This window comes from Oncorhynchus masou, unplaced genomic scaffold (assembly GCF_036934945.1).
Source record: "Oncorhynchus masou masou isolate Uvic2021 unplaced genomic scaffold, UVic_Omas_1.1 unplaced_scaffold_2761, whole genome shotgun sequence".
NCBI classification, from domain to species: domain Eukaryota; kingdom Metazoa; phylum Chordata; class Actinopteri; order Salmoniformes; family Salmonidae; genus Oncorhynchus; species Oncorhynchus masou.
Window position 1 is genome coordinate 1 of NW_027009192.1, and position 51,813 is coordinate 51,813.

Sequence of the window (51,813 nt, forward strand, 5' to 3'; positions counted from 1 at the left end):
GGTGAGTGACATGCTTAAAGATCTCCTCCAGTGTTTTTGTTTTTTACTTTTCCTGTGGAAGACGATATCCCAAGTATAAATACAGTAAAGTACACACACTAAAGGGTAAAAATATATGTCTTGAAGAAAATAGTTTTTTTTTTATACAACTGCAAACTTCAAGGAGTGGCATTCCCGGTATTCCTTAACTGGAAAAGTACAAAATAAAATCACTGGAAGACGTCTTTAAAGCTACATTCTGCGATTCGAAGAATAACAAAACGGGGACCCCAACACTTTTTGCGTACAGCTGAGGAATGAGGCTAGGGAAATGAAATCCCTCTTAAATTTATATTTATTATGCATTACATACAGGAGGCTGACAGAATTGTTTGCCAAGATGTCTACTCTTCCTCACCTCCTCTCCATCATCTTGGTGAACTCTCTCCTCATGAGGAATCCACGGCTGAGAGCCTGGACCATGCCGACCAGAGAGGCCAGCTTCTCATCTCTCATCTCCTCCAGGACACCCAGCAGACCGGCTTTGAAGAACACCTGACACAGGTTGACATGGTCAATTATGGACCCACAGTCAGGTGGTAACAGATAGAAAGGTTGAATCCAAAGAGAGGAACAAAACCACTAGATTGATTTGAACAACATAAACGCTTAAAATCCCCATAAACAAACCATGAGATAGGTTCGTTATGAGTTGTAAGTTATTGTATAGTTGTAGATGAATAATGTACACTGATATAGATAACTGCAGACATACTTCATTCTTGACATAATGCAATAAGATAATGAATTGACTACAATGTTTCTTCACATTTTTAAGAAATAATTACAAGATGGATAGATCAACTGGAGACATTTAATGGTTAGAGTTTAAATTATCATTGAAGTTGTGTTTAGTTGGCATCTTTTAGTTGTGGGTTTTTTGACTGGACTTTGGTGTGTCCAAACTTGTAGTCCTCGTGATTCACATCACTGACCCACAGCTTCTCAGAAGCCTTCTTGTTGTCCATGAACTAGCCCTCGGGATGACGCTGGCATTCAGTACTTTGTACCTGAATCAGGAGAAATGTTAAACATGAGTCAAGTTGTAATGGGTTGGTTAAGCCTATTCTGATGCTGGGAAAACCCTTGGAGAAGATATTTCTGTGTGTGTGTGTGTGTGTGTGTGTGTGTGTGTGTGTGTGTGTGTGTGCGCGTGTGTGTGTGCGTGTGTGTGTGTGTGTGTGTGTGTGTGTGTGTGTGTGTGTGTGTGTGTGTGTGTGTGTGTGTGTGCGTGTGTCTGCGTTGAAGTCAGCATAGATGATTGTGCTGTGTGTGTTTACCTCAGATCCTGATCCCCATAGATGATTCTACTGGATAACCAGGAAGTTCTCCATCAGACCTGGAAACACAAACCAAATCCTCTTTAAATACTCATAAACAGGTTAAAGACTGGTTTGTTAGTGTTACTGATACTGTACTGACAAGATGTCATATTTAACTCAACATCTATTTGTACCTGGAGTCTTTGACTCGTTGGGGATCAGGCAGCGTACAAAGTGAGGATGAGTGCTCCTCAAGTTGGTCATCAGCTTATGTAAGTTCTCCTGTAGGAGGGTTACAAACCATGTTCTCAGAAATCATTTCTGATAGTCACTACAGCTGAATATCCACATTTTAAAAGCTCACCCTGAACTGGGAGGACACAGTCTGCATGGAACCACCCTTCTTCTTGCCTCCTTTCTTGGTTGTATCTGTTATAATGGAGAAAAGTTCAATATAATTATAAATGAGAGGGATCTCAGGTTATCTTCACACGTATCTTAATGCAAATGCTGCCAATGAGATTGTGTAAAATAACACCTATTGTATGAGTAAATTAACCTAGTAAATCACCCTGACAAATTGTGATACATTTAAAGCAGCAATCAGCAGTTGAAACAATAACAAAATATCCTCCCTGCCCCTGTTTTGATAAAAAAAACAGAGATGGTCTGGAGAAATGTAACCACTCAAATTTATAAACAGATCTATGTATTCAAGGACTGACCATTCATGATATCAAAATGATAGTTTTAATAATGTTTTGAGGCTGTGAAGTGCATGTTTCCCTTTACTTTGCTTACAAGCATACGAGTAAAAGCTTATATTTCGGCTTCTGATGGGGTACAACGGCTGAACTAAGCTGATGTTCTTCAAGAAAGTTCAAGAAAGTTATGTTCTTCAAGAACGAATGGGTACATGTCTTCAGTCCACAAATGGATGTAGCAACTGCAGACTGACCCTTTAAAGAGAATAGGACTGATTTGTAACTAGTTCTCCATGAAATATTTTGATGTTCTGCTCGTCTTACCCTCAGGTGGGGCAGCGACATACAGGGTTGCCATCAGTTTGACTGAGGACTTCCCGTACAGCTGAAGAACTGAGTCGTTCAGGGGGTCCTTGTTCTTCTCCAGCCAGCCAGTGATGTTGTAGTCCACAGTCCCGGCGTAGTGAACCAGGGAGAAGTGGGCCTCTGCCTTGCCTTTGGCCGGCTTGGGCTTCTCAAACGCTTTGGTTTTGCCAAGATGCTGGGAGTACAGCTTGTCCTTGAAGGTAGTGTCTGAAGACTTGGGGAACATGCACTCCTCTTCAAGGATGGAGAAGATGCCCAATGGCTTTACGAAAAGAGATGTACATCAAATTAGTGATGTTTACAGTTAGGTTCACATGTATTCCTTTAGCAAATACGCTATTATCAGAGTATCTTCATTTAGTGGCACAATAGGAAACATATTGAGTTCTCAACAGTCGTACCATCTGATATCTCACATCACTCCATTTGAACTTTGCTGTTGAGGTCCATTATAATCCTGATAGACAGCTTACCTTCTCAATAAGCTCAATGCAGGCAGCCAAGTCCATGCCGAAGTCAATGAAGGCCCAGACGATTCCCTCCTTCTTGTACTCCTCTTGTTCCAGGACGAACATGGTGTGGTTGAAAAACTGTTGCAGTTTCTCATTGGTGAAGTTGATGCACAGCTGCTCCATGCTGTTGTACTGTTGATGGAATTTCAGAAGGGATCATTTTATCATCATACAAGGCTGTAATCCCTCTCAATCACAACTAATTGTCTTGTTCTGGTCTCAGACTCACATCAAAGATCTCAAACCCGGCAATGTCGAGCACACCGATGTAGAACTGCCTTGGATTCTTGGTGTCCAACATCTCGTTGATACGGATGACCATCCACAAGAACATCCTCTCATAGATGGACTTGGCCAGAGCCGAGACTGAGTTATTAACCTGCAATGATAATACCTCAAATGAATACATGAGATATTGACCATGTCAAGGGACAAGGTGAAAAGAGCTTGGGGAAAACATCATCACTATTCAAAACAAGCAATATACTCATCACCAAAAGATGTATGGTGCTCAGAAAATGGTAGAAGCTGTGTTTGGTCACCTTACCTGAGGCACAGTCTGTCCCTTGGTCACATACTCGTTGCCGACCTTCACTCTGGGGTAGCACAGAGCCTTCAGCATCTCAGCTGAGTTCAGGCCCAGCAGGTAGCCGATTTTATCAGCCACTGGAGAGAGAAAACCAAGATTACAACAACAGACTCAGAAACACAAGATCACTTGATTCTGATGTCACACCAACAAAAGGGTTAGGTTTCTTCCCGTTTTGGCCTGATTTGGACACCCGCATTGCTTGCTGTCAGCCACAGCACTTTGAATTTTGTACGAATATATAAATAAATTTGATTTGATTTGGACCCACAACCATTGATAGTTGGAATTTGGTCTCTATAAATGATCTCCTGCCAGACTTTGATGAGGCCTGTCTGTCTTACACGTCTATGAGTGGGACTGGGACGTTGTATATCTATGAGTGGGAATGGGACTAATGTTTACATATTGTATATCTAAGGAGGGACTGGGACTGGGACTAACGTTTATATTTTGTATATCTATGAGTGGGACTGGGACTAATTAATGTTTATATATTGTATATCTATGGAGTGGGACTGGGACTAATGTTTACATATTGTATATCTATGAGTGGGACTGGGACTAATGTTTACATATTGTATATCTATGAGTGGGACTGGGACTAATGGGACTAATTGTATATCATGAGTTGGGACTATATCTATGAGTGGGACTGGGACTAATGTTTACATATTGTATATCTATGAGTGGGACTGGGATCACGTTTAAGGGACTACTATGTTTACATATTGTATATCTATGAGTGGGACTGGGACTAATGTTTACATATTGTATATCTAAGGAGGGACTGGGACTAATGTTTATATATTGTATATCTATGAGTGGGACTGGGACTAATGTTTACATATTGTATATCTATGAGTGGGACTGGGACTAATGTTTACATATTGTATATCTATGAGTGGGACTGGGACTAATGTTTACATATTGTATATCTATGAGTGGACTGGGACTAATGTTTACATATTGTATATCTATGAGTGGGACTGGGACTAATGTTTACATATTGTATATTGTATATCTACATATTGTATATCTATGAGTGGGACTGGGACTAATGTTTACATATTGTATATTCATGAGTGGGACTGGGACTAATGTTTACATATTGTATATCTATGAGTGGGACTCACCCTCTGTGCCGTCTGGCTCGGCCTGCTCCTCACGCTGCTTCTGCTTGAATTTCAAGTTGCCATGGTGCAGTACAGCTCCTGTCAGCTTGTAGATGCTATTTTTCTCATCATTGCTGAAGCCCAGGATTGTAATGGCATCCTGGCATTAGACAGGAAGTACAACAGTGATGAACTGAACGGTAGTTTTCTCACATACAGAACACTATGGGTATGTGTGTATGGCAGTCGAACACTAACAGTTTCTTCCCGTAGCCACCCATATGTAAAAGTAGGCTCAGCAGAAGTCAAATGAGATGGATACATTTGACTGGGTTCTCAGATCCACGTGATTACACTTGACCAACACTGGTAGATGACAGCACAAAAGGAATTTTTAGACTAGAGATTGACACGGGAACATGAATCCCGCGGGTTTTTGCGGGTCCTCCGGGATTCTGGCAGGAATGGGAGTGAAGTTCTAGAATCAAGTTCGGACGGGATCAACAGTCCACAGGAGCTGGCAGTACATGTATAGTTATAAATATCGTTTTGGGGTGGAAATATATAATGTGTAGAGTATTTCATTACAATTTATTTTTATTTTTACGAAATACATTGTAATTTCCCCCTCCCCATCTGTCGGCTCACCCTCCCGGTTCACTCCAGTTGTAGCGGGTCACAACGCTACCTCAGATACCAACCGACGTTTGTAGACTAAATGACAAAGCCTTCAGTAGAGGAATTGCAACATCTTGTTGCAGCGAAGGACACTTCACTAACAATATTAACATTAGAGCCAAGGGAAATGGCGATGTTTTAGTTCAATTTGATGTGCTTGTCTCTGACAATGATGGTACCTAGAACAAGTCTTGTAAAAGAAATGCTGCGGTGTAACGTAATCAAATACGCAACAACAAGAGAGCGGGACAAGCGGCCTGATGCCGCATAGCTGCTCTCCTCCCCAACAACTTTATCGTCAAGCCTGATTGTTCGTGTATTTAACTAAACCCGTAACGTATGAGGTGAAGAGTGAAATAAAAATCTATTGACTTATGCAGTAATGCCCGCTCAGGTTTATTTTTTATGTTCATGTTGAAAATGTTATTGTGTTGTAAATGTTCATATGCGGCAGTGCTCAGCTGTAGGTTACTGTGGTCTGTCCTCATCCTCCAGTTTCAATCCATCTACATTTAGGTCGTTTAGAATATGTTCTTATCCAGGGCGATTTAGGCCTACAAGTTAGTGCATTTAACTAAGATAGGTAAAACAACCACATATCACAGTCGCGTATAGCATTGCTGAAATCATTTAGCATACTTCCTAAACAAACACAATAGCCTACATACTGTATTTCTGTGCGCAAAAATGAGCACTGGACGGGACAAGAGTGATTTTTTTTTTATCCGGAAGGGACAGGAAAGTTCAAGGGTTGAAGAACTGTTGCTGGATCAGGACAGTACAGAAAAACATTGACAGGACAAGATGGGAAAGGAATGAATTTTCACTCCCTTGTCAACCTCTATTTGACACAGTTCCACAGGGACTTAGTGGAACTCTCTTGTGGATGTCTTACATGTACAGTATGGGCCTCAAGGTGAAGTGTGAAGGCATGAAGAGTTCCTTGAGGCACACGCCTAACTAACAATAAGGCAGAATAAAACAAAATCCATGAAAATTCCCAGCTGCCACCAAGTTGGAATTGCACAGTGCATTCAGTGTGTATGGTGGTCCTACCCATTCCATATATAGAACATGATGAACCCTTTGTTTGACTCACGTCTGTGGCATCCAGCTCTTCCTTGTCGTTGATGCTGGCCACAGTGATCTGTCCCTGACTGCACATGGGGAAGTCGTAGGGGTTGGTGGTGATGAGTGACATTTCTATGGACAACAGAGGATGTCTTGTCAGTTAAATCTCTTAGAATTCTACTGTCCTACCTTTACAGTATGTCTCCTTTACTCAGTAGATGGACTCAAGGATGTAGTATAAAATAAATAGCATCAACTGAGACTCGTGGACTAGTGCACCACAGTCCATTACCTGATAGATATTTCCAAAGACCTGACCCATAAATAGATGCCTTGTTACCATGGATGTACTCATTGTAATAGTATTTATAATGGAGGTAGGAAACATTCCCCCTGAACCTCTACTTTGCCTCACCAATAATGTCAGGTTTGTGATTGGTCATCATCTGGAAGAAGATGTGGTAACCTCTCTCATCGGGAAGCTGGAAGGACACTCTGGACTTCTCTAGCAGGTCTGAGAGAGAGAGACAGAGAGAGAGAGAGAGAATATGAGATAAAATGATATCATGATATGCTCTCCGAATAAGAATATGTGTGAATTTAGGAAATCATTGAGAAACAATGAAAATCAACTCACAGGTCTCAATGTCAGCTTTAGCCAGTTTGCTACCTTGGAAGTGAATCCTGATGAATTTACCCTAAAGTCGAGCCATGGGGGTTAGAAAGAGGTTAACTAAATACATCTAACATTTTACTTTGATAGACTCCTTTAAATGTTACAGTTTGTTGGACATCTATTGATACAACAGAAGGGAAATACTGAAATACATTTGTCCAATATTAGATAACTTTCCCAGTGTGCCCTTCATACTTACGAAGCGAGACGAGTTGTCGTTCCTCACTGTCTTGGCATTACCGTAAGCCTCCAGCAGAGGGTTAGCAGCAATGATCTGATCCTCAAGAGACCCCTGATTGAGACAAACACAAGTTGATCAGAAACTGGTAAAGTGGTAAAGTTAGTTATTCTCGATTGCTTGAAAACATCCCACCAAACTGACATGTGTTAAAATGGCACTTAGAAGCTGAACATACCTGCATTTTGCTGGGGTCTACTTCCTTCTTGACACCAGACACTGCAATGGTGGCAAAGTACTGGATGACACGCTTGGTGTTGACAGTCTTTCCAGCACCGGATTCTCCGCTGGTTAACATGACAGAGAAACAGGGGTTTTAGTCACATGTTCGAATGTCAGATTGGCTTTCACTAAGAAATAACATTGAAAAATACACTGTGTTCCTACGTAAATTAACAAATATCCCCACTCATCAACTCATTTCTATGCAATGCCTAATCCATTCATAATGTCATGTGTTTTCATCACACCCAAGTGTCCCAAAATATTGCAGTAGAAACATTTTCTCAAGTGAGATTTTAGTAAACAACTTACGTAATCAGGACGGACTGGTTCTCCTGGTCTGTAACAAAACAACATATTGATTATCATATTCAAGCAACATTATGGGGACATTATTGAATTCATAGCATCATCATGGATTTCATTTTGAACATTTTCCATTCAAGGCCAGTGAAATCAGATATTACCAGCAAACTGTTCTAATGTAGAATAGAAAACAGTAGATACATCTCTAAAACATATTTTAACTTCCTTCCATCCATCCATCCATCCATCCATCCATTAGAGCTCATACCAATCTGCATGAACTGGAAGGCGTTGTCAGAGACAGAGAAGATATGGGGTGGAGCCTCCATCCTCTTCTTCCCTCTGTAGGCGTTAACAACCTCCATGTCGTACACAGGGAGCCACTTGTAGGGGTTCACCGTGGCACAGAACAGCCCAGAGTAGGTCTGGATGAACGAGAATAAATGAAATTAGGGGATGAGAACAATCAGATTGACGTTTGCCTGGATTGATGTGAGGATGTGGGTGTACTATGGTATAGTAATGTAGGTCTACTGTATTGGTCTGTTTTGGTTTCTACCATGACTTTATGTGTAGTACTGTATGTGTGTGTATGTTTATACAGGTTTCTTACATAGATCATCCATGCTGCATAACGCTCTTTGAGGTTATACAACACAGAGGCTTCATTCAGGTAGGTCATCATGGCCATGTCCTCAATCTTGTCGTACTTAGGGGGGTTCATCTCATAGACATCTGCATCTTTGAACACTTTTCCTTCCTGAAACAGTCAGAAATCTAGATTATACACAGATCAAACTGGACAGGACTGAATGCTTTTAAAAACAAATATATATATAAAAAAAACTGCATACCCATTTTAATCCGACTACTTTGTTATCAACCACTGACACATACAAGGTGATACTTAACTAGTCAATATAGAAAATTCAATGCCAATTTTAATTAGCAGCGATAAACAGGATGTGCTTGAAGGTTATATTCTGCTTACAAAAAAAACTAAGAAATGCTTATTAATCAATATTTGTTTACTTATTTAATTTGTACAATTGGCATGATACAAATGAAAAAAGTGTCTGCACAATCTTCAATTCTTTTCAAATCAGGCTTACCTCCTTAGTGCCGTTAGGATTCGTGACTGTCACAGTACACTTTCCTTCAGCCCTGGCAGTGACCAAACCCTTAAGGTAAAGCTCCTTGGTGTCTGCGACATAGCAGGCGTTCTTGAATCAAAGGGTGCGGTTTGTGCCTCCATCCTCTCCTTCTCAGGCTTACGGAGGTATATGGCAGCCTTGCCGTAGATTTGCATCTCCGTCCGTACTCATGGTGACGGATCACTGGGAAAGAGGCGAAACAAGAAACATGATTGACTCTGTGGTGCTTCCTCCACAGTCAACAGAGTTGTGAGTGGTTTCTCTCACAGAACATTTGTCACTTTTCTTGTGAAGACTCAAACTATGTCTCACCTTCTTTTTCCCTTCTACAGATGAATTTGTACTTCTTGGAGAACCCTGGGAAACATTAGGGTGGTGTGAATAAGTCTAAAGCCTCTATCATTTAGCCCCGGAGGGCCAGAAAACATCATTCAACTCAATCATGACAACCTTGTCCAATTAAACTACAGGTGACACTAGTGACTTTCATTGTCCTGGTGACAACTCCCTTAACTACACATTCTGACAAGAATTCCAATAAAATACCCCCCGAAAACCCAGTTACATTATAAACCAACCCTCCATTTATAAACAGCAGGAGCACCACTTTTGACCGTAAATGAAATTTACAGATTTGAATAGAAAACACACATTTAAAGTTAAGCACAATAAATAAATAAAACATTTTAAATCAATGTCACCTGATTGCATTTTAAATATCTAACAAGACACATGTAAGATTCTAAGCACACAAAAAACATGTGAAGAGGTGGAGAGTCTTACCACAGAGGAAGAAGGTGTCTGACTTATGGATGCTGGGCTCTCAGCCTGCTTATATCTGGTTGAAACTGACAGCCAGGCAAAAGTTAATTATGGACCACTCTGTTAAAGGAAATGGATTGACTGAGAGACCTCTGTATTTCTGTGTCTCACTAGCGCCACCAAGTCCCAGGAGCCACACTCCCATTACATTACTTTTAATGCAATAGTTGGTTTTAAATTGAATTTCACTGAATTTACTTAAATTAGATCAAATCAAATGTTATTTGTCACATGTGCCAAATACAACAGGACCTTACAGTGAAATGCTTACTTATACAAGCCCTTAACCAACAATGCAGTTTTAAGAAGAAAATAGATAATAATAAAATAATAATAATTATGACAATATCAATATGACAATAATTATGACGCTGCCACTCATACTGTAATGACACTATAATTGTAATAAAAATATATAATGTTACTTAATTTAGTTTCCTTTTTGTGGCATTAATCCTTATCAACAGCTTTCTTTATATTTAAAAAAAATATATCTATTATTTTGCTTTCAAACACATCTAAACGGTCTCCTCAGTCACCTCATGCTGTCAAACACATCTAAACGGTCTCCTCAGTCACCTCATGCTGTCAAACACATCTAAACGGTCTCCTCAGTCACCTCATGCTGTCAAACACATCTAAACGGTCTCCTCAGTCACCTCATGCTGTCAAACACATCTAAACGGTCTCCTCGGTCACCTCATGCTGTCAAACACATCTAAACGGTCTCCTCGGTCACCTCATGCTGTCAAACACATCTAAACGGTCTCCTCAGTCACCTCATGCTGTCAAACACATCTAAACGGTCTCCTCGGTCACCTCATGCTGTCAAACACATCTAAACGGTCTCATGCTGTCAAACACATCTAACCTCATGCTGGTCACCTCATGCTGTCAAACACATCTAAACGGTCTCCTCGGTCACCTCATGCTGTCAAACACATCTAAACGGTCTCCTCGGTCACCTCATGCTGTCAAACACATCTAAACGGTCTCCTCAGTCACCTCATGCTGTCAAACCATCAAACGGTGTCACCTCATGCTGTCAAACACATCTAAACGGTCTCCTCAGTCACCTCATGCTGTCAAACACATCTAAACGGTCTCCTCGGTCACCTCATGCTGTCAAACACATCTAAACGGTCTCCTGTCAAACACATCTAAACGTCACCTCATGCTGTCAAACACATCTAAACGGTCTCCTCAGTCACCTCATGCTGTCAAACACATCTAAACGGTCTCCTCAGTCACCTCATGCTGTCAAACACATCTAAACGGTCTCCTCGGTCACCTCATGCTGTCAAACACATCTAAACGGTCTCCTGGTCACCTCATGCTGTCAAACACATCTAAACGGTCTCCTCAGTCACCTCATGCTGTCAAACACATCTAAACGGTCTCCTCGGTCACCTCATGCTGTCAAACACATCTAAACGGTCTCCTCAGTCACCTCATGCTGTCAAACACATCTAAACGGTCTCCTCAGTCACCTCATGCTGTCAAACACATCTAAACGGTCTCCTCGGTCACCTCATGCTGTCAAACACATCTAAACGGTCTCCTCAGTCACCTCATGCTGTCAAACACATCTAAACGGTCTCCTCAGTCACCTCATGCTGTCAAACACATCTAAACGGTCTCCTCGGTCACCTCATGCTGTCAAACACATCTAAACGGTCTCCTCAGTCACCTCATGCTGTCAAACACATCTAAACTGTCTCCTCAGTCACCTCATGCTAGTCTCCTCAGTCGGTCACCTCATGCTGTCAAACACATCTAAACGGTCTCCTCGTCACCTCATGCTTGTGAAGGAGTTGGCCGTTACTTCGTGTTTTGCTTAGTTTGATTTGTCACCCTGGTAAAACCATATTGCAAAAATGATTTTAAAGCTACAACAGAAACATTTAGGCTTTCAATTACAGCTCATAAAAGTGTTAAATCAACTGTGTAGTTATTTCTCTACAGTGTGATCTATTGAAGATGCTGCAGGAGCTTTTTTTTCGTCTCACATTTCAGTTGTCTAAAACGGTCCAGGAGGATTCTTAAGGCGTAACATAACATCAGTACAGTATTTAAATCATCTTATCCACTCATGTTTCTGACAGCCATGTAGCTGCCTCAAACTTTTATTACACTCTGAGGTAAACCGTTTAGCAGCTGGCTTCTATAAAACTGCTTTAAAATGACTATATAGTTACAATATAGTAACAGATTCCTTTCCATTTCCATGACATTTTAATTAATCCTTTACAAATACAGTTGTAATTTCTTTCTAACAGCTGTAGCAACTTGTGAGGGAGCCACGATCAGCAGAGACATTTCTTTAACCTATTTTTAACACATGTAATTCAGCAATGTAATGCACACACACTAGATGTTAATGTATTTAAATGTAGGTCAATCCTAAAGTCTTTTGTCTGAAATGTCTCTTTTGGTTGTGTGTCGGACTCCAGTAAGACCACCTGTCACCATTGGCGTCGGCCAATAGGGATCCTAATAAATAAAACCAGGAAGTTGTTCTTTCAAGTCAGGCATTTCACATTCTTCAATATCTATCTCATCCTTGCTTTTATCAAACCTCTGCATTTAATAGTCGTTTAAATGTTCTTTGTGTCTAATATGGTGCAGCCATATTAATGTTTAATAGCGTGAACCTTTACACAGGGCCGGCCCTAGCCTTTTGGGGCCCTAGGTGAGATTGGGCCACAGTGGAAGTCATGGCCCCTGCGTCCCCGGCCGGTTTAGGCCATGATTACTACGAGTTTAGATAGCTGACTAGATTAATTTACCAATTGAAAAATTAGCTGACATAGCTAATTCAGTGACTGATATAAGAACAGAAAACTGCTGAGGCACAACCATTGTGCTGGATGCACAAGTTGAGCAGGGGGCTGACCATCTGGGAGGAGCATCAAGGCCTTTTAATTTCTTGGACTGTGTTCTAGTCTTCACTGCAGCCAAGGTTCATTGTTTGGTTTCTCTGCCAACATTTCCGCATAGCCAAAATCTGGCTCCGTTGCCACTGCTATTAGACAGAAGATATTTACTTGGCGTGTTTGTGGGTGGAGAGAACATCAACACCATGCAGACTAAGAGTTTATGACATTCAAGTTATTTTAATGTGCAAAGATCTGGCATGACACATGACCTGTGTTTCTGTATCTGAGGGACATGTTTTCTCTTAGCTCCAAACTTGTTTCCATCCGCAAATCAGTGGGGTGGAGATGTCAGAGGAATAGACAACTGTGAATTTGGCCACAAACACCTCAACTGACTTTACAGCCATGGGTCTTCTCACAATGCACTGTATCGAGATCAGGGCTGGGGTCATTTAGAGTCAATTTAGGAATTGACCTGCAATAATTTCTCATTAAAAGCCTTGAAGTATTGGAAATTCAGTTCAATTCCTGAATGAACTGGGTTCTATTTCTTCATTAACACACTGAACCTGATTTTAGGTCATTAAGGGCTAAATTGAAGATTATGATCCATTGATTTCACTAAACCCGCTATGTTAGCGCTGGGGTGGAACACGAGCCTGCACACTATGTGGATGGGCTGTCCAGAACAGGAGTTTCTGGCCTCTGACACACTGTTAACTGGCAGATGTCATTAAACCGTTGAGTAAACTGTCCTTATAAAACTGTCATTGTACATATTTGATGGATTGTGGCAGGCCCTTCAGAGGATCAGACAGTAACTCTTCATCCAATACATTTTAAGGGTGATTTAATTCCTCAGGCAGAGCCGGCTCTAGCCACTAAGTGGCATAACTGGCATAGGGGCCCCCGAACCCCCCCACACCCCCACAAATAAGTAAAAAATAATAATAATTAGGAAACCTGTCGTCTTCTCAAGTTACTATTAGGAGTTAGAATAGTAGAATACCCAAGATGCATTTTAAAAATGTGGTTGTACATGAGCAGTTTTTCTCTTGTTATGTCAGTCACTGAATAAAGGTCTTCACGGGTCCACCCGATTACCCGGGACCAGAACCGGTCCCAAATTCCATAGAAAGTGTCACGTTCTGACCTTTATTTCCTTTGTTTTGTCATTATTTAGTATGGTCAGGGCGTGAGTTGGGGTGGGCAGTCTATGTTTGGTTTTCTATGATTTGGGTATTTCTATGTTTCGGCCTAGTATGGTTCTCAATCAGAGGCAGGTGTCATTAGTTGTCTCTGACTGAGAATCATACTTAGGTAGCCTGGGTTTCACTGTGTGTTTGTGGGTGATTGTTCCTGTCTCTGGGTTTACACCAGATAGGACTGGTTTTTTTTCACATTTCTTGTTTTGTTAGTTTATTCATGTATAGTGTCTTTATTAAAGTACCATGAATAACCACCACGCTGCGTTTTGGTCCACCTCTCCTTCACCAAAAGAAAACCGTTACAGAAAGACCCTCGGATCTCGGTCGGGTCCTGTTTGATGGCCATTATTTTAGATGCAACAGAAAATGGATGTGTGAAACCATTTCGGACAAATGTTGGACATGTTTCAGGTCAGGATCTGGTCAACCTCGGATCCTAATCGGGTTGGGTATTGATCTTCAGAAAAATGACCTGGTCCTGTCGAAGTCGGGTTGGAATTTTGTGGTTCCAATTCGGTGCGGGTCTCATTTTCAGGACCCAAGAAAACCTCTATCACTGACAGTCTCTTAATGAGCCCATGTCAGTTAATATTTTGTAGCTTGCTGAGATAGTCTAGTAACCATGGTAGAATTGGGGTGCCAGGTAGCCTAGTTGTTAGAGCTGTTGGACTAGTAATCCAAAAGGTTGCTAGATAGAGTCCCTCAGCTGACAAGGTAAAAAATCTGTTGTTCTGCCCCTGAACAAGGCAGTTAACCCACTGTTCCTAAGCCGTCATTGAAAATAAGAGTTTGTTCTTAACTGACTTGCCTAGTTAAATAACAAATCAACCGGACTCGCAGGGCATGAGCTCAGGGGCCTTGACCTCCAGGGGCCCCCATTGATTTTGTTTGTCACTCTCACCCATATATCATATTAACATTCCATAAGTCACGTAAAAATGTATAGAATTGCAGAAAATGTGTCATAAAATTGGGTGGGGGTGGGGGGCAACAACATTTAGTTTAGGGTCCCCAAAAGGCTAGGGCCGGCTCTGGAGACACCCTAGCAGCTTGGCTCACATCAGCATTTTTTTACACGGTTCAATCCATTAAAATGTCACAGCAGTAAAACTCTATATCTGGATATGAAATGTCTGTGGCAGGGATCCACAAAACAACCGAGCAGGGTTCATTCAGATCTCATTTCCAGGTCACGTATCTCGCTGTAAATTTAGTATGGGAGGGGCCAATGTCAGCAATGTGAGGACCTCGTGGTCGACCAATAAGGTCTAAATAATGTGCTGTTCTGACCCGGACCTCTCTGTGATCCACATTACAGGTTATGAGGTCTAAATAATGTGCTGTTCTGACCCGGATCTCTCTGTGATCCACATTACAGGTTATGAGGTCTAAATAATGTGCTGTTCTGACCCGGACCTCTCTGTGATCCACATTACAGGTTATGAGGTCTAAATAATGTGCTGTCCTGAACCGGATCTCTCTGTGATCCACATTACAGGTTATGAGGTCTAAATAATGTGCTGTTCTGACCCGGATCTCTCTGTGATCCACATTACCGGTTATGAGGTCTAAATAATGTGCTGTTCTGACCCGGACCTCTCTGTGATCCACATTATAGGTTATGAGGTCTAAATAATGTGCTGTTCTGACCCGGATCTCTCTGTGATCCACATTACAGGTTATGAGGTCTAAATAATGTGCTGTTCTGACCCGGACCTCTCTGTGGTCCACATTACAGGTTATGAGGTCTAAATAATGTGCTGTTCTGACCCGGACCTCTCTGTGATCCACATTACAGGTAATGAGGTCTAAATAATGTGCTGTTCTGACCCGGACCTCTCTGTGATCCACATTACAGGATATGAGGTCTTCACTTTTCCTGCATGCAATGTGAAGTCAATGTAATATTAATCTCAGAAGTGTTCAAGGATAAACACATGGGGATCGGTTGTGTTTTCCCATGAAGCTTTACAGATCTTTGGACAAACAAGTAGTTAAAATGATCCCCCCCCCCCCCCCTGTCAGCAGCCTTCTCCTGCCAATCGCCCTGTTCCCGAACCTGGAAGTCAGAATTACATGCAGCCGATTGCTTTATGATCATCTGTCATAGAGATGTCAAAGTATCAAACCCCAACTGCTGAGCTGTTGTTGACACTCCAATTTCATCCCATACAGTCGACAGCAGAGTCACAAGAAGTACAGTCTACCAAAGCAACAGATGAGTTACGAGCCCAATATGGCCATGTTCAGTGGTCAGAAATACATCCAGCTTCCACAGCAATCTCTAAGGTAATTTAGCATTGCTTCGTTGCTTTGTTGGCAGATCTGCTGCTATTTGAGCCGTGTTCCAGAGGACATTAACGTATAGGGAGCAGACTTATACCTGATATGGCTATTAAACGGCCTTGTCAAATATCTGCTTATTTTTGGACAGCTTTTATTTGTACACTTTCAAATGTAAAGACAACAGAGATTGTAGAAAAATACAGTCAAGGACAAGAAAAGTCCATAACAGAGAACATCAATAAAACTGGGAATCCCACAACTCCCCTTCAGCTGAAGCTGTTGGAACATAAAGCATCTGGAGGAGTAAGGTGTGTGTGTGTGTGTGTAAAACCTGTAATACAACTAACTACTACTATAACTGACCCTGTAAAACAACACATTTCACTGCACCTACAGTGCCTTGCGAAAGTATTCGGCCCCCAGGAACTTTGTGACCTTTTGCCACATTTCAGGCTTCAAACATAAAGATATAAAACTATATTTTTTTGTGATGAATCAACAACAAGTGGGACACAATCATGAAGTGGAACGACATTTATTGGATATTTCAAACTTTTTTAACAAATCAAAAACTGAAAAAGTGGGCGTGCAAAATTATTCAGCCACTTTGCTTTCAGTGCAGCAAACTCTCTCCAGAAGTTCAGTGAGGATCTCTGAATGATCCAATGTTGACCTAAATGACTAATGATGATAAATACAATCCACCTGTGTGTAATCAAGTCTCCGTATAAATGCACCTGCACTGTGATAGTCTCAGAGGTCTGTTAAAAGCGCAGAGAGCATCATGAAGAACAAGGAACACACCAGGCAGGTCCGAGATACTGTTGTGAAGAAGTTTAAAGCCGTATTTGGATACAAAAAGATTTCCCAAGCTTTAAACATCTCAAGGAGGACTGTGCAAGCGATAATATTGAAATGGAAGGAGTATCAGACCACTGCAAATCTACCAAGACCTGGCCGTCCCTCTAAACTTTCAGCTCATACAAGGAGAAGACTGATCAGAGATGCAGCCAAGAGACCCATGATCACTCTGGATGAACTGCAGAGATCTACAGCTGAGGTGGGAGACTCTGTCCATAGGACAACAATCAGTCGTATATTGCACAAATCTGGCCTTTATGGAAGAGTGGCAAGAAGAAAGCCATTTCTTAAAGATATCCATAAAAAGTGCCGTTTAAAGTTTGCCACAAGCCACCTGGGAGACACACCAAACATGTGGAAGAAGGTGATCTGGTCAAATGAAACCAAAATTGAACTTTTTGGCAATAATACAAAACATTATGTTTGGCGTAAAAGCAACACAGCTCATCACCCTGAATACACCATACCCACTGTCAAACATGGTGGTGGCAGCATCATGGTTTGGGCCAGCTTTTCTTCAGCAGGGACAGGGAAGATGGTTAAAATTGATGAGAAGATGGATGGAGCCAAATACAGGACCATTCTAGAAGAAAACTTGATGGAGTCTGCAAAAGACCTGAGACTGGGACGGAGATTTGTCTTCCAACAAGACAATGATCCAAAACATAAAGCAAAATCTACAATGGAATGGTTCAAAAATAAACATATCCAGGTGTTAGAATGGCCAAGTCAAAGTCCAGACCTGAATCCAATCGAGAATCTGTGGAAAGAACTGAAAACTGCTGTTCACAAATGCTCTCCATCCAACCTCACTGAGCTCGAGCTGTTTTGCAAGGAGGAATGGGAAAATATTTCAGTCTCTCGATGTGCAATACTGATAGAGACATACCCCAAGCGACTTACAGCTGTAATCGCAGCAAAAGGTGGCGCTACAAAGTATTAACTTAAGGGGGCTGAATAATTTTGAATGCCGAATTCTTCAGTTTTTGATTTGTTAAAAAAGTTTGAAATATCCAATAAATGTCGTTCCACTTCATGATTGTGTCCCACTTGTTGTTGATTCTTCACAAAAAAATACAGTTTTATATCTTTATGTTTGAAGCCTGAAATGTGGCAAAAGGTCTTAAAGTTCAAGGGGGCCGAATACTTTCGCAAGGCACTGTATGTGTGTGTAAGCTGTGTGTAAGCTGAGATATGACTAAGTGTCAAGCCCTGACCTTAGTTATCTTTGTTTTCTTTATTATTTGGTTAGGTCAGGGTGTGACGAGGGTGATTTGTGTAGTTTTGTATTGTCTTGGGGTTTTGGTTTATTTATGGTGTTTAACTAGTCTAGGTGTTTATATGTCTATGGTTGCCTAGATTGGGTCTCAATCAGAGGAAGCTGTTTATCGTTGTCTCTGATTGGGGACCATATTTAGGTAGCCATATTCAATGCATAGTTTGTGGGTTGTTATTCTATATTTAGTTGCCTCTTTGCACTAGTCATATAGCTTCACGGTTCATTTTGTTGTTTTGTATAGTTTTGTTCAGTGTTCGTTCTTTTCATTAAAAGAGTTATGTACGCTTATCACGCTGCGCCTTGGTCTCCTCATTATGACGACCGTGACACTAAGGGGTTAATCAGGGCAAATTTTGCATATATAGACAAGTATTGACCTCTCCATGGTAGCAGGATCTTGTCTATTTTTCCAAGTTTTCTATTGAAATTCCTTGCGAAGAGTTTCATTTATATATATCTACTTCACTGTCAACCCATTTTATAAGTAAACTGCAGGGTAATGTAAAAGCTGTATTTTGTAAAGCTCCCATAAATAATATTGTACACTTATCATAATTAGGTTTTAGTCCAGAGAGTACAGAAAAGTTATCTTCAATGAGACATTGCAGGGATCGAGCTTGCGGACTTAATATAAAACTTGAGTCATCAGCATAATAACACCTTGTTTTTAAACCTTGGATTTCTAATCCTCTAATGTTGTTTATATGATCTGATTTTAATAGCTTGCATTTTGATGGCCTTAACGAATAGATATGGTGACAGCAGACACCCTTGTTTCACTCCTCTTAACAATTCAGTGTTTGATGGATCGCCGGAAAAAAGCAGGAATAGGATATTGTAGGCTACAGTCGAAGCTATGTCTACCAATGGTGCAACTGCTGTCGGCATCCAAAGATTATCCAACTTGAATAAACGCTTGGAGGTAAGGATGACAGCAGTGGTGTAGTCTACGGCGATACAGATATCACTTATTATTGATTTCTACATAGCGCATTGATGTCAATAACACTGCTGCTCTCTCATCAATAAGTGCATCAATGACGTTGTCCCCACAGTAAGTGTACGAACATAGCCCTACCAGAATCTATGGTTTACAGGCATCATCCGCACTGGCTAAAGGGCAGAGCTGCCGCTTTCAAGGAGCGGGACTCTAACCCGGAAACATAAGAAATCCCGGTATGCCCTCCGACAGAAACCATCAAACAGGCAAAGCGTCAATACAGGACTAAGATCGAATCTTACTACAACGGCGCTGATGCTCGTCGGATGTGGCAGGGCTCGCAAACTATTACAGACTACAAAGGGAAGCACAGTCGAGTGCTGCCCAGTGACACAAGCTTACGAGAAGAGCTAAATTACTTCTATGCTCGCTTCAAGGAAAATAACACTGAAACATGCATGTGAGCACTAGCTGTTCCGGACGACTGTGTGATCACAGACCTTTAAACTGGTCAACATTCACAAGGCCAGATGCATTAACCGGATCTGTACTCCGAGCATGTGTTGACCAACTGGCAAGTGTCTTCACTGACATTTTCAACCTCTCCCTGTCTGAGTCTGTAATACCAACATGATTCAAGCAGACCACCATAGTCCCTGTGCCCCAGAACACTAGGGTAACCTGCTTAAATGTCTACCGACCCGTAGCACTCACATCTGTAGCCATGAAGTGCTTTGAAAGGCTGGTCATGGCTCACATCAACACCATTATCCCAGAAAAGCTCCACAGATGATGCAATCTCTTTTGCACTTCACACTGCCCTTTCCCACCTGGACAAAAGGAACACCTACGTGAGAATGCTATTCATTGACGACAGCTCAGAATTCAACACCATAGTGGAGCATGTTGAGAGCTTCAAGTTCCTTGATGTCCACATCACCATCAAACTATCATGTTCCAAGCACACCAAGACAGTCGTGAATAGGGCACGACAAAACCTTTTCCCCCTCAGGTGACTGAAAATATTTGTAATGGGTCCTCAGATCCTCAAGAAGTTCTACAGCTGCACCATCTAGAGCATCCTGACTGGTTGCATCACTGCCTGGTATGGCAACTGCTCAGCCTCCGACCGCAAGGCACTACAGAGGGTAGTGCGTATGGCCCAGTACATCACTGGGGCCAAGCTTCCTGCCATCCAGGACATTTATACCAGGCAGAGTCAGAGGAAGGCCCTAAAAATTGACTCCAGCTACCCGAGTTATAGACTGTTCTCTCTGATTCTGCATGGCAAGCTGTACCGGACTGCCAAGTCGATGTCCAAAAGTCTTCTCAACAGCTTCTACCCCCAAGCCATAAGACTCCTGAACAGCTAATCAAATGGCTACCCAGACTATTTGCATTTTGCATTGCCCCCCCACCCCTCTTTTACGCTGCTGCTATTCTCTGTTTATTATCTATGCGTAGTCACTTTAACTCTACCTACATGTACATATTACCTCAAATACCTAGACTAACCTGTACCCCCTGTATATAGCCTCCACATTGACTCTGTACCAGTACCCCCTGTATATAGCCTCGCTATAAATATATAAATCTTGTGTAATTTGGTCAGATAATCGATTGCCATTTTTTTTCACGTTGTCTGGCCACATTAGACTATTGTGCGCGTTATCTGGGACAAAATTCAAATGAAAAAAATGTTGTATCCTGAGAACTTTGTTCTGAGAATTTCCGGCCCAATCACCAAAGTGTTCTCTCTCAATTGCTACCATGTTTATGTTACCATCTTGCTTCTCCTATTTGTTTCTTATTGAAACATTTCAATTTGGGCATGTTCATAAAGGCCACTTCCCCTGAGTGTAAAGGGTTAAAACTATCATGGATGATTATAATAGCTTAGTGTATGAATTGTGTAGTTAAATTTCTCCATCCTCATCCCTCAGCTGGTTACCAAAACAAGTGACCTCTTTATTGGGGTGTCCGCTTTGATGTGGTTTAAACCCCAGATTGCTCCTTCAGTTAAAGTACAGTATTTTTATGGTATGAAAAGCTGTTTTCTGAGAAATAATTCCACAGTCACAAAGGAAGTGTATGTAGGCCGACATGTTTTTAATCAATACTCAACATTTTACCATGAAAATCATATTTTATGAAACACAGGAAATTGACAAGACTTCGGTCTTGTTTATTCAGCTTCTTTTCCCTGTAAGAAGAAAGAAATAACAGAATGGATTAGTATTAATAATGAACATGATAAATATACCAACACTTGGTAATAACAGAATGGATCAAGTATTTAAGACTGTGCTCAGCTTGATTTTTGATTAATCTTTTAAAAATGTATTTTAACCTGTCTTGAGAATTTTATCTCAGAGATCCTCAACATTTGAGTGATTGTAAAAGGTCAGTATTGACCTCTGTGAAGGATGAATCATAGGTGGTGTTGATGTGGTCATTTTTGAACATGAGTCAGGTGTAGGTTTAGCAGCACTTCTATACCTTTCCAGAGTCACGGGTCTTGGCTCTGAGCTTGTTGACCTGAGTCTCAGCGATGTCAGCACGCTCCTCAGCCTCTTCCAGCTCATTCTGAACCTTCCGGAACTTAGACATGTGCTGGTTGGATGCTTCCTCCTGGGTGAGGAAAAGAGAGGAGAGCAAAACATCAGCATTGAAAGTTTGAAGCTTCAGGTACCAAATTAATGTATATTTTTTAAATGTATTTTAACATTTTTTTTATTGACAGATTTAGGATAGCATTGTACGGTATATATAAGGAGATGGATGATACAGAAGAGAAAGTGAGTGGTGGAACAGAGGATCAATCTGCTGCTTCCAGGACCATGTGATCCAGGAGAGTCAGCACCACCACCAGACCAGCCCCCGGCACAAAGCTACATAATATTCAACCCTCTCTACTTTAAATGTTACACATAGGAAGAGGAGTCACATACATTTCTTCAGAAATTACTTGCACTATCAACTGAGTGATGTTGACGGTTGTGCAGTAACAACACTTCAACTAAACTGACTAAACTTTTGTAATGTCTCCTTGGGACTGTAAGCTCTCAGAGTATTTGACTAAGTCTGTGACTCACCGCTTCCTCAGCCTGCCTCTTGTAGGCCTTCACTTTCATCTGCAGCTTATCTACCAGGTCCTGAAGTCTGGCGACGTTCTTCTTATCCTCCTCAGTCTGTGGGAGAAGTTACAAGAATCAATAGTCCATAGTTTAACACACAAACCAGTGTGCTTTAGTGTGTGCAGAATGCACTTTCTCTTACCTGGTAAGTGAGCTCCTTGACTCTGCGCTCATACTTGCGGACTCCCTTGACTGCGTCTACACCTCTTCTCTGCTCGGCCTCCACCTCAGTCTCGAGCTCACGCACCTTTGTGGTAAAAATAAAGGTCGGCATTTATGTGAGGTGGTGAAGTAACAAATCTTTGTAAAACAGAGGAATCTTCTTCTACTGGTCAAGAAATGTTGTCTGCTCCTATGTACTTTTACGATTTTAATTAAAGGGGTCTATAGTGAAAACAACTACTTTTCATGATGTAGGTGGGTTATTGAGAGAAAAAGCCAATACACAATGCCCCTGTTTATTTTCATATGATCAAATACATTTCCAGCAATCTGTTTTTCAATCCACCCTGCTGTTAACTCACCCTGGACTCCAGTTTCTGGAGCTGCTTCTTGCCTCCCTTCATGGCCAGATTCTCAGCCTCATCCAGACGGTGCTGCAGGTCCTTGACTGTGACCTCCAGGTTCTTCTTCATCCTCTCCAGGTGAGAGCTGGTGTCCTGCTCCTTCTTCAGCTCCTCAGCCATCATGGCCGCCTGGAATGGTAGTTAGTTTAATTTATGCACCAACTGGCACCAATCATAAAGCTCCTTTGGGATCTTGGTGTGGTTAAACCAGCCCAGCGACTGCTGGCCCTTGGGGACAAATCAAGTTGATGTAATTCAAGGACTCACGTCAGTGATGGCCTTCTTGGCCTTCTCCTCTGCATTCCTGGCCTCCTGGACGATGTCGTCCACCTCTCCCTGCACCTGAACCAGGTCAGTCTCCAGCTTCTTCTTGGTGTTCGCAAGGCTGGTGTTCTGAAGGAGGAAACAAGGCGATTTGTTTGACTCTCAAGAGAACTTACAAGTGAGAAAGAGAAAGTCACAAGGCTGAAATCGTGAAAATGTAAACGGTATGCTTGGCTGAGGTTCATTAGAAATGGCTTTTGACCCATACCTGGGAGTGCAGCAGTCCGACGCGCTCGCTGGCGTCCACCAGCTCAGTCTCAGCCACTTTGCGGCCTCTCTCTGTCTGCTCCAGAGCAACTCTCAGCTCCTCGATTTCAGCCGCCATCAGACCGTTTCTGCGCTCCACCATGGCTGCCTGCTCCTTCATATCCTCTGCGGCGCGGACGGCATCATCAAGGTGCAATTGGGCATCCTGGGGTTCACAATTACATAGTATCATTAGACTTGTGGAAGTAGGGGCGATAGGATTGGTAATAAGGGGGAATGGGGGATAACTAGTCAGTCGTACAACTGAATGCCGTCAACTGAAATGTGTCTTCCGCAATTAACCCTCTGAATCAGAGAGGTGAAGGGGTCTGCCTTAATCGACATCCTCGTCATCGGCGCCCAGGGAACAGTGGGTTAACTGCCTTGCTCAGGGGAACAGTGGGTTAACTGCCTTGCTCAGGGGAACAGTGGGTTAACTGCCTTGCTCAGGGGAACAGTGGGTTAACTGCCTTGCTCAGGGGAACAGTGGGTTAACTGCCTTGCTCAGGGGAACAGTGGGTTAACTGCCTTGTTCAGGGGAACAGTGGGTTAACGGCCTTGTTCAGGGGAACAGTGGGTTAACGGCCTTGTTCAGGGAAACAGTGGGTTAACTGCCTTGTTCAGGGGAACAGTGGGTTAACTGCCTTGTTCAGGGGAACAGTGGGTTAACTGCCTTGTTCAGGGGAACAGTGGGTTAACTGCCTAGCTCAGGGGCAGAATGACAGTATATTAGTCTACTATAATATCCCTACCTTCCTAAAGTATATTAGTCTACTATAATATCCCTACCTTCCTACAGTATATTAGTCTACTATAATATCCCTACCTTCCTACAGTATATTAGTCTACTATAATATCCCTACCTTCCTACAGTATATTAGTCCAGTCTATTACATTCCTCTGATCTATTCTTTTCTACTGATTCACGAACAAATCCCTCCCCATGTTCAGGTTGTTGAGCCTGATGTCCCAGTCCCTTTACCTTGAACTGTCCCTGGACGTTCCTCAGCTGTTTCTGGGCCTCAGCGGCCTGCCTGTTGGCGTGGCTCAGCTGGATCTCCATCTCGTTCAGGTCTCCCTCCATCTTCTTCTTCACCCTCAGGGCATCATTCCTGCTCCTGACCTCAGAGTCCAGGGTGCTCTGCATGGAGTCAACCACCCTCTGGCTGTTCCTCTTGATCTGCTCCATCTCCTCGTCCTTCTCAGCGATCTTCCTGTCCACCTCACCCTTGATCTGGTTCAGCTCCAGCTGCACACGCAGAATCTTGGATTCCTCGTGCTCCAGTGTGCCCTGGACAATGAGAAGCAGTCAAGCGAATTGTGCTCAATATATTAGGATGTGTATTCCACAAAGAATTAAATACTGTGTATATGATGACAATATAAATCAATACATGAAGCATTGGATTGTAGTTGGTATAGGCTAGCGTAACACTGCTATTCCAATCAAACAGCTGTAGTTTGTACCTCAGCCTCCTCCAGAGCGGTCTGGATCTCAGACTTCTCTGTCTCCACGGTCTTCTTGGCCTTCTCCAGCTCATGGATGCTCTTGCCAGTCTCTCCGATCTGCTCAGTCAGGTCAGAGATCTCCTCTGCACACACAAACACAGAAGCTGTTTAGACTTGGGAGATTTTCAGTGGATATCACCAATGCACTGAAGTTTATAATGAATCATAATAACAGATATTTAATTAACAGTATTACATCATATCTTGCACATCATTGGGTTGTTCAAAGGAATACCAATTACAAGTTCCAAAAATATATATATTTTAAAATGTATATAAAAATTCTGAGATTGTGTAATAGCGATTTTGATATAATGTTGATGATTCCAGTCGATTCCATTTTCAAACACTGGTCAAACATCATGCAAAAAGCACTGCTGTGAAATGCTCACGTTGCAGGTTCTTGTTCTCTCTCTTCAGAGTCTCCAGATGATCCAGAGCCTCCTCGTAGGAGTTCTTCATCTTGAAGAGTTCAGTGCTCATTGAGCGAGCCTCCTTCTGAGCTCCTTCCAGCTCAGCCTGGCCCTCCTCATACTTCTGCTTCCACTCTGCCAGAACCTGGGGAAATCCATGGGATTTTCATTACAACTCATTGATAGAGTTTTCAATCGGAAAATTGCTACAATTATAATACAACTGATCAAATAGCAGACAGAAAATATCAACCGAGAGTGAGGTTTATAAATGTTCACCTTGTCAAAGTTCCTCTGCTTCTTGTCAAGGTTGGCGGCCATGGCGTTGGCTCTCTCAACGTCAATCATGAGGTCCTCCACCTCTCCCTGCAGTCTCTGCTTGGTCTTCTCCAGGGAGGCACACTTTGAGTTTGTCGCCTCAATGGTCTCCTCAGCCTCCTGCAGACGCTGGGCCAGCTTCTTCCTGTTGGACAACAGCGTGTTGTGTTATGGTGAGTAACTTGTTGTGAAACAAATATTGCACTCGATATTGAAGTAACATTTTCTCAGATCCCCTACCAGCCTCACCATCCACACCATTTATTTTAGTCTTTGCTATTGAGTGCAACTCACTTGGCCTCCTCCAGCTCCTCTGTGCGTTGGATGGCATCAGTTTCATACTTAGTCCTCCACTGAGCCACCTCACTGTTGGCCTTGGACATGCCGCGCTGCAGCTCTGCCTTGGCCTCCTGCTCCTCCTCAAACTGCTCTCTCAGGAGATCACAGTCATGGCGGGCAGACTGGACACCATGGGCCAGTGCATTTTTAGCCTGAGAGAGAAAGAAAGACAAAGAGAGATTAGAGAGGGAGAGTAAAACAAATGACAGTAGAAGTCTCTGAGGGAGGCGTAGAAACAGTCTATGTGTAGATAAAGCTCTAAACTCTTGTAGGAAGTTTCCATTTTGGGTGCCTTACCTTGACCTCCTCCTCAATCAGTCTCTTCAGCTCCTCCACCTGCTGGGTGAAGGCCTGTTTACCTCTGGTCAGCTGAGACACCAGGGCTTCCTTCTCCTCCAGCTGGCGGCCAAACTCACCTGCCGGGAAAGGGGAACATCTTGTTATGGGGACTCTGCTCTCGAAGATTGGCATTTTATTTTGAGGAATCGTAGTGCAGAAACTGTGTGGACTGAATTTACAGCCCCGACACATGTTATTGTGTACTACTGAGGTGAACTATATTGGTTTGTTGTTCATTGTTGAAGGTACCATTTTCTGTAAGGAGTCTGGCCCTCTGTCCGCTGATGTCGTTGACCTGGCGAGCATTCTCATCATTCTTCGTCTTGAGCTCGCTCAGCTGGTCCTCAAGAGTACGGCACATCTTCTCCAGATTGCCCTGTTAGTGAAACATGTGGGACTGTCAACTTCAGTTTATTGAATGGTGATTTAGCTGACCATCCTCAACACCGCTTGACCAAAACATCACTACTCACCTTAGCCTTGGCGACAGCCTCCATGTTGCTGGAGAGGTCATCAATCTCCATCTTGTACTCGCTCTTCTCCTTCTCCAGCTTCTGCTTGACGCGTTGCAGGTTGTCGATCTGCTCCCCGAGCTCAGCCACACTGTCGGCCTGCTTCTTGCGCAGAGCGGCGGCTGTGGCCTCATGCTGCAGGGTGGACTCTTCAAGATCACGACGCAGCTTCTGGAACTCAGCTTCGCGCTTCTTGTTCATCTCAATCTGAGCAGCAGTGGCGCCTCCGGCCTCCTCCAATCTCTCGCTGATCTCCTCAAGTTCCCTGGAGAGATCGGCCCTCTGCTTCTCAACCTTGGCCCTGGCAGCACGTTCAGCCTCAATTTCCTCCTCCAGCTCCTCAATACGGGCCTAAAACAGGTGGTAAGAGCAGGGGGAATGAACCAGGAACCAAACTAACAACGGTAAGAAGCACCATCTTTACATAGATTAGAAGCACCAGCAAGAAGCCCCATCTTCCATCTTACTGAGCCATCAGAATCCACCAGGAAGAATGTGTGCTACCAGAAGAAATGTGTCAGTTATCTTCCTGTACTGGAGCTTAGATCCTCTACTGTACCTGCAGTTCCTTGATCTTCTTCTGCAGCTGAGCTCCCAGAGACTGCTCATCCTCTATCTTGCTGAGGAGCTGGGTGGTCTCAAACTCCTTCCTAACAAACACAAACACGTTGATTGTAAAGTTTGTTTAGGTTAGACAGTGTAAAGGGAGCCTAAGCTACCATTCACTTTGCTTTTAAGAATCACATACAAAGATTATTTCATGATTACAAGAATGAGCCAAGAAGAACCATTATGTTGATCAAGATAGCAGGAAAAACTGTAGTCATTTATTTGTGTTTACTTCTTGATTTTCTCATCAGACTGCTGCTTGTCATTCTCCAGGTCCATTATGGACTCCTGGGCCAGTTTCAGATCTCCCTCCAGCTTTCTCTTGGCTCTCTCAAGGTCCATACGGAGCTTCTTCTCTTGCTCCAGAGAACCCTCAAGCTACAAGATATAAACAGACATGTGTTGGTCAAATCTAAACAACTGTAGATAAAATCATCTTGCATAATATCACGGCCAAAATGTTAAACTCCACTCACGTCGTCCACTTGCTGTTCCAGCTTGGTCTTGGCCTTGGTCAGAGTGTTGACTTTGTCCTCCTCTGCCTGCAGGTCGTCCAGTGTCTGCTGGTGGGCCTCTTGGAGGGCTTTCTTCTCCTTGGTCAGCTTGGCAACACTCTCATCCATAGACGCCATCTCCTCTGTCAGGTTTTTAACCTGAAAACGGCCACAACAAAATTCATTTTTGGTCACTTCACCATAAGTGGTTAAATGGATAATAGAAATGTGTCAACATGTACTGTACTATAGATTCAACACTAGATGGCAGTGTACTCCTGCCAGTGGACTGAATGGAAATCAGAAACGAGGGGGGAGCGGAACATGTAATGAATCCTGTCTCAGCCTCCAGTATTTATGCTGCAGTAGTTTATGTGTCGGGGGGCTGGGGTCAGTTTGTTATATCTGGAGTACTTCTCCTGTCCTATTCGGTGTCCTGTGTGAATCTAAGTTTGCGTTCTCTAATTCTCTCCTTCTCTCTTTCTTTCTCTGTCTCGGAGGACCTGAGCCCTAGGACCATGCCCCAGGACTACCTGACATGATGACTCCTTGCTGTCCCCAGTCCACCTGACCGTGCTGCTGTTCCAGTTTCAACTGTTCTGCCTTATTATTATTTGACCATGCTGGTCATTTATGAACATTTGAACATCTTGGCCATGTTCTGTTATAATCTCCACCCGGCACAGCCAGAAGAGGACTGGCCACCCCACATAGCCTGGTTCCTCTCTAGGTTTCTTCCTAGGTTTTGGCATTTCGAGGGAGTTTTTTCTAGCCACCGTGCTTCTACACCTTCATTGCTTGCTGTTTGGGGTTTTAGGCTGGGTTTCTGTATAGCACTTTGAGATATCAGCTGATGTACGAAGGGCTATATAAATAAATTTGATTTGATTTTGAGTACACCACAACTGAAATCCCACTATTTTGTGTCTTAATTTTTACTGCACTTAAAAAAAGACTTGAATTACATTTCTGTTTTGAGTTGATTATTCTTTGGATTATTGTTTGGTTAGACTGTCTACAAGACCTTGTTTTCAGTGGCGTGCTTCTCCTTCTCCACTTTGGCCAAGGTGAGCTCCAGGTCATCAATGTCCTTCTTCAGCTCAGAGCACTCGTCCTCCAGCTTCCTCTTCTTGGCAGTCAACTCAGCATTCATCTCCTCCTCATCCTCCAGCCTCTCAGTCGTCTCTTTGAGTTTGGCCTCCAGCTGGATCTTGCTCTTGATGAGCCCCTCACACCTTTCCTCAGCATCGTTCAGATTCTCTGAATCCTGGTTTCAGAACAGGAGAAAAAAACTGTTTTCACTTTGTGTATCAAAATATAGAATTTATTTAGTCAAATAAGTCAGTGCAAATCAATTTAAATGTTTTAAATATAAATATATACCATGGGCATTTTCTTGAGTTAGCCACATAGCGATTGTGTTAGTGTCTGTGTACTTGTGTGTCTAAATGTGCTCTGATGAGGGTTGTTGCTCACTCACAGATGCGACTTGAAGCGCCAGGTCATTCTTCTCCTGCACCATGGCCACCATCTTCTCCTCCAACTCCTTCTTCTTGGCCAGAGCCTTGGCCAGGTCCGACGTCATCTTCTCATAGTTCTCCTTCATGTTGGCCAGCTCCTTCTCAGTCTCAGCGCTCTGCAGCAGGGGCTTGATCTTGAAGTACAACTTCATCCATGGCCAGGTTTTCACATTCATGAATGAACGGATGTTGTACTGGATGGTGAAGACGGAATCTCTGGTCCACAGAAAGGATAGAGTGACATGGTGAGTGACGTGGTGAGTGACGTGGTGAGTGACGTGGTGAGTGACGTGGTGAGTGACGTGGTGAGTGTCGTGGTGAGTGACATATACAGCTGAGGAATGAGGCTAGGGAAATGAAACCACTCTTAAATGTATAGACGGCGCTCGAGATGAAAGAACTGACAGGTGATGTTAAGATCACGAGGCATTTCATATTATTCCAGAATTAATGGGTAAAAATCACTTATTTAAATAACAATTGAACAGCTTGCTAAATCCCAACCTGCTGCTTTAATAGAATAGTATAACATGTACTTTCTCATCCTGAACAACTCACAGCATATTCAGTACACAATCATTATGCATTACATACAGGAGGCTGACAGAATTGTTTGCCAAGATGTCTACTCTTCCTCACCTCCTCTCCATCATCTTGGTGAACTCTCTCCTCATGAGGAATCCACGGCTGAGAGCCTGGACCATGCCGACCAGAGAGGCCAGCTTCTCATCTCTCATCTCCTCCAGGACACCCAGCAGACCGGCTTTGAAGAACACCTGACACAGGTTGACATGGTCAATTATGGAACCACAGTCAGGTGGTAACAGATAGAAAGGTTGAATCCAAAGAGAGGAACAAAACCACTAGATTGATTTGAACAACATAAACGTTGTAATCCTTACAAACAAACCATGAGATAGGTTCGTTATGAGTTGTAAGTTATTGTATAGTTGTAGATGAATAATGTACACTGACATAGATAACTGCAGACATACCATTCTGACATAATGCAGAAGATAATGAATTGAGTACAATGTTTCTTCACATTTTTAAGAAATAATTACAAGATGGATAGATCAACTGGAGAGACATTTAATGGTTAGAGTTTAAATTATCATTGAAGTTGTGTTTTAGTTGGCATCTTTTGCTGGGGGGTATTTGACTGACCTTGGTGTGTCCAAACTTGTAGTCCTCGTGATTCACATCAATGGACCCAAGCAGCTTCTCAGAAGCCTTCTTGTTGTCCATGAACTGGCCCTCGGGGATGACGCTGGCATTCAGTACTTTGTACCTGAATCAGGAGAAATGTTTAACATGAGTCAAGTTGTAATGGGTTGGTTAAGCCTATTCTGATGCTGGGAAAACCCTTGGAGAAGATATTTCTGTGTGTGTGTGTGTGTGTGTGTGTACCTCTGCTTGAAGTCAGCATAGATGATTCTACTGGGGAAGCCCTTCCTGCAGATCCTGATCCCCTCCAGAACACCATTACACCTGAGCTGGTGGATAACCAGGAAGTTCTCCATCAGACCTGGAAACACAAACCAAGTCTCTTTAAATACTCATAAACAGGTTAAAGACGGGTTTGTTAGTGTTACTGATACTGTACTGACAAGATGTCATATTTAACTCAACATCTATTTGTACCTGGAGTCTTTGACTCGTTGGGGATCAGGCAGCGTACAAAGTGAGGATGAGTGCTCCTCAAGTTGGTCATCAGCTTATGTAAGTTCTCCTGTAGGAGGGTTACAAACCATGTTCTCAGAAATCATTTCTGATAGTCACTACAGCTGAATATCCACATTTTAAAAGCTCACCCTGAACTGGGAGGACACAGTCTGCATGGAACCACCCTTCTTCTTGCCTCCTTTCTTGGTTGTATCTGTTATAATGGAGAAAAGTTCAATATAATTATAAATGAGAGGGATCTCAGGTTATCTTCACACGTATTTTAATGCAAATGCTGCCAATGAGATTGTGTAAAATAACACCTATTGTATGAGTAAATTAACCCAGTAAATCACCCTGACAAATTGTGATACATTTAAAGCAGCAATCAGCAGTTGAAACAATAACAAAGCATGCTCCCTGCCCCTGTTTTGATTAAAAAAAAACTGAGAAATGGTCTGGAGAAATGTAACCACTCAAATTTATAAACAGATCTATGTATTCAAGGACTGACCATTCATGATATCAAAATGATAGTTTTAATAATGTTTTGAGGCTGTGAAGTGCATGTTTCCCTTTACTTTGCTTACAAACATACGAGTAAAAGCTGATATTTCGGCTTCTGATGGGGTACAACGGCTGAACTAAGCTGATGTTCTTCAAGATTCAAGAAAGTTATGTTCCTCATGAACGAATGGGTACATGTCTTAAGTACACAAATGGATGTAGCAACTGCAGACTGACCCTTTAAAGAGAATAGGACTGATTTGTAATTAGTTCTTCATTAAATATTTTGATGTTCTGCTTGTCTTACCCTCAGGTGGGGCAGCGACATACAGGGTCGCCATCAGTTTGACTGAGGACTTCCCGTACAGCTGAAGAACTGAGTCGTTCAGGGGGTCCTTGTTCTTCTCCAGCCAGCCAGTGATGTTGTAGTCCACAGTGCCGGCGTAGTGAACCAGGGAGAAGTGGGCCTCTGCCTTGCCTTTGGCTGGCTTGGGCTTCTCAAACGCCTTGGTTTTGCCAAGATGCTGGGAGTACAGCTTGTCCTTGAAGGTAGTGTCTGAAGACTTGGGGAACATGCACTCCTCTTCAAGGATGGAGAAGATGCCCAATGGCTTTACGAAAAGAGATGTACATCAAATTAGTGATATTTACATTTGGGTTCACATGTATTCCTTTAGCAAATACGCTATTATCAGAGTATCTTCATTTAGTGGCACAATTGGAAACATATTGAGTTCTCAACAGTCGTACCATGTGATAATATCTCACATCACTCCATTTGAACTTTGCTGTTGAGGTCCATTATAATCCTGACAGACAGCTTACCTTCTCAATAAGCTCAATGCAGGCAGCCAAGTCCATGCCGAAGTCAATGAAGGCCCAGACGATTCCCTCCTTCTTGTACTCCTCTTGTTCCAGGACGAACATGGTGTGGTTGAAAAACTGTTGCAGTTTCTCATTGGTGAAGTTGATGCACAGCTGCTCCATGCTGTTGTACTGTTGATGGAATTTCAGAAGGGATCATTTCATCATCATACAAGGCTGTAATCCCTCTCAATCACAACTAATTGTCTTGTTCTGGTCTCAGACTCACATCAAAGATCTCAAACCCGGCAATGTCGAGCACACCGATGTAGAACTGCCTTGGATTCTTGGTGTCCAACATCTCGTTGATACGGATGACCATCCACAAGAACATCCTCTCATAGATGGACTTGGCCAGAGCCGAGACTGAGTTATTAACCTGCAATGATAATACCTCAAATGAATACATGAGATATTGACCATGTCAAGGGACAAGGTGAAAAGAGCTTGGGGAAAACATCATCACTATTCAAAACAAGCAATATACTCATCACCAAAAGATGTATGGTGCTCAGAAAATGGTAGAAGCTGTGTTTGTCCGCCTTACCTGAGGCACAGTCTGTCCCTTGGTCACATACTCGTTGCCGACCTTCACTCTGGGGTAGCAGAGAGCCTTCAGCATCTCAGCTGAGTTCAGGCCCAGCAGGTAGCCGATTTTATCAGCCACTGGAGAGAGAACCAACAACAACAGACTCAGAAACACAAGATCACTTGATTCTGATGTCACACCGACAAAAGGGTTAGGTTTTGATTTGGACCCACAACCATCATTTTAAATAATTACTGGAGGTTGGAATTTGGTCTCTATAAATGATCTCCTGCCAGACTTTGATGAGGCTCTGTCTGTCTTACACGTTGTATATCTATGAGTGGGACTGGGACTAATGTTTACATATTGTATATCTATGAGTGGGACTGGGACTAATGTTTACATATTGTATATCTATGACTGGGACTAATGTTTACATATTGTATATCTATGAGTGGGACTGGGAATGGGACTAATGTTTACATATTGTATATCTATGAGTGGGACTGGGACTAATGTTTACATATTGTATATCTATGAGTGGGACTGGGAATGGGACTAATGTTTACATATTGTATATCTATGAGTGGGACTGGGACTAATGTTTACATATTGTATATCTATGAGTGGGACTCACCCTCTGTGCCGTCTGGCTCGGCCTGCTCCTCACGCTGCTTCTGCTTGAATTTCAAGTTGCCATGGTGCAGTACAGCTCCTGTCAGCTTGTAGATGCTATTTTTCTCATCATTGCTGAAGCCCAGGATTGTAATGGCATCCTGGCATTAGACAGGAAGTACAACAGTGATGAACTGAACGGTAGTTTTCTCACATACAGTACACTACAGTTCTGTGCTCTCAGCAGAACAAATGAGATGGATACATTTGACTGGGTTCTCAGATCCACGTGATTACACTTGACCAACACTGGTAGATGACAGCACAAAATGAATTTTGACACGGGAACAGGAATCCCGCGGGTTTTTGCGGGTCCTCTGGGATTCTGGCATGAATGGGAGTGAAGTTCTAGAATCAAGTTCGGACAGGATCAACAGTCCACAGGAGCTGGCAGTACATGTATAGTTATAAATATCGTTTTGGGGTGGAAATATATAATGTGTAGAGTATTTCATTACAATTTATTTTTATTTTTACGAAATACTTTGTAATTTCCCCCTCCCCATCTGTCGGCTCACCCTCCCGGCTCACTCCAGTTGTAGCGGGTCACAACGCTACCTCAGATACCAACCGACGTTTGTAGACTAAATGACAAAGCCTTCAGTAGAGGAATTGCAACATCTTGTTGCAGCGAAGGACCCTTCACTAACAATATTAACATTAGAGCCAAGGGAAATGGCGATGTTTTTGTTCAATTTGATGTGCTTGTCTCTGACAATGACGGTACCTAGAACAAGTCTTGTAAAAGAAATGCTGCGGTGTAACGTAATCAAATACGCAACAACAAGACAGCGGGACAAGCGGCCTGATGCCGCATAGCTGCTCTCCTCCCAACAACTTTATCGTCAAGCCTGATTGTTCGTGTATTTAACTAAACCCGTAACGTATGAGGTGAAGAGTGAAATAAAAATCTATTGACTTATGCAGTAATGCCCGCTCAGGTTTATTTTTTATGTTCATGTTGTGTAAATGTTATTGTGTTGTAAATGTTCATATGCGGCAGTGCTCAGCTGTAGGTTACTGTGGTCTGTCCTCATCCTCCAGTTTCAATCCATCTACATTTAGGTCGTTTAGAATATGTTCTTATCCAGGGCGATTTAGGCCTACAAGTCAGTGCATTTAACTAAGATAGGTAAAACAACCACATATCACAGTCGCGTATTGCATTACTGAAATCATTTAGCATATTTCCTAAACAAACACAATAGCCTACATACTGTATTTCTGTGCGCAAAAATGAGCACTGGACGGGACAAGAGAGATTGTTTTTTATCCCGAAGGGACAGGAAAGTTCAAGGGTTGTGGAACTGTTGCTGGATCAGGACAGTACAGAAAAAAAACATTGACAGGACAAGATGGGAAAGGAATGAATTTTCACTCCCTTGTCAACCTCTACTTGACACAGTTCCACAGGGACTTAGTGGAACTCTCTTGTGGATGTCTTACATGTACAGTATGGGCCTCAAGGTGAAGTGTGAAGACATGAAGTGTTCCTTGAGACACACGCCGAACTAACAACAAGGCAGAATAAAACAAAATCCATGAAAATTCCCAGCTACCACCAAGTTGGAATTGCACAGTGCATTCAGTGTGTATGGTGGTCCTACCCATTCCATATATAGAACATGATGAACCCTTTGTTCGACTCACGTCTGTGGCATCCAGCTCTTCCTTGTCGTTGATGCTGGCCACAGTGATCTGTCCCTGACTGCACATGGGGAAGTCGTAGGGGTTGGTGGTGATGAGTGACATTTCTATGGACAACAGAGGATGTCTTGTCAGTTAAATCTCTTAGAATTCTACTGTCCTACCTTTACAGTATCTCTCCTTTACTCAGTAGATGGACTCAAGAATGTAGTATAAAATAAATAGCATCAACTGAGACTCGTGGACTAGTGCACCACAGTCCATTACCTGATAGATATTTCCCAAAGACCTGACCCATATCTAGATGCCTTGTTACCATGGATGTACTCATTGTAATAGTATTTATAATGGAGGTAGGAAACATTCCCGATGAACCTCTACTTTGCCTCACCAATAATGTCAGGTTTGTGATTGGTCATCATCTGGAAGAAGATGTGGTAACCTCTCTCATCGGGAAGCTGGAAAGACACTCTGGACTTCTCTAGCAGGTCTGAGAGAGAGAGAGACAGAGAGAGAGGAGAGAGAATATGAGATAAAATGATATGATGATATGCTCTCCGAATAAGAATATGTGTGAATTTAGTAAATCATTGAGAAACAATGAAAATCAACTCACAGGTCTCAATGTCAGCTTTAGCCAGTTTGCTACCTTGGAAGTGAATCCTGATGAATTTACCCTAAAGTAGAGCATGGGGGTTAGAAAGAGGTTAACTAAATACATCTAACATTTTACTTTGATAGACCCCTTTAAATGTTACAGTTTGTTGGACATCTATTGATACAACAGAAGGGAAATACTGAAATACATTTGTCCAATATTAGATAACTTTCCCAGTGTGCCCTTCATACTTACGAAGCGAGACGAGTTGTCGTTCCTCACTGTCTTGGCATTACCGTAAGCCTCCAGCAGAGGGTTAGCAGCAATGATCTGATCCTCAAGAGACCCCTGATTGAGACAAACACAAGTTGCTCAGAAACTGGTAAAGTGGTAAAGTTAGTTATTCTCGATTGCTTGAAAGCATCCCACCAAACTGACGTGTTAAAATGGCACTTAGAAGCTGAACATACCTGCATTTTGCTGGGGTCTACTTCCTTCTTGACACCAGACACTGCAATGGTGGCAAAGTACTGGATGACACGCTTGGTGTTGACAGTCTTTCCTGCACCGGATTCTCCGCTGGTTAACATGACAGAGAAACAGGGGTTTTAATCATATGTGTGAGTGTCAGATTGGCTTTCACTAAGAAATAACATTGAAAAATACACTGTTTTCCTACATAAATTAACAAATATCCCCACTCATCAACTCATTTCTATGCAATGCCTAATCCGTTCATAATGTCATGTGTTTTCATCACACCCAAGTGTCCCAAAATATTGCAGTAGAAACCCTTTCTCAAGTGAGATTTTAGTAAACAACTTACGTAATCAGGACGGACTGGTTCTCCTGGTCTGTAACAAAACAACATATTGATTATCATACTCAAGCAACATTATGGGGACATTATTGAATTCATAGCATCATCATGTATTTAATTTTGGAACATTTTCCATTCAAGGCCAGTGAAATCAGATATTACCAGCAAACTGTTCTAATGTAGAATAGAAAACAGTAGATACATCTCTAAAACATATTTTAACTTCCATCCATCCATCCATCCATCCATCCATCCATTAGAACTCATACCAATCTGCATGAACTGAAAGGCGTTGTCAGAGACAGAGAAGATATGGGGTGGAGCCTCCATCCTCTTCTTCCCTCTGTAGGCGTTAACAACCTCCATGTCATACACAGGGAGCCACTTGTAGGGGTTCACCGTGGCACAGAACAGCCCAGAGTAGGTCTGGATGAACGAGAATAAATGAAATTAGGGGATGAGAACAATCAGATTGACGTTTACCTGGATTGATGTGAGGATGTGGGTGTACTATGGTATAGTAATGTAGGTCTACTGTATTGGTCTGTTTTGGTTTCTACCATGACTTTATGTGTAGTACTGTATGTGTGTGTATGTTTATACAGGTTTCTTACATAGATCATCCATGCTGCATAACGCTCTTTGAGGTTATACAACACAGAGGCTTCATTCAGGTAGGTCATCATGGCCATGTCCTCAATCTTGTCGTACTTAGGGGGGTTCATCTCATAGACATCTGCATCTTTGAACACTTTTCCTTCCTGAAACAGTCAGAAATCTAGATTATACACAGATCAAACTGGACAGGACTGAATGCTTTTAAAAACAAATATATATATAAAAAGAAACTGCATACCCCATTTAATCCGACTACTTTGTTATCAACCACTGACACATACAAGGTGATACTTAACTAGTCAATATAGAAAATTCAATGCCAATTTTAATTAGCAGCGATAAACAGGATGTGCTTGAAGGTTATATTCTGCTTACAAAAAAAACTAAGAAATGCTTATTAATCAATATTTGTTTACTTATTTAATGTGTACAATTGGCATGATACAAATGAAAAAAGTGTCTGCACAATCTTCAATTCTTTTCAAATCAGGCTTACCTCCTTAGTGCCGTTAGGATTCGTGACTGTCACAGTACACTTTCCTTCAGCCCTGGCAGTGACCAAACCCTTAAGGTAAAGCTCCTTGGTGTCTGCGACATAGCAGGCGTTCTTTGAATCAAAGGGTGCGGTTTGTGCCTCCATCCTCTCCTTCTCAGGCTTACGGAGGTATATGGCAGCCTTGCCGTAGATTTGCATCTCCGCGTCCGTACTCATGGTGACGGATCACTGGGAAAGAGGCGAAACAAGAAGCATGATTGACTCTGTGGTGCTTCCTCCACAGTCAACAGAGTTGTGAGTGGTTTCTCTCACAGAACATTTGTCACTTTTCTTGTGAAGACTCAAACTATGTCTCACCTTCTTTTTCCCCTTCTACAGATGAATTTGTACTTCTTGGAGAACCCTGGGAAACATTAGGGTGGTGTGAATAAGTCTAAAGCCTCTATCATTTAGCCCCCGGAGGGCCAGAAAACATAATTCAACTCAATCATGACAACCTTGTCCAATTAAACTACAGGTGACACTAGTGACTTTCATTGTCCTGGTGACAACTCCCTTAACTACACATTCTGACAAGAATTCCAATAAATACCCCCGAAAACCCAGTTACATTATAAACCAACCCCTCCATTTATAAACAGCAGGAGCACCACTTTAGACCGTAAATGAAATTTACAGATTTGAATAGAAAACACATTTAAAGTTAAGCACAATAAATAAATAAAACATTTTAAATCAATGTCACCTGATTGCATTTTAAATATCTAACAAGACACATGTAAGATTCTAAGCACACAAAATGTGAAGAGGTGGAGAGAGTCTTACCACAGAGGAAGAAGGTGTCTGACTTATGGATGCTGGGCTCTCAGCCTGCTTATATCTGGTTGAAACTGACAACCAGGCAAAAGTTAATTATGGACCACTCTGTTAAAGGAAATGGATTGACTGAGAGACCTCTGTATTTCTGTGTCTCACTAGCGCCACCAAGTCCCAGGAGCGCCACACTCCCATTACATTACTTTTTAATGCAATAGTTGGTTTTAAATTGAATTTCACTGAATTTACGTTAATTAGATCAAATCAAATTTTATTTGTCACATGTGCCAAATACAACAGGACCTTACAGTGAAATGCTGACTTATACAAGCCCTTAACCAACAATGCAGTTTTAAGAATAAAATAGATCATAATAAAATAATAATAATTATGACAATATCAATATGACAATAATTATGACGCTGCCACTCAAATACTGTAATGACACTACAATTGTAAAAAATATATAATGTTACTTAATTTAGTTTCATTTTTGTGGCATTAATCCTTATCAACAGCTTTCTTTATATTTAAAAAAATATATATCTATTATTTTGCTTTCAAACACATCTAAACGGTCTCCTCAGTCACCTCATGCTGTCAAACACATCTAAACGGTCTCCTCAGTCACCTCATGCTGTCAAACACATCTAAACGGTCTCCTCAGTCACCTCATGCTGTCAAACACATCTAAACGGTCTCCTCAGTCACCTCATGCTGTCAAACACATCTAAACGGTCTCCTCAGTCACCTCATGCTGTCAAACACATCTAAACGGTCTCCTCAGTCACCTCATGCTGTCAAACACATCTAAACGGTCTCCTCGGTCACCTCATGCTGTCAAACACATCTAAACGGTCTCCTCGGTCACCTCATGCTGTCAAACACATCTAAACGGTCTCCTCAGTCACCTCATGCTGTCAAACACATCTAAACGGTCTCCTCGGTCACCTCATGCTGTCAAACACATCTAAACGGTCTCCTCAGTCACCTCATGCTGTCAAACACATCTAAACGGTCTCCTCGGTCACCTCATGCTGTCAAACACATCTAAACGGTCTCCTCAGTCACCTCATGCTGTCAAACACATCTAAACGGTCTCCTCGGTCACCTCATGCTGTCAAACACATCTAAACGGTCTCCTCGGTCACCTCATGCTGTCAAACACATCTAAACGGTCTCCTCAGTCACCTCATGCTGTCAAACACATCTAAACGGTCTCCTCAGTCACCTCATGCTGTCAAACACATCTAAACGGTCTCCTCGGTCACCTCATGCTGTCAAACACATCTAAACGGTCTCCTCGGTCACCTCATGCTGTCAAACACATCTAAACGGTCTCCTCGGTCACCTCATGCTGTCAAACACATCTAAACGGTCTCCTCGGTCACCTCATGCTGTCAAACACATCTAAACGGTCTCCTCGGTCACCTCATGCTGTCAAACACATCTAAACGGTCTCCTCGGTCACCTCATGCTGTCAAACACATCTAAACGGTCTCCTCGGTCACCTCATGCTGTCAAACACATCTAAACGGTCTCCTCAGTCACCTCATGCTGTCAAACACATCTAAACGGTCTCCTCAGTCACCTCATGCTGTCAAACACATCTAAACGGTCTCCTCAGTCACCTCATGCTGTCAAACACATCTAAACGGTCTCCTCAGTCACCTCATGCTGTCAAACACATCTAAACGGTCTCCTCAGTCACCTCATGCTGTCAAACACATCTAAACGGTCTCCTCAGTCACCTCATGCTGTCAAACACATCTAAACGGTCTCCTCAGTCACCTCATGCTGTCAAACACATCTAAACGGTCTCCTCAGTCACCTCATGCTGTCAAACACATCTAAACGGTCTCCTCAGTCACCTCATGCTGTCAAACACATCTAAACGGTCTCCTCGGTCACCTCATGCTGTCAAACACATCTAAACGGTCTCCTCAGTCACCTCATGCTGTCAAACACATCTAAACGGTCTCCTCGGTCACCTCATGCTGTCAAACACATCTAAACGGTCTCCTCAGTCACCTCATGCTGTCAAACACATCTAAACGGTCTCCTCAGTCACCTCATGCTGTCAAACACATCTAAACGGTCTCCTCGGTCACCTCATGCTGTCAAACACATCTAAACGGTCTCCTCAGTCACCTCATGCTGTCAAACACATCTAAACGGTCTCCTCGGTCACCTCATGCTGTCAAACACATCTAAACGGTCTCCTCAGTCACCTCATGCTGTCAAACACATCTAAACGGTCTCCTCAGTCACCTCATGCTGTCAAACACATCTAAACGGTCTCCTCAGTCACCTCATGCTGTCAAACACATCTAAACGGTCTCCTCAGTCACCTCATGCTGTCAAACACATCTAAACGGTCTCCTCAGTCACCTCATGCTGTCAAACACATCTAAACTGTCTCCTCAGTCACCTCATGCTGTCAAACACATCTAAACGGTCTCCTCGGTCACCTCATGCTGTCAAACACATCTAAACGGTCTCCTCAGTCACCTCATGCTGTCAAACACATCTAAACGGTCTCTCGGTCACCTCATGCTGTCAAACACATCTAAACGGTCTCCTCGGTCACCTCGTGCTGTCAAACACATCTAAACGGTCTCCTCTGTCACCTCATGCTGTCAAACACATCTAAACGGTCTCCTCAGTCACCTCATGCTGTCAAACACATCTAAACGGTCTCCTCAGTCACCTCATGCTGTCAAACACATCTAAACGGTCTCCTCAGTCACCTCATGCTGTCAAACACATCTAAACGGTCTCCTCAGTCACCTCATGCTGTCAAACACATCTAAACGGTCTCCTCGGTCACCTCATGCTGTCAAACACATCTAAACGGTCTCCTCAGTCACCTCATGCTGTCAAACACATCTAAACGGTCTCCTCAGTCACCTCATGCTGTCAAACACATCTAAACGGTCTCCTCAGTCACTTCATGCTTGTGAAGGAGTTGGCCATTACTTCGTGTTTTGCTTAGTTTGATTTGTCACCCTGGTAAAACCATATTGCAAAAATGATTTTAAAGCTACAACAGAAACATTTAGGCTTTCAATTACAGCTCATAAAAGTGTTAAATCAACGGTGTAGTTATTTATCTACAGTGTGATCTATTGAAGATGCTGCAGGAGCTTTTTTTCGTCTCACATTTCAGTTGTCTAAAACGGTCCAGGAGGATTCTTAAGGCGTGACATAACATCAGTACAGTATTTAAATCATCTTATCCACTCATGTTTCTGACAGCCATGTAGCTGCCTCAAACTTTTATTACACTCTGAGGTAAACCGTTTAGCAGCTGGCTTCTATAAAACTGCTTTAAAATGACTATATAGTTACAATAAAGTATCAGATTTCTTTCCATGTCCATGACATTTTAATTAATCCTTTACAATACAGTTTTAATATCTTTCTAACAGCTCTAGCAACTTGTGAGGGAGCCACGATCAGCAGAGACATTTCTTTAACCTATTTTTAACACATGTAATTCAGCAATGTAATGCACACACACTAGATGTTAATGTATTTAAATGTAGGTCAATCCTAAAGTCTTTTGTCTGTAATGTCTCTTTTGGTTGTGTGTCGGACTCCAGTAAGACCACCTGTCACCATTGGCGTCGGCCAATAGGGATCCTAATAAATCAAACCAGGAAGTTGTTCTTTCAAGTCAGGCATTTCACACGGTTCAATATCTATCTCATCCTTGCTTTTATCAAACCTCTGCTTTTAATAGTCGTTTAAATGTTCTTTGTGTCTAATAAGGTGCAGCCATATTAATGTTCAATAGCGTGAACCTTTACACAGAGCCGGCCCTAGCCTTTTGGGGCCCTAGGTGAGATTTGGGCCACAGTGGAAGTCATGGCCCCTGCGTCCCCGGCCGGTTTAGGCCATGATTACTACGAGTTTAGATAGCTGACTAGATTAATTTACCAATCGAAAAATTAGCTGACATAGCTAATTCAGTGACTGATATAAGAACAGAAAACTGCTGAGGCACAACCATTGTGCTGGATGCACAAGTTGAGCAGGGGCTGACCGTCTGGGAGGAGCATCAAGGCCTTTTAATTTCTTGGACTGTGTTCTAGTCTTCACTGCAGCCAAGGTTCATTGTTTGGTTTCTCTGCCAACATTTCCACACAGCCAAAATCTGGCTCCGTTGCCACTGCTATTAGACAGAAGATATTTACTTGGCGTGTTTGTGGGTGGAGAGAACATCAACACCATGCAGACTAAGAGTTTATGACATTCAAGTTATTTTAATGTGCAAAGATCTGGCATGACACATGACCTGTGTTTCTGTATCTGAGGGACATGTTTTCTCTAAGCTCCAAACTTGTTACCATCCGCAAATCAGTGGGGTGGAGATGTCAGAGCAATAGACAACTGTGAATTTGGCCACAAACACCTCAACTGACTTTACAGCCATGGGTCTTCTCACAATGCACTGTATCGAGATCAGGGCTGGGATCATTTAGAGTCAATTTAGGAATTGACTTGCAATAATTTCTCATTAAAAGCCTTGAAGTATTGTAATTTCAGTTCAATTCCTGAATGAACTGGGTTGTATTTCTTCATTAACACACTGAACCTGATTTTAGGTCATTAGGGGCTAAATTGAAGAGAATGATCCGTTGATTTAGCTAAACCCGCTATGTTAGCGCTGGGGTGGAATAAGGATGAGGATGGGCTGTCCAGATGGGCTGTCCATCCATGAGGATGGGCTGTCCAGAACAGGAGTTTCTGGCCTCTGACACACTGTTAACTGGCAGATGTCATTAAACCGTTGAGTAAACTGTCCTTATAAAACTGTCATTGTACATATTTGATGGATTGTGGCAGGCCCTTCAGAGGATCAGACAGTAACTCTTCATCCACTACATTTTAAGGGTGATTTAATTCCTCAGGCAGAGCCGGCTCTAGCCACTAAGTGGCATAACTGGCATAGGGGGCCCCCGACCCCCCCATTCCCCAAAAATAAGTAAAAAATAATAATAATTAGGAAATCTGTCGTCTTCTCAAGTTACTATTAGGAGTTAGAATAGTAGAATACCCAAGGTGCAATTTAAAAATGTGGTTGTACATTAGCAGTTTTTCTCTTGTTATGTCAGTCACTGAATAAAGGTCTTCACGGGTCCACCCGATTACCTGGGACCCGAACCGGTCCCAAATTCCATAGAAAGTGTCACGTTCTGACCTTTATTTCCTTTGTTTTGTCATTATTTAGTATGGTCAGGGCGTGAGTTGGGGTGGGCAGTCTATGTTTGGTTTTCTATGATTTGGGTATTTCTATGTTTCGGCCTAGTATGGTTCTCAATCAGAGGCAGGTGTCATTAGTTGTCTCTGATTGAGAATCATACTTCGGTAGCCTGGGTTTCACTGTGTGTTTGTGGCTGATTGTTCCTGTCTCTGTGTTTGCACCAGATAGGGCTGTTTTTTTTTCTTCACATTTCTTGTTTTGTTAGTTTATTCATGTATAGTGTCTTTATTAAAGTACCATGAATAACCACCACGCTGCGATTTGGTCCACCTCTCCTTCACCAAAAGAAAACCGTTACAGAAAGACCCTCGGATCTCGGTCGGGTCCTGTTTGATGGCCATTATTTTAGATGCAACAGAAAATGGATGTGTGAAACCATTTCGGACAAATGTTGGACATGTTTCAGGTCAGGATCTGGTCAACCTCGGATCCTAATCGGGTTGTGTATTGATCTTCAGAAAAATCACCTGGTCCTGTCGAAGTCGGGTTGGAATTTTGTGGTTCCAATTCGGTGCGGGTCTCATTTTCAGGACCCAAGAAAACCTCTATCACTGACAGTCTCTTAATGAGCACATGTCAGTTAATATTTTGTAGCTTGCTGAGATAGTCTAGTAACCATGGTAGAATTGGGGTGCCAGGTAGCCTAGTTGTTAGAGCTGTTGGACTAGTAATCTAAAAGGTTGCTAGATAGAGTCCCTCAGCTGACAAGGTAAAAAATCTGTTGTTCTGCCCCTGAACAAGGCAGTTAACCCACTGTTCCTAGGCCGTCATTGAAAATAAGAGTTTGTTCTTAACTGACTTGCCTAGTTAAATAACAAATCAACCGGGCTCGCAGGGCATGAGCTCAGGGGCCTTGACCTCCAGGGGGCCCCCATTGATTTTGTTTGTCACTCTCACCCATATATCATATTAACATTCCATACGTCACGTAAAAATGTATAGAATTGCAGAAAATGTGTCATAAAATTGGGTGGGGGTGGGGGGCAAAAACAACATTTAGTTTAGGGTCCCCAAAAGGCTAGGGCCGGCTCTGGAGACACCCTAGCAGCTTGGCTCACATCAGCATTTTTTTACACGGTTCAATCCATTAAAATGTCACAGCAGTAAAACTCTATATCTGGATATGAAATGTCTGTGGCAGGGATCCACAAAACAACCGAGCAGGGTTCATTCAGATCTAATTTCCAGGTCACGTATCTCGCTGTAAATTTAGTATGGGAGGGGCCAATGTCAGCAATGTGAGGACCTCGTGGTCGACCAATAAGGTCTAAATAATGTGCTGTTCTGACCCGGACCTCTCTGTGATCCACATTACAGGTTATGAGGTCTAAATAATGTGCTGTTCTGACCCGGATCTCTCTGTGGTCCACATTACAGGTTATGAGGTCTAAATAATGTGCTGTTCTGAACCGGACCTCTCTGTGGTCCACATTACAGGTTATGAGGTCTAAATAATGTGCTGTTCTGACCCGGATCTCTCTGTGGTCCACATTACAGGTTATGAGGTCTAAATAATGTGCTGTTCTGACCCGGATCTCTCTGTGGTCCACATTACAGGTTATGAGGTCTATATAATGTGCTGTTCTGACCCGGATCTCTCTGTGATCCACATTACAGGTTATGAGGTCTAAATAATGTGCTGTTCTGACCCGGACCTCTCTGTGGTCCACATTACAGGTTATGAGGTCTAAATAATGTGCTGTCCTGAACCGGACCTCTCTGTGGTCCACATTACAGGTTATGAGGTCTAAATAATGTGCTGTTCTGAACCGGTTCTCTCTGTGATCCTCATTACAGGTTATGTGGTCTTCACTTTTCCTGCATGCAATGTGAAGTCAATGTAATATTAATCTCAGAAGTGTTCAAGGATAAACACATGGGGATCGGTTGTGTTTTCACATGAAGCTTTACAGATCTTTGGACAAACAAGTAGTTAAAATGATTCCTCCCCCCCCCTGTCAGCAGCCTTCTCCTGCCAATCGCCCTGTTCCCGAACCTGGAAGTCAGAATTACATGCAGCCGATTGCTTTATGATCATCTGTCATAGAGATGTCAAAGTATCAAACCCCAACTGCTGAGCTGTTGTTGATACTCCAATTTCATCCCATACAGTCGACAGCAGAGTCACAAGAAGTACAGTCTACCAAAGCAACAGATGAGTTACGAGCCCAATATGGCCATGTTCAGTGGTCAGAAATACATCCAGCTTCCACAGCAATCTCTAAGGTAATTTAGCATTGCTTCGTTGCTTTGTTGGCAGATCTGCTGCTATTTGAGCCGTGTTCCAGAGGACATTAACGTATAGGGAGCAGACTTATACCTGATATGGCTATTAAACGGACCAGTCAAATATCTGCTTATTCTTAGACAGCTTTATTTGTAGACTTTCAAATGTAAAGACAACAGAGATTGTAGAAAAATATAGTCAAGGACAAGAAAAGTCCATAACAGAGATCATCAATAAAACTGGGAATCCCACAACTCCCCTTCAGCTGCAGCTGTTGGAACATAAAGCATCTGGTGGAGCAAGGTGTGTGTGTGTGTGTGTGTGTGTGTGTGTGTGTGTGTGTGTGTGTGTGTGTGTGTGTGTGTGTGTGTGTGTGTGTGTGTGTGTGTGTGTGTGTGTGTGTGTGTGTGTGTGTGTGTGTCCACAATTATATTTCATACAGGTATGATCATGCGAATGGGACCCCATTGAGTTGTTTGGCGGCCATATTAGAACAAGTCTTCTGTGATTGTCTTGTAATCTACAAATATTTTTAAAAACCTGTTCAAGCCGTGTGTATGTAATTTGGTGCTTATATCACCAGAGTAACCAACCAAAAACGTAACTTCCAACATTCTCATGTCAATTGCACAATATGGGCTAATTTTAAACAATATTTGAAGGTGTTGCTGTCAAATTTGGTTATATGATATACATTTGAAAGGTAATGTCATGACCTGTCAGCTCCAGTTGTATTAGGGTTTCCTTTTTTAAAGCAATTCATACAGGTAATTCTGATAGGCACCCTAGATGTCAAAGGTCAAAGTTCTGTTGACCTGAACATATCCCCGAAAATGTGTCTAGTGGAGAGCTGTGAATCAATGCTTTTCAATTATATACTGAATGAGTATTGCATATATGTGAGCAATAACTTGTTGTATACGGACAATCCCTGCCCTCTCATATGGGGGAAATGAATAGGATGGAGGGATGAATGAAAATGTGAAAACACAGTGAAAGCTACCATTTCTGCACTGCTATCACATGTGTTACAGCTCCGGGGACATAGACCTTCAACAAAATCACTGTGAGACATCGTCACCCCAAGTGAACCCTACGACCCAAATGTGGGGGTCTGGCCCTTGGACTGTTTCTGGAAACGACAGCCTGCAGTACCCAGGTCGGCCTTGAACTGCATGGCTTCAATGAGAGGGGCGCAGTCGTTCTCCCCTGATTTCAGCTGACTGTTTGGCTTTCATTCCAACCTTTCCCACCACTGTGGATATATTTATAGCCCTCTCATAAAAGTCGGAGGGCTCCGCTATGTGTCTGATATGCTGACAAAGCTATCGAGCCTCTAACTCATTGCAATTTGAACCCTCTGGAAAATGTGGATAAGTCTAATGTTACTGAATACATGAAATGCTTTTTTCCTAAATGGGTATAGACTTGTTATTGCTTGTGTTTGCAGATGGGGGGGGATCTGTGAAACTCACTCCTCAGTCTGACGTGTCTCCCCTTGCCCTGCCAAATAGAAACATTAGCATTACCATTAACAATAACGTTTAATGAACTTCATCCCTGAGGGGCAATCATTTCTGGCAGGCATAGGATACAGTTAAAAGCCAATAAACATACACTTGAAGGCCCCGAACAGTCAAAATCATGTTGAAATCATGTTGAACAGCCCCGAACATTCAAAATCATGTTGAAAGACCCTGGACAATCAAAATCATGTTGAAATCATGTTGAAAGACCCTGGACAATCAAAATCATGTTGAAATCATATTGAAAGGTCCAGAACAGTCAAAATGGTGTTGAAATCATGTTGAAAGGTCCAGAACAGTCAAAATCATGTTGAAATCATATTGAAAGGCCCTGAACAGTCAGAATCAAAGTAATCAAATTGGATGATGTTTGGATGATGGGCGTTGTTTCCATAGCGATCCAGTCTACTGGTGTGAAAATCTGACTGCAGGGTGTTAGCCAAGATACGCATGTTTCCCCTTTTCATCTGTGGTGAATGGTGGAGTCAAGAATCAATATCACGCTAGTTCATTTAACACTGATCCATTCATTTAAACACTGAGTAATGCTGTGCATTTCATGAAATATAGAGTTCATCTTTTAATTGCGTGCTGGTACAAGGTGCACTGCTCATGCTATTTAATGATACAGGGAGTTCCAGAAGTATTGGGACTGTGATGCGTTTTTTGTTGTTTTGGATCTGTACTCCAGCACTTTGGAATTCATATGATACAACGACTGTGAGGTTAAAGTGTTGCTTTTTGTTTTGGTTGTGTTTCAGATTATATTGCTCTTTGTTTTGATTGTGTTTCAGATTATTTTGCTGTTTGTTTTGATTGTGTTTCAGATTATTTTGCTGTTTGTTTTGGTTGTGTTTCAGATTTTTTTGCTGTTTGTTTTGATTGTGTTTCAGATTATTTTGCTGTTTGTTTTGGTTGTGTTTCAGATTATTTTGCTGTTTGTTTTGGTTGTGTTTCAGATTATTTTATTTTACTGTCTGTTTTGGTTGTGTTTCAGATTATTTTGCTGTTTGTTTTGGTTGTGTTTCAGATTATTTTGTGCCCATTTTGGAGTCACATTTACTGTATTAACGTTTTGAAATATTTTTCATTGTGTTTCCTTCTACACACACATTAATCTACTGCAGTGATCACCTGCCTGTTTCTTAAACAGAGCACACACACACACACACACCACAGTAGTACATAAATATTTACTGCCAGCCAGCCCGGGGGAAGCCCTTGCATAGATCCCCTGTTTCCTAAAACACTAGCACACTTTGTCTATGAATAGACTGGCCAACCACCTGTCAGAGGAAGCCTTCCCTACATGTTGACTCACAGAGGTCAGGGTGGAGAAGTTAACTGTGTTGAATAGTTATACTACATGTTGACTCACAGAGGTCAGGGTGGAGAGGTTAACTGTGTTGAATAGTTATACTACATGTTGACTCACAGAGGTCAGGGTGGAGAGGTTAACTGTGTTGAATAGTTACACTACATGTTGTTTGCTTAGAACATGGGGATGTGTGACACTTCCTCCTCGGCCTGAGGTGTCCCCACCTGCACCAGGGAATAGAAAGCTTTTCACGTGGCACCGGCTGGCAAGACACTTCAGGAGGGCGGTGAATTTGGGAGGAAGTCGTACTCGCTAAGCAAGCAGTGTGACGTCCTTTACAAATCTGGAGATTTGTAGCAATAAGTAGCAAAGCCCACGAGCTGGGTCATGTTCATTAAGGCATGTAACAAAAAACATCTTCAGAAATGTTGCAATTAATTTATTTGCCTGGACAAAGACAGTGATTGGATAGAATGCCTGGAGATATCAGCAATGAGTTAGAATGACTGGACAGAGGTAGTGATGGACTAGAATGTCTGGACAGAGGTACTGATGGGATATGTAGATTGTTCTGGACAGAGGTACTGATGGGATAGCTAGATGGGTCTCTGGACAGAGATACTGATGTGATAGCGAGATGGGTCTCTGGACAGAGGTACCGATGGGATAGCTAGATGGGTCTCTGGACAGAGGTACTGATGTGATAGCTAGATGGGTCTCTGGACAGAGGTACTGATGGGATAGCTAGATGGGTCTCTGGACAGAGGTACTGATGTGATAGCTAGATGGGTCTCTGGACAGAGGTACTGATGGGATAGCTAGATGGGTCTCTGGACAGAGGTACTGATGGGATAGCTAGATGGGTCTCTGGACAGAGGTACTGATGGAATAGCTGGATGGGTCTCTGGACAGAGGTTCTGATGGGATAGCTAGATGGGTCTCTGGACAGAGGTACTGATATAGGATAAAGATACAGGATAAATGACAGGAATAAATATTGCACCATTTATGTTAGTAGAGACCTTGACGATTAGGAATAATGTAAATAAATACTTAAAACGTAAATAGGCTAAAAGGCTAAACAAATTTGTAAAAAACATATATATGATCCCATCCTTATTTAGGCCGAAGAAGAACACACAGGGGGTTCATAATAAAAGCCTTCAGAAAGTATTCCTACCCCTCCTACCCCTACGCCTGAATCATGTGTTTGTCACCCATCTACACACAATATCCCATAATCAAATCACATTGTATTTGTCACATGCGTTGAATACAACAGTGAAATGCTTACTTACAAGCCCTTAACCAACAATGCAGTTTTAAGAAAAATAAGTGTTAAGTAAAAAACAGATAAGTAAAAAAATAAAAAAAATAAAAGTTACAAAGAATTAAAACAGCAGCAGTAAAAACTGGAAGAGAACAGTTGGCTACATCTTCTCGGCTCGGTCTTTCAAGCTTCACCAGATCTGTGATTCTCTCTCATTAGGTCTGAGCAGTAAGAGGATCCCACCATACACCGGAATTGGAGAGCGCTTACAGAAATACTGGAAAAATGCTGACGTGAGCCAAGGCGCTAGGTTGCCTCAGCCAAACACCTGTCTGTGCTGATAACCCGCTCGGCGAGCACGGACCCAGTCGTTTACAGCACCTTTAGAATGTATTGGATCAAGAGTTACTGTCTGATCCTCCCAAGGCCCAGCCAAAATACCTAAAATATGAAGGATGACAGTATTCTAACTTGTATAACCCCCCTCCCCCCCTGCCTCCAGCGCCTGTCATAAAGTCTGCATGGTGAGAATGTTCTCTCACCCAAAAACACTCCAAGTAAATATCTTCTATCTAATAACAGTGGCACTGGTGCCAGAATTAGAATGTGTGTCAATGTCAGCCCATTCACATTAAACAGACGTAAGATATGGAATGTAAATTTGTGTCCCTCCGTTACGTATGCTGTGTTCCGTTACATTACAAATGGAATCATGGGTATGGTTACCTAATACGTGCCTCCAGAAAGTATTCATACCCCTTGACCCTTGACCCTTGACCCTTGACACATTTTGTTTTGTTACAGCCTGAATATTTCTTTTTGCCAACCATCTACAAACAATATCCCATAATGACAAAGTGAAAACATGTTGGTTTTTTGAAATATTTGCTCATTTATTGAAAAGAAAATACAGGAATATTTAATTTACAGAAGTATTCACACCCCTGAGTCAATACATGTTAGAATGACCTTTGGCGGTATTCACACCCCTGAGTCAATACATGTTAGAATGACCTTTGGCAGTATTCACACCCCTGAGTCAATACATGTTAGAATGACCTTTGGCAGTATTCACACCCCTGAGTCAATACATGTTAGAATGACCTTTGGCAGTATTCACACCCCTGAGTCAATACATGTTAGAATGACCTTTGGCAGTATTCACACCCCTGAGTCAATACGTGTTAGAATGACCTTTGGCAGTATTCACACCCATGAGTCAATACATGTTAGAATGACCTTTGGCAGTATTCACACCCCTGAGTCAATACATGTTAGAATGACCTTTGTCAGTATTCACACCCCTGAGTCAATACATGTTAGAATGACCTTTGTCAGTATTCACACCCCTGAGTCAATACATGTTAGAATGACCTTTGTCAGTATTCACACCCCTGAGTCAATACATGTTAGAATGACCTTTGGCAGTATTCAC

At 42.4% G+C, this 51,813-nt stretch overlaps 1 protein-coding gene and 1 pseudogene across 2 annotated transcripts; both read right to left on the bottom strand.

Annotated features, from left to right (window-relative positions):
* Window positions 1-393: 393 nt before the first annotated feature.
* On the bottom strand, window positions 394-9,048 carry LOC135533876 (myosin heavy chain, fast skeletal muscle-like; annotated as a pseudogene).
* A 12,314-nt stretch (window positions 9,049-21,362) lies between these two features.
* Window positions 21,363-38,168, bottom strand: LOC135533875 (myosin heavy chain, fast skeletal muscle-like). Of its 2 annotated transcripts, none has more exons than XM_064961080.1 (39): window positions 37,980-38,168; window positions 37,453-37,599; window positions 37,108-37,264; window positions 36,845-36,872; window positions 36,489-36,597; window positions 36,274-36,366; window positions 36,037-36,097; window positions 35,812-35,910; window positions 35,424-35,527; window positions 33,736-33,874; window positions 33,117-33,235; window positions 32,799-32,948; window positions 32,531-32,701; window positions 32,013-32,316; window positions 31,348-31,412; window positions 31,178-31,265; window positions 30,944-31,061; window positions 30,701-30,824; window positions 30,173-30,309; window positions 29,494-29,749; window positions 29,038-29,280; window positions 27,996-28,172; window positions 27,752-27,897; window positions 27,470-27,560; window positions 26,872-27,261; window positions 26,648-26,774; window positions 26,357-26,475; window positions 26,015-26,211; window positions 25,682-25,865; window positions 25,382-25,547; window positions 24,948-25,072; window positions 24,463-24,771; window positions 23,443-23,646; window positions 23,178-23,303; window positions 22,869-23,039; window positions 22,487-22,591; window positions 22,303-22,398; window positions 21,707-21,838; window positions 21,363-21,410 (listed from the first exon to the last, which is right to left on the bottom strand). In XM_064961080.1, the coding sequence occupies exons 1-39, from the start codon at window positions 38,166-38,168 to the stop codon at window positions 21,393-21,395; spliced, it is 5,784 nt and encodes a 1,927-aa protein (XP_064817152.1). In that variant the 3' UTR covers window positions 21,363-21,392. The 2 variants fall into 2 exon arrangements, with proteins under 2 accessions (XP_064817152.1, XP_064817151.1); XM_064961079.1 differs by having other exon boundaries at window positions 31,348-31,458; window positions 32,032-32,316; window positions 37,953-38,168.
* Window positions 38,169-51,813: the final 13,645 nt, after the last annotated feature.

Excerpts from the sequence above, each read along its gene's own strand:
- LOC135533875 (XM_064961079.1), bottom strand. The coding sequence starts at position 38,168 with ATGAGTACGGACGCGGAGATGCAAATCTACGGCAAGGCTGCCATATAC. Across the intron at positions 36,873-37,107 it reads CTTTCAGTTCATGCAGATTG|ACCAGGAGAACCAGTCCGTC; the intron begins GTATGAGTTCTA and ends GTTTTGTTACAG. Across the intron at positions 32,702-32,798 it reads CCGGGTTTGAGATCTTTGAT|TACAACAGCATGGAGCAGCT; the intron begins GTGAGTCTGAGA and ends TTCCATCAACAG.